This window comes from Chenopodium album, chromosome 17 (genome assembly GCF_948465745.1).
Source record: "Chenopodium album chromosome 17, dcCheAlbu1.1, whole genome shotgun sequence".
NCBI lineage: Eukaryota > Viridiplantae > Streptophyta > Magnoliopsida > Caryophyllales > Amaranthaceae > Chenopodium > Chenopodium album.
The window spans coordinates 10,124,097-10,196,185 of NC_137850.1; the positions used below are offsets into that span (position 1 = coordinate 10,124,097).

At 38.7% G+C, this 72,089-nt stretch overlaps 4 protein-coding genes and 1 pseudogene across 5 annotated transcripts; all 5 read left to right on the forward strand.

The window, feature by feature from the left end:
- Positions 1 to 35,140: 35,140 nt before the first annotated feature.
- LOC145588635 (protein FAR-RED IMPAIRED RESPONSE 1-like) lies at positions 35,141 to 35,773 on the forward strand. Its single transcript, XM_081645252.1, has one exon. It carries the CDS (start codon positions 35,141 to 35,143, stop codon positions 35,771 to 35,773), a length of 633 nt encoding a protein of 210 aa, XP_081501378.1.
- A 204-nt stretch (positions 35,774 to 35,977) lies between these two features.
- LOC145587577 (protein FAR1-RELATED SEQUENCE 6-like) lies at positions 35,978 to 38,660 on the forward strand. Of its 2 annotated transcripts, XR_014101312.1 has the most exons (4): positions 35,978 to 36,023; positions 36,753 to 37,959; positions 38,125 to 38,187; positions 38,266 to 38,660. XR_014101312.1 is itself a non-coding variant. In XM_081644308.1 (3 exons), the coding sequence occupies exon 2, from the start codon at positions 36,838 to 36,840 to the stop codon at positions 37,948 to 37,950; it is 1,113 nt and encodes a 370-aa protein (XP_081500434.1). In that variant the 5' UTR covers positions 35,978 to 36,023; positions 36,753 to 36,837; the 3' UTR covers positions 37,951 to 37,959; positions 38,125 to 38,660. The 2 variants fall into 2 exon arrangements, 1 of the variants encoding a protein (XP_081500434.1); XM_081644308.1 differs by having other exon boundaries at positions 38,125 to 38,660.
- Positions 38,661 to 46,407: 7,747 nt separating this feature from the next.
- On the forward strand, positions 46,408 to 46,872 carry LOC145588636 (uncharacterized). The gene has a single exon (XM_081645253.1). The coding sequence runs from the start codon at positions 46,408 to 46,410 to the stop codon at positions 46,870 to 46,872; it is 465 nt and encodes a 154-aa protein (XP_081501379.1).
- Positions 46,873 to 47,036: 164 nt separating this feature from the next.
- LOC145588638 (uncharacterized) lies at positions 47,037 to 47,702 on the forward strand. Its single transcript, XM_081645254.1, has 2 exons — positions 47,037 to 47,304; positions 47,404 to 47,702. The coding sequence occupies exons 1-2, from the start codon at positions 47,037 to 47,039 to the stop codon at positions 47,700 to 47,702; spliced, it is 567 nt and encodes a 188-aa protein (XP_081501380.1).
- Positions 47,703 to 51,293: 3,591 nt separating this feature from the next.
- On the forward strand, positions 51,294 to 55,808 carry LOC145588639 (arogenate dehydratase 2-like; annotated as a pseudogene).
- The last annotated feature ends 16,281 nt before the right edge of the window (positions 55,809 to 72,089 follow it).

Below are 72,089 nucleotides of genomic sequence, written 5' to 3' on the forward strand. Positions count from 1 at the left end.
CAATAGGCTTCGGTTTCCCGCAAAACACCTGCGTATGTCTGAACCTTCTTTCTGACCAGGTCAAATTTGAAACCATTATGCCTTAGCCCTCGAAGGAATTCTGAATAAGCCATTTCATCCGGCAGATTCTGAATTTGGGCCTTTTCCTAGTTAAATCTCTGGACATACGAACGCAGTTCTTCACTTTTTCCTTGGACAATTGTAGCCAAATTAAGACTAGTCTTCCTTGGGGGGATGTTGTAGGAGAAGTTTCCAACGACCAGCATACTTAAAGTAGTAAAACAATTGATGCACCCGGCCGGCAAGCTATTAAACCAGTCTTGCGCCACGCCCTTGAGGGTGGCCGGGAAACATCTACACCAAGTGGCGTCATCAACACATTGCAGATACATCAGGTTTCTGTACGAAGTGACGTGCTCCTCTTGGTTGCCCGAGCCATCATAGGCACCCACGAGTACACTCTTCACCTTTGTAGGCTGAGGAGAGCTAAGAATCTCTTGAGACAATGGAGGCGGCTTGTCTCCAAGATTAACCAGACGCATTTGCTAATCAATGGGCTGAGATTGTACGGCCGGTCCGCCCAGGGATGGCACCTGGTCGAACGGCTTGCCGTACTGACCATACTGTCCGAGGACATTAGGGTTGTGAGGCAAAAAAGCATTAAAATTCTGGGGAATCTGATAATGAACTGGTTGAACCGGTTGTAGAGGAATGGGAGTTTGCGTACGAGCAGCTTGACTCCTGCTGGTCTTGGCCGTGCTGGTATGCTTGGAAGAGGTATGGTTTGAGAAATCATCTGGCATAGTTGGTGTAGAGGCTGTGTCCGAATAAGCTATCCGTTCACGTTGCTTATACCGGATGTAATCCCTAGCATCCTTCCATCGACGAGACGGCTCAGTACTTCCTTCTGTGGCCGTCTGTCCTGCCCCCAGCCGATTGCGTTCTCTCAAGGAGCCGGGACACATCTGCCCTTGGCACCCCCGGTGAACGCTCATGCTGACGGTACGGGGTATTCCCTGCATCTTCGGCATTAGTCCCTTTGCTCTAAGCTTTCTTTTGGGTGCCTTCCCCCTCTCTCCTAGGCGGCTGACTAGAAGAAGAAGGCCTCTTACGCTCAAGCTCTGTAAGGAGCTTGTTCAAAGCAAGCTTAAGCGAACCAGTTGTAACGGGAGGATCATTAGCCTCTCGAAACGTGTAGGTGAGAGGATCACTAGAATGGATTGTAGTAACAATATCTTCGACATGGCCGTCCTGGCCGGGGCCAGGGCCGACACCTGGTGTCTGACCATCTACTGCCATTACGGACGAGTATCCCCACAGGCGGCGCCAAATGTTTCGAGGTGTTTTTGGAATCCCTCGGGATACTGGTCACGCTTCGCTGGCAGTGAGACTCGGACACATGAAAAAACACGGAACTCCGGTGGCCGGAGATCCGCCTCCGACAATCAAGTTAGTGACCGAAAAACAGAGTAAACTAAAGAAAGAAAGTAGAGAGAAGTTGGAGCTATTTAGAGCTTTATTTTATGTTATGTCACAATCCACCCCTCCCATCATCAATGATTGGGGTATTTATAGGGGTGGGGATTTGTGCCCCTTAGGGTAAGTGACCTAGGATTTAGGGTCCTGATTGGCTGCGCAATCAGGGAAGGATACGTGTCTCTTTGGGGGCTCCGTTTTGCGGCTTTCTAGGATTTTGGGCCTCCTGATGTAAGGAGGCCTTTTGTCACTCTCTTTATTTTAGGTGCTCCCTTGATCTTTGTACGTGTCATCTTCCAAAACGGTGACACGTGTCGCCAGTTGATTGGGCCACGTGTCACCACAGGATTGGTCCACGTACTTAGGGTATTTTTTACCCTAAACAGGTAGCTTTTAGATTTGATTATTAATTAATTTAATTACTTTTTTTAATTTCTTTAAATAAAAAAGGGTGACATTCAGTAAAATATCTTCATTTTTATATCATTACTTTTTATTATAAAATAATATTGTAGTATTATTATTAAATATGAAGTATTATTATTCCCCCAATATATATATATATATATATATATATATATATATATATATATATATATATATATATATATATATATATATATATATATATATAATGTGTTATTATTATGATCAATATATATTTAGAAATTGTTAGACATTATTATTAATTAATATTATTATAAATATTAATAATTTGTATTGTGAATTATTAATTATTATTATTATTATTATTCTTGAATATATACTATTATTATTAAATAGTAATTATTATTTATTGTTTTACTTATATTATTAATCCAGAGTAGGATACAGCAGAGCAGATTTCAGCAGAGTAGAGCAGAGCAGAGAAGGGCTCAGTACAGGAAAAAATAAGAGTCAAATATCTTTGAATGGTCTATGAACCACCACCTAACTACAATAAATGCTAAAATAATATTCATCTTCAACCGTAAACCCCCCATTAACTAACGGCTAAGGTGTTTAGAGCAACTCTAATGGTTAGGAAAAAGGACTAGCTTGTAAATATTAAAATCTTAAGCTAGTAGCTATATCATTGTTGTACATCTTGTTGATTAGCTTTGGCAAGCAAATTAGCTTTGTAAATATTTATTAGATAAAAATTATTATAAATTTAAAGATAAATTAATTTTCAAGTAGCTAAACCATTGGAGAAACAAATAGCTAGAATTTATTGTAGCTTGAGAAGATGATGTGGCATGACAAGCTATTAAAAGAATTAGCCAACCATTGTAGTTGCTCTTATAAGTAGTGCCGCTTCATAGTACTGTCAAATCGGTTTGACAATTCAGTTTCGGTTCGGTTTGAAATCGGGTCGGTTTGAAATTTGGTCGGTTTGAAATCGGTTCAAGTGTCTTACGGGTCGGTTTCAGTTCGGTTTAAATAATTATTGGTTCAATTCAGTTTCGGTTTATTCTTGAGCGGTTTTAATTCGGTTCGGGTAGTAAAAGGTTCGGTGCAGACGAGTTGCAGTTTGTTAACGGTTCGGTGTAAACGGATTTTATACCAGTTCAAACAGTTTTAGGTTGGAAACGGTTTCGAGTTAGAAACGGTTCGGTTCTTTTTCGGTTCAGTTTTATTTTAGTTTGGTTTATAATTGGTTCGATTTGTTAATGGGTTCGGCTCTTATAAGGTTTAACGTTATTCGGATTAGTTCCATTTCGTGTTTACTAAATTATGGTTCGGAACTGTTTTTTATTTTAAAAAAGTCGGTTTTTTATCGGGTCGTTTGGATTCTGGCAGTTAAACGATTTTGGTTTGAAATTTGATAGTACTTGCTAACCTTTTGCTAGTTAACAAGTTTTATATTAAGCCGAGACTTCATCACCTCATATTTAGGCATTATATTATTACAAATTCTCATCGACTTTATAAATACATATCGTGTTATTTTCAAGTTTAGTCATACTGATCTTACTAGTTTATTACGAAGTAGATTATAAAAGTTTAGTGTATTAATGTATTATTATTGTTTTACTATCAGGTTATTAGCTGCTTCTTATTTAATCATCTAATTGATACGGAGTATGGCATAATCATGATTTGATAAGTTGTTGTGACATCGAAATTACAGTTTGATTTATAGACGGTTCAGCTTGTAAGTGGTTCGGTTTATAAACGGTTTGATGCGAACGGGTTGCAGTTTGTTAACGGTTCGGTGTAAACGGTTTTTATCTTGGTTCAAACGGTTTTGGGTTGGAAACGGTTTTGGGTTAGAAGCGGTTCAGTTATTTTTCGATTCGGTTTTATTTTAGTTCGGTTTAGACCTAGTTTGGTTTGTTAACGGGTTCGTTTCTTATATGGTTCGACATTATTCGGATCGGTTCAGTTTTGAGTTTATTTAAATACGGTTCGGGTAGGTTTTTGGTTTTAAAAAATAGATTTTTAATCGATTCGGTTTTCCTTTGGGTCGGTTGGTTTCGGGCTGTTAAACGGTTTCGATTTGAAATTTGACAGCACTAGCGCTTCATAACAATTTGCCCAGGTGTAACTATTAACCAATCACTAGGATGCCGACTCATCATGCACTTACTCTATATTTTGCATTGTAGGAAAGGTTGACAAAGTTTGTTAATCAAGAAGATTAAGTGGGCAGCCCTCTAGTTAGTCTAGTATAATGAAGCAGAGAAAACTTTCCTTTTTTTTTAATACAATGAAGCAGAAAAAACTTGATCACTCTTCTTTTTAGAAAAAAAAACATGTAGAAAACTTAGTTTCAGAGAATCGACCCTCACCGTCGCTCTTCATCTTCCTCCGCTGTGCCACCACTTCTTCTCCCAGGTGATGCAACAAGACTCGAGTAACCCAAAAATCATAGGGGAAATCTAGTAACCTCTGCTCCAATCCAACTTAATGGATGAGTAGCATCTTAATTACCTCAAAATTAATCCAATAGAGAAGGGAAACTTCGAGAGGAATAATCAATGCAGAAAATGTGATAGCAGAATAGAGAGAGAGTTGTAGAGAGATACAGAAGGAAGGGAAGAGTTGTATTAATTTAGCATGAAAAATATTACAGCCACTAATTGGCTTAAATAGCCTTCATTACGTGCAATGAACTTGTAAATGAAAATAACAACTCTAACAGAAAGAATCTAATTTGTTACACCTCCTTCCAGCTCATCCTCCAGCTGAGCACTCTCCATTAGCCAAACTGGAACAGTAGTGACTAATTTACCCTTCAACTGACTAGCACTTGCATCAATGCCTCCCCCTTGATAAAATCCTTGACCCCAAGGATTAAATTCAGGGAACTGGGATTCAATCAGCTCAGCATCTTCCCAGCTTGCATCTTCAAGACTGGCATTTGACTAATGAATCAACCATTGAACAACTGCATTGTTTCCCTTTTTCACAGACCGCTTATTCATTAAAGCAACTGGATACCTTACATTACCAGAATCAGTAGCAGGAAGTCTAGAAGACCCAGTAGGAGGGGGAACAGGACCATGGTACCTTTTTAACTGAGACACGTAGAAAGTGGGATGGATTTTCGAATGTGTAGGAAGCTTGAGAGTGTAAGCTACCTTACCCACCTTCCTGATAACCTAATAAGGGCCAAAATACCTTTCTGCCAGCTTCTGACTGTTCCTTTGCACAAAAGACTGTTGTCTATAAGGTTGCAGTTTCAAATACACCCATTCTCCTTCAGCAAAAGCCCTCTCACTCCTATGTCTATCAGCTTGCTATTTCATTCTGTGTTGAGCTTTTTTTAAATGCTCCTTGATCATAGCCAAAGCCTCCTCCCTTTTCTGCAAACTCCTGTCTATGCTATCAATCATGCTCATTCCTTTCACATAAGGGACATGAATAGGAGGAGCCTGACCATACAAGATCTCAAATGGATTTGTTTGAATTGCAGAGTGGTATGTAGTGTTATACTAGGGTGTATAACCCATTCCTGGGGTGTATAAGTGCACATACATCTCAGATATGTTTCCAGACACCTATTTAGCACTTCTGATTGCCTATCAGTTTGAGGGTGATAAGAAGTGGAAAGCTTCTGTTGTAGACCCTGCCGATGCAATTCCTTCTAGAAAGAACTGATGAAGACAGGATCCCTATCATAAATGATGGATTTTGGAAATCCATGCAGCTTATAGACATTGTCTAAGTAAGCTTGAGCCACTTTTAATGCAGAATAGGGATGAGATAGGGCAATAAAGTGAGCATACTTGCTCAGCCTATCAATTACCACCAGAATCACTTCCTTGCCAAGTGATTTAGGTAGTCCTTCTATGAAGTCCATGGTCACCTCTTCCCAAACTTTTTCAAGTATAAGTAATGGTTGCAATAGACCAGGGTAGGTACTGGGGTCATACTTACATCTTTGACAGACTTCACATTGCTTGATGTAATCTGTCACATGCTTCTTCAGGCCAGACCAGTAGAACAAACTCTTTACTCTTCTTAAAGTGGCTTCTATTCTAGAGTGTCCTCCCACTGCTGAATTGTGTAACCAAAGTAAAATCTTCTTCTTAAGCTCAGGGACAAATCCGACCACAAATTTTCATTTTCTGGTCAATTACTCATTCTTCCATTTATAATGCTTATAAGAGTCTGGTTCAGCAGTTAAATCTGCAATGATCTTCTGTAAATTGGGATCAGTCTACTAAGCTTCTTGAATCTCTTCCAAGAGTGATGAATTTATTGTTGAAGCCATCATGACCATTAACTAAGAGTGAGATATTCTAGAAAGTGCATCAGCCACCTTGTTTTCACTCCCTTGCTTATATTCAATGACATAGTCCATACTAGCCAATTTTTACAACCACTTTTGCTGGAAGGGAGTGACAATTTTGTGATCAAGTAAATGTTTCAAACTCTGTTGGTCTAATTTGATCATAAAGGGTAAGAGCATAAGGTAGTGCTGCCACTTCTTGACCGCATACACAATAGCTAACATCTCTCTTTCATAGGCTGATAAATGAAAATTCCTTTCAGACAGAGCCTTGCTGATGAAGGCAATGGGGTGTCCCTTCTGCATTAAGATAACTCCCAACCCTATTCCTGAAGCATCAGTCTCTATGGTGAATGAGACTTGGAAGTCAGGCAAAGCAAGCACTGGTGGGGAAGTCATAGCAGCTTTCAGCAAGTTAAATGCAGCCTCAACTTCCTCACTCCAAGTGAATGAGTCTTTCTTCAACAAATTTGTTAAGGGTCTACAAATTTTTCCATAATCCTTAACAAATCTCCTATAATAGCCAGTCAAACCTAAGAATCCTTTGAGCTGTTTAAGGTTTTGAGGTTGAGGCCAGTCTAGGATAGCTTGTATTTTCTCATGCTCAGTTGATACTCCCTCAGAAGTAATAACATGACCCAAGTAGTTCACTCTCTGTGCACCAAAAGTACATTTCTTGAGGTTGGCCCTCAAGGAATGAGATCTTATGATTGATAAGACTTCCTAAAGATGTTGCAGGTGTTCCTCCCAAGAAGAACTATACACCAGAATATCATCAAAGAATACCATGATGAATTTTCTCAACTGCTTCCTAAATACATGATTTATCAATGCTTTAAAAGTGGAAGGTGCATTTGTGAGCCCAAAAGGTATCACTAAATACTCAAAATGCCTAAAATGTGTCTTGAAAGCAGTTTTGTGTATATCTTCAGGATGCATTCTAATCTGGTGATAACCAGATTTTAGATCTATCTTTGAAAAGAAAGAAGTACCCTGCAGCTCATCCAGCAATTCCTCAATGACAAGTATAGGAAATTTATCCTTAACAGTGGCTTTATTTAAAGCCCTGTAATCCACACACATCCTCCACCCACCATCCTTCTTTTTCACCAAGACTACGGGAGCAGCAAAAGGACTGTTGCTGTCCCTAATCACTCCTTGGTCAGCCAGTTCCTGCACCGATTCCTCTATCACAATTCTCTGAGTAGTAGGATACCTGTATGGCCTGATATTAATGGAAGTTGTACTAGCTGTTAAGGGAATCTTATGATCAAAAGTTCTCTAACAGGGGGTAATCCTGCTGGAGCTTCAAAAACTTTAAAGTAATTAGCTAATAATTTCTCTAAGTCTACTGCCTGTATTCCTTGCTCCTCCAGCATATTCAAGTCCAATTTGGGGCCCCACTCTATAGTAGGGTGAATTATCTGCAGCATGGAAAGCTTTCCCCCATTCTGAAGTAATCTACTAAACTGTATTGGCAATATGCTCTTTATTTTCTTTTTAGCAGCACCTCTCAGCTTCACCTTCTTGCTGTCTTACTTAAATTCCATGGTCAAGTTCTTAAAGTCCTACATTATTGGACCTAAGGTTGAAGACCACTGAATTCCCAAGACTATATCACTTCCACTTAGAGGGAGTAATAGCATATCAGCCTGGAAGGTGTAACCCTGCATTCTCCAATTAAACCCTTTAATCATAGTATCACACCTCAGTTGACCTCCATCTGCCACCTTAACCCACATGGGTGACACCTTTTCTACTTTACAGTCCAGTTTCAAAGCTGTAGAAGTGTTTATAAAGTTATGTGTGCTGCCAGAATCCAGTAAAATGTGCAAGGGTTTCATACCATGCTGACCCATTATTCTCATGGTGTTGAAGCTACATTAACCATCCAATGCTTGCAAGGAGATTTGAGCACTGGCAACATCATTTTCTTCTGGTTCTGCAGTCTATACATCACCCTCCTCTTCTTCTGTATCCTCCATTTCAAGTGATATAATCCGGGTTTCCTACCCTTGCATACATTTCTCAGCTCAAACTTCTCATCACACCAAAAACACAGACCTTTAGCTCTCTTCTCATTCATTTCAGCTGGGGTAAAAGTTCTCCTGGCAGGGTTATAAGTATTGGGAGGTTTATATGTGTTTGGGGTTGTTCCTTTCCAAGGTAGGCTAGTGTTTGGGTTTTGGGTGATGTGTTTGGGTTTAGGTAGTAAGGGGGTTGAGTTTTGGGTAGGGTTTTGGTTTTCTTGGCTTTTTGGGCTGGTTCTTGCAATTTAGCAAGGCAGTGTGCCTGCTGAATGGTTGTAGGAGCAAACATTCTTACTGATAATTGGATTTCTACCTCCAGACCTCCTAGGTAACAAATCAAAAGTTAACCAGTTGACAGATCTAGTCTACTAGCTAAGGCATCATGGTATTCCTGAATGGTACTAATCTGCTTGAGTGCCTTCAGATCTGACATTGGATCATCATATAGCTCACCAAACCTGCTAGTAATGTCCTTGACATACTGCTCCAATCTAGGGGGTGGTTTATCTTTGACATAATTTTGATGCCAAAGCAATGCCTTCCCTTCCAGGTGTATTGCTGCTAACTTGATTTTTTTAGCATCAGCAATGTTATCCAGTTCAAAGAACTGGTTGCACTTATACAACCATGATTTTAGATCATCACCATTAAATTTAGGGAACTCAATTTTAGTGAGCCTAGTCGAATATTGGTAGCTTGAATTAGTGTCATTACTACCATTGTTCAACTGTCCAGATTTTCCCAAAGAATTGTCAAGAGATTTAGCAAGAGATTTCTCAGGTGTACTAACATCAGATACTAATTTAGTAACTTGTACAGATAATCTTACCATAAGATCATGCAATTCGGATATGGATTTCGTGTTTTGACTAATATTCAAGCTATGATTGTTATTGTTTTCAGTGAGATGTTTATTCAGTTCATCTATGAGATTTTTCAGGGTTACCTCTAGTTTCTGCAGCTTTGCAGATGTGACAGGGTCATCATCTTCATGATTCACCTCGGTGTTCTTCTTTGGAGGCATATTGGGTCTAAGAACATAGGAGGCTCTTATACCAAATGATGCAACAGGACTCGAGTAACTTAGAAATCACAGGGGAAATATAGTAACCTCTGCTCCAATCCAACTTAATGGATGAGTAGCAGCTTGATTACCTCATAAGTAATCCAATAGAGAAGGGAAACTTCGAGAGGAATGATCAATGTAGAAAATGTGATAGCAGAATAGAGAGAGAATTGTAGAGAGAGATAGAGAAGGAAGGGAGGAGTTGTATTAATTCAGCATGAAAAATATTACAACCACTAATTGGCTTAAATAGCCTTCATTACATGCAATGAACTTGTAAATGAAAATAACAACTCTAACAGAAAGAATCTAATTTGTTACACCTCCTTCTAGCTCATCCTCCAACTCAGCACTCTCCATTAGCCAAAATCAATGGAACAGTAGTGACTAATTTACCCTCCAACTGACTAGCACTTATATCACCAGGTAAGTTTAAATACTTGCCGTCCCTTCCACTCTTTGCTTATTGTAATTTGCCAACTACGAATTTTAGGGTTACCATTGATTTTTTTGTCCAATTATTGATTTTAATTTGGTTTCCATGGTCTAATTAAAGTCAATTAATTAAATATCATTCATAATTGATTGAGTATGCAAAAAGTCCTAATTATTTTTAGTGTAAAAATTCCAACTCTAGTTATTTCGTGTTTTTTTTTCCCTGTTAGTGGTTAAATATATATTTTCTGGAGAATGGGGGTTGGTTGTTTAGATTGTAGTTGCTGGAATGATGTGGTGTTAGTTAATTGAATTCTCGTCTTGCTCTAAAATCTTGCTTTGCTTTGAATTCCTGTTCATTAGAGGGTATTGAGGTTCGCTAGTTGTAATTGAATTCTTGTTTTTCTCTGATTTTATTATGTTTTTTAGCCTAATTTGCTGCTGTTTGGTTGTCATCGCAATGGTTGTGGGTGGTTTCTAGAATGATGTGGTGTTAGGGGCTAGAATAACAATAGGTTAATCAAGCGGGGAAGCATTTTCTTTCTTTATTGCTGAATTGTGAAAAACCTATTTGGATACATCTTGTCATGACTTTCGCCGAGTATTATCTGTATAACTTTTCATGATCTGGTTATGTCTGCTTCCCTGTTTCTGCATTGAGTGGTATATTGTAGATTAGTGAGGCATTTTCTAATTACAGATACCCTGGCATCTGAATAAGTATAGAAGATAGTTTGTAATTATTATCAAATCATTAGTTATTGTACTTTCTGGTAAGTTAATTGTGACTTTTCAGTATATTAACTCGAATTAATATGTTGGCAAGTATGTCAACGAATAAGATAATGTTTCAAACCATTTAAAACTCTACCAGAAAGTTATTATAATTTTACTATTGCTTTGTTAATTGAGCTATTCTATTGTGAACTAAATGATGTTCCCCCTCTCTTTATTTTCTGTCTATTTTAGAGTGTGTGTGTACTTGACTTTTTATGCCTAGGCTATGTTTGCTGCAATGTTATATTGAGCAGTCGAATATTATGTGTTATATGTTACAAGTGGGTTACCCTAAATTGCAGAAGTTAGCTGCTTTTTGGGTGACATCTAGGGTTTTTGTTACTATGACATATGACTTTTTTTTCTTCTAATTTGTTATGAATGATATATCTGGATTATTCATAATCTGTTTGTTATGAAGTACAATTTAAGTGCTGTAACGTATTCATGTTTAAACTTGAAGGATTTATGTTGAACTTCGATTTGTGTATGTGTTTATATCTTAATTTATAATACGCAGAAGATGAAGCATGGCCCAATCGGTGACCGGAAATACAATTCGGTGAGTATGAACCTTCTGTGGTTAATTTGCATCATACAACAGTAGTGTAAGATCCAAAAACAAATTGATGTTTTTGTGTCATTCTTCATATTACACAAAGGAAAATGATGATGAAATCAATATCTATTGAGAAGCAAAAGCAGAAACAATTGAGGGGTAAAGTAGATGTAAGTAATAACAAAGGGAAGGATAAGGAGATAGTGAATTCGGTCGAGGAGACTTATGAGGTGGACAATATTCACATTCTTGAACCTGATGAGGGTAAGGATAGGAAGAGCAACGAAGGGAACCCGCTATTGGGACTAGCTGATGAGTTGAAGTTGTTCGTCCGCCATAAGGCAACTGAAGGTGGTGAACAGCGGAACACATGTCAATGGCTGTCGTGAATAAGGTTTGTTAACTAACATTGTTATTCCTATTTGATGTGGTTACGTAATTATATTAGAAGTTTAAAGTATTATGTAAATTTAGGATTTATTGACCGAAGGGGAGAAGGTCACGACACAGGGCTCAATATTGAGGACTCACTTGGAGAAGACTAAGAAGCAACCACATTTGGCGTGTAAGTGTAGACACCAAAAGGTGTCTCCCCAAAACCAAACCCGGTGATGAATAATTTACACGTCGAATCATAATCAAATGAAGTGAAAGTGTAGAAAGTCTAGTGTTGCGGTTAGTTTTTATTTCTCTTCTTTCTCTCTATTTTCGAAAACCTATTTTATGAAAATGGCCAATCCAGTTTAGTTTGGTCCATGGCAAGGGTCCAATAATAGTGTAGTTGGATAGGGCTTGAAAAGAGCTTTCCAACGATATATTATAAGCCCAATTCCGATGAATAATGAGGAAGTTATGGTCAAACTACTAAACTGGGCCCGGTTTGACCTTTATGTGTGGCCCAATGATCTAGAGGAGGGCCCATTACGATTTATCATTCCTAATGCAATTAGGATTGATTATAGTCTTCTAGGATCTTCTAGAAGGTTCTTTTGAATCCTAATGTGATTAGCATTGATAATTGAGTTTTTTGAGTTTTATTTAGAATAAAAAAAGTGTTACAGTTTTACCCCTCGTGCGCTTAATTTTATCAAAAATATGAAAACGTGTGAAAAACTGCTTGCAGCGCTGCACCACAGATTGTCGCCTGGCGACAGGCTCTGTCACGCGACGACAGAGGCTATTGCGGCGACAACGTCGTGTTTTATTCCTTTTCAAACTCTGATTCTTTTTTATCATATTCCGGCTGATTTTCGTTATAAATAGCTCCTTTAACCTCTGTTTTTAATTATCAATTCTCATAAAAAAAAACCAACTCTCATCAAGAATTTCTTGATACTCTCTCTCTCTCTCTTTCTAAACCAACTTTTCACAAACAAAATTCCGCATTCACAAGATCTAGACACACCTAGCCAAGTTCGAAGTTGCCTTCTCCCTAGACGTGAAAGGTTTGATATTTCTGAGGGTTTGGTCCCAAATCTCTATTTCAATTATTTAATTTGATTGTTTGATTTTATATTTTCCTTGAAGTTACTAACACGTGTATTTTGTTATTAGAAAGAGATACGAGGCATCAAAGTATGTAGTCTTATTGCTCTATTCTTGTAGAAAGCATGTTTATTATTTATTAATTCCTAGCATCATGTTAGGATGTTATTATTGCTTTCTAGTATCATGATTAGGGTGCTTCTTATGCTTACTAATATCATATCAATATCATGTTAGTATCATGTTAGAGCTAAAGCTTTGATTTTTATGTTTAGTGACATGCTAGGGTTTGTTATTAATCTTGTTAGTATCATGCCTAGGATCTTGCTATTAATATTATGCTTTAACATGATTATGATAATTATGATTATTATGATTGCTATAATGATTATTATTATTATTATGATGATTATTATTTTTATTATTATTATGTTGCTTGATGCTTATTCATTGTTGTTGCTTGATCACACATTTTATGCATGTTTAAAAGGAATTGGTACTTGTAATCACGCTTAATAAGATAATTAATAATCTTGTTTAGGGCTAATATGATTATAATTCAAGTGATCGCCAATAATAGTTTTGTTTGTGCATTAATTTCAACAAACATAGATAAACAGATTTAGGGTTAATTTATTAGTTGTATGTTAGTCAGAAAGCGCACATGAATACGAGAAGAATAAAGTAGAGGCCTATTATTTAGGGAAGGTTCTTTCTCTTTTAGATTGGATTTTTACCTTCATCCCCGAACACTAGTCATGGTTCCAGACCTATTGGAGTTAACGATCTCCTGGATCGTTAAGGGGTGTAACCTTCATCCTTTGAATGATTTACAAGTTCCTAAAACTTGTTGGCGACTCTTTTGCTCTAGCTTCCTTCCCTTTGGACGCCACCATGCTTAAGTGTATGATCACAGTGGGGCTCAAGTGTAGGATGGCTTGAAATATTCCCTACAGTTTTTGGCGACTCCACTGGGGAAGATTTCTATTTTAAATCTTAAAATTTTTTTTGGCAATGATTTAGAATGAGTGGATGAGACTCGAAAAGTTTTAAGTATTTCATGTGCGTAATTTTGATTAACATTATTGTCGTATGTGTAAAAAAGGTTCTCATTGGAAAGACCATCCGTAATGAGTAAAAAACATAGGATTTTTTACACGTAGGAAATTTGAGGAATATCTTTCACAACTAAAACCGAAATAATGCTGCGAAAAACTGGAAAATTTTACGAACACAGAAAGTTGTTGAGGCATGTAGGAACCGATGAATGCTACAGGTTTCAAAATCTCATTCAAGATCTCATAGAAGCAAACAAGATCCCATTCCCTCTAGCTAGCAAGAAGACTGGGTGATGATAAAGCAAAAGATATAAGGCGGGCTTCAACGACAAGATTTCGTGACTTCTTTTTCTATTTCTTCTTTTATTCTTCCTTTACCCAATAAGTCTAGCATAGGCACCTTTTATTTTCCTTAGATCTTATTTTGTAGGTTTTTCCTTTTTACCTTTTAATAAAATGAGCATTTATTTTCTTGCATATAATCATTGCATTACATCGCATTAAAAAAAAATAAAAAAAAAATCCATGCCGAACTGAGCACGAGGTATATCAATGATTTGAGGCACCTCTTGTAGCCATATCATATCATCTTTTACCCTTCAAATAAGCAATCCTTTCTTGATAAACCACTTTGAGCCTCATCTAACGATTGACTTTTCTTTCTTCAACCCACATCTACCTAACCTTGGGATGGGATGGTGTGTAACTTATGCAATTTTCAAAGAACAAAAGCTTGGGTGATTCAAAATATTAAAATAGCAAAATAGAAATAATAAAGTGTACAAAAGGGCAAGTGTTCCAATGTCTTTGACATGCACACGTCTTTGATATGAACACGTTTAGATTGCGTCTCTTATCGAGTGCTCGGTACCGTGCCTGAGAAACATGAATGCCAAGTGAGTGATAGACCGCATGATCGGGATTTCCCACACTTATAAAAATAAAATAAATGCTAAAGCAAAAGAGAGAGCTAAAAAAAGAGTAGAAAGCCTCAAGCATAAAAAATATAAAGATTCAAAAGCAAGGTTGCACACCTTGGGGGTTTATCTAGGGTCTTGAGCCTTTATCCCTTTTTTTTATAACCTTTAGCCTAACCACGTTACAACCCTTAAAAAGACCTTTTTGAGGTATACACACACTTGTGCGAGGTTCAGCTAGAGCTACGTTCAGCCTTATTCCTAACGGATACGTAGGCAACCTCACATCGAGGTGCGGCCGTAATAAAAATGCATTCACATTTACGTTCATAATTGATCATATCTAGGAATTTCCAATGCTCATCCCTTTTCATTTAGAGCTAGACTTGGGCTTGATCCTTACATTATTAGCCTACCCAGCCCAAGAGTCACCACCATTTGACTCTTTTCAATATATTTTTCCACACACTTAGCCCTTGCGGCCTAATCTTAGTGTTACTTTCACACACATCACAGATACATGACCAAATAGTCCTTCCCTTAGGAACCCTTTGTCATGAAATCTTAACACAACATTGAAGCATACTTTGTCATAACAAAATCACTCATCACTCATCATTGCATCACAAAGTATGAAGTGCTTAGCCTCCGTGCCAAAGTTACCCAAATACTTTCATCATTGAGTCAACAATTGAGATAACCTAGGATGAGTTAATCCTTGCACCTTGAGAGATAGTATCAAACAAAGTTTGACTAAGTTCATTCAACATGCATCATCAAAAACTTCCTCCTTTTTGCGTCTTTCTTTTTCGGGAGAAAGTCGGTACCCTCCACAAAAATGACGGAAATTTTTGTTTTTCTGCATTTCGAGTCATGTACATATCGAGCTTCATGAGTCAACACTATGCACACACGAGTCACACGAAGTGAGTCATCATTAAGTCAAGTTTATACCTTGAGTCATGTCAAGTCAATGAGTCAAGCAACGCTAAGTCTTAGGTCAACCCTAAAGAAAGATAAGCAAAGTCCTATAGTCCAAAATATAAATGCAGGTGCATCCCAGTAAGCAAGAACATTCCCGGATTTTTCGAAAAACCGCGAATATGACACATGAGATTCTTCCAAGATGAGAGGAGTTACATAGATCAGTAAATTAGAGATGAAGAGCTTTAATCCACAAAAGATTTGAGCGGATTTGGTTGAAAGGAAACGACCAAGTTCAAAGTTCGGAGTGAAATCGAGAAACGAATAACAGCAAGAGCAAAATAAGGAAGACCCGACTCCAGCGCCAGACGACAAGGATGTCGCCTGGCGACAACATCTGTCGACCGGCGACAGAGCAGAATTACAGCGGCAGTAATTTTCAGTGTGCGCCAATGCGGCGACAGGATACATGGCCCTCATAAGTGACTATGTGGACCTTATGCAGCAATTTCGGGTTCCTTGGTACGCTAGTTAGCCCCTATAAGCAATTTGACATGATTAAGTAATCGGCTCGATTACAATCACAATAGGTGATCGACCTAATGAAAGATCGTCTCACTTAGCTTAAAGCGCCTAAACATTGGCTCATCGCAAAGGCACCGACATAATGGTTCACAAGCAGCAGAAGGCACCGACATAGTGGTTCACAAACAGCAAAAATGTGCCGACGTATTGGCACCGCGGAAATTACAGCAAAAAAAATTTGCAACAGCAAAGTTCAAGCGAGCTTTAAGATCGACAAACGTTGGTCTTCGGTAATTTTCTTTGGAACATTATCGTAACAACTGAGGATGACTTCAAGAGAAGTTATCTTCGACAGCGTTCCCTAGGATGTGGAAGGTTGTCAGAGAACTGAGGATGACTTCAAGCGAAGTTATCTTCGACAACATTCGCTAAGATTGTGGAGGTTGTCACCAAGATTTGAGAAGATAGCACGAGATGGGCGGTCTTCGACAGCATTCGCTAAGATTTGAGAAGATAGCACGAGATGGGCGGTCTTTGACGGCATTCGCTAAGATTGTGGAGGTTGTCACCAAGATTTGAGAAGAGCGGTTCGTGATGAGGCGGTCTTCGACAACTTTTGCTATGATTGGGAAGGTCGTCAATATGATTCAAGGAAAAGGCTCGAGATGTAGCAGCATTGGTCGACGACGTTCCCTAACTTGCGGAGGGTTGTCACAAACAACTGGAGGTGATTTCAAGCGAAGTTATCTTCGATCATGTTCCCTAGCTTGCGGAAGATGGTCACAAGGCGGTAGAAGATTGTTTCAAACGAGGCAATCTTAGATAGTGTTCTCTAGCTTGCAGAATACTATCACAATGAAAATTAGAGGCTGTTACAAGCGTAGCAGTCTTCAGGTGGTATCCCTTAGCTTGAGGAAGATCGTCACAACAAGTCGGTTACCTTCAGAGACGTGTGCTCGACGGTGCAAGATACGCGTTTCTTAACTCTTTTATCTGTTTTAACTAACGCTAGTTTGCAGGTATTCGGCGTCACAAGAATGATATAGGATCGCAGAACGTTCTGAATCATTCTCCGTCCCTATCGCTACTTTGACTTTTGTTTTCGAAACTTGCGTTTCTCCAAACTCAGTCAAAGTGGGGGCTTCTGTAGACACCCAAATGTGTCTCCCCAAAACCAAACCCGATGATGAATACTTTTCACGTCGAATCATAATCGAATAAAGTGAAAGTGTAGAAAGTCTAGTGTTGCGGTTAGTTTTTATTTCTCTTCTTTCTCTCTATTTTCGAAAACCTATTTTATGAAAATGGCCAATCCATTTTAGTTTTGTCCATGGCAAGGGTCCAATAATAGTGTATTTGGATAGGGCTCAAAAAAGAGCTTTCCAACGATATATTATTAGCCCAATTCCGATGAATAATGAGCAAGTTATGGCCAAACTACTAAACTGGGCCCTGTTTGACCTTTATGTGCGGCCCAATGATCTAGAGGAGGGCCCATTATGATTTATCATTCCTAATGCAATTAGGATTGATTATAGTCTTCTAGGATCTTCTAGAAGGTTCTTTTGAATCCTAATGTGATTAGCATTGATAATTGAGTTTTTTAAGTTTATAGAATAAGAAAAGTGTTTTAAATGAAATTACAGTTTTACCCCTCATGCGCTTAATTTTATCAAAAATATGAAAACGTGTGAAAAACTGCCTGCAGCGCTGCACCACAGGCTGTCGCGCGACGACAGAGGCTATTGCGGTGACAACATCGTGTTTTATTCCTTTTTAAACTCTAATTCTTTTTTATCATATTCCGGCTGATTTTCGTTATAAATAGCTCCTTTAACCTCTGTTTTTAATTATCAATTCTCATAAAAAAAAACCAACTCTCATCAAGAATTTCTTGATACTCTCTCTCTCTTTCTAAACCAACTTTTCACAAACAAAATTCCGCATTCACAAGATCTAGACATACCTAGCCAAGTTCGAAGTTGCCTTCGCCCTAGACGTGAATGGTTTGATATTTCTGAAGGTTTGGTCCCAAATCTCTATTTCAATTTTTTAATTTGATTGTTTGATTTTATATTTTCCTTGAAGTTACTAACACGTGTATTTTGTTATTAGAAAGAGATATGAGGCAACAAAGTATGTAGTCTTATTGCTCTATTCTTGTAGAAAGCATGTTTATTATTTATTAATTCCTAGCATCATGTTAGGATGTTATTATTGCTTTCTAGTATCATGTTTAGGGTGCTTCCTATGCTTTCTAATATCATATCAATATCATGTTAGTATCATGTCAGAGCTAAAGCTTTAATTTTTATGTTTAGTGACATGCTAGGGTTTGTTATTAATCTTGTTAGTATCATGCCTAGGATCTTGCTATTAATATTATGCTTTAACATGATTATGATAATTATGATTATTATGATTGTTATAATGATTATTATTATGATGATGATTATTTTTATTATTATTATGTTGCTTGATGCTTATTCATTGTTGTTCCTTGATCACACCTTTTATGCATGTTTAACGGGAATTGGTACTTGTAATCACGCTTAATAAGATAATTAATAATCTTGTTTAGGGCTAATATGATTATAATTCAAGTGATCGCCAATAATAGTTTTGTTTGTGCATTAATTTCAACCAATATAGATAAACAGTTTTAGGGTTAATTTATTGGTTGTATGTTAGTCAGAAAGCGCACATGAATACGAGAAGAATAAAGTAGAGGCCTATTATTTAGGGTAGTTTCTTTCTCTTTTAGATTGGTTTTGTACCTTCATCCCCGAACACCAGTCATGGTTCCAGACCTATTGGAGTTAACGATCTCCTGGATCGTTAAGGGGTGTAACCTTCATCCTGTGAACGGTTTACATGTTCCTAAAACTTGTTGGCGACTCTTTTGCTCTAGCTTCCTTCCCTTTGAACGCCACCATGCTTAAGTGTATGATCACAGTGGGGCTCAAGTGTAGGATGGCTTAAAGTATTCCCTACAGTAAGGTTGATGCTTTTTCCAAGCTGGTAGGCAGGTTTGATTTGTCACGGAGGGAGGTTGTCAAATCTATGGGGTTTGAAGGATTGTTGCAGCTTAAACTCACTTACTTACCTCGTCAGTTTTGTTTTTGGTTGATGACGAGGGTTTGTGGTGATGAGACATTATTGTTTGGTGCTGGCCAGTTATTGGCCTTGTGTCCAGAACAAATTCGTTATGTTCTTGGCGTTCCTATGGGTTCTAAGCCTGTTCCGACGACTGTAGACACTAGTAACACTGCTATGCTGCGTAAGGACCGTGAGATTGGTGCTCGATTTAGCGACACTAAAAGCGATAATATTTCAGTGAATGAAGCAGCAAAAGCTTTGCTGGCCTTCGTTAACGATGATGAGGAAGGTGAGGTGTTGGAGTTGGTGACTACACAAGAAAAAGAATCCTCTAGGGACGCTTTCCTAGTAGTTGGACTTGATCAGTTGTTATGCACGATGACTAATGAGTTGAAGCTTGCATCTGCTTTACTTCCTTGTGTAAGTGTTGCTGGGGACGCCGCGTAGTATGATTGTGTTCTTTCATATTTGACTGCGTTCGTGACACGGCAAAGGGGTTTCAATCAACTTTTTAGAAAAATGGATACCGTGCTGGTTGTGGGGGTTGTATCCTATTTCTATTGGTTTGCTTTTGAATTGAACGACACTTACCATCTATTATGCGATAAATGATAAGTTATTGCTAATTGTGTTCACTTTTATTTTGCATTGGTTGCAGATCTTCTACGTGGATCATTTGAGGCGTAATCCTGTTGGATGGGGTGTCTACCCAAGGCTGGCTGTTTGGAGCCAAGATGCAGTGAAAGCTGCTATGTTACAGGATAGAAAGGCCGATGATTCGTACGGTAAATTGCCGATATGAAGTTGGTAGTCTCAGTGGGTATTAAACAAAGTGGGAAATGTTGCATTAGTCTCTTATTTTCTTTTCGTGTGTTGTTCTACAGTCCTTGAATATTGCGTACCAGGAGGATCACCTATTGATTCCAAGAGAAATTAACAATAAGTCTATGGTAAACCTGTAGGAGTTTATGGGTACTGTTAAGCGGAAAACATGAATCATATTCATAAAAGCACCTAATCCCAAGATCGCATGCATAACACACAAGACACATAATCATACTTTTGAAGCGTGAATTCCACGTAGCAATTGATTGACAAATTAGGGAGAGAATAGAGCCCCAAGCGTTACTCCTCTACTTAGTCCACGAGATTCGAACGAGCCGTCCACCAATACTAGATTGGTCGAGTGAAAGGAAAAAACCGCGATCACCACCTTTAATGGACTAACCGACCACCACGAACCACCATACCCGGTGGAAGGGAGGAGGAGAGAGCCGTGAGAGAAAGAGAGATTTTGAGGGGCTTGGTCTCGTGTTTGCTAACTCGGGTTTTGATCTTATTGATCAATTAAATTCTTATGTCATGCAAACCCTAGGAAACTAGTCTATATATAATCACATTATAATTAGACTAGGTTAGGAAGCCCAAAACCTTCAACCTTACTCCATATGACCGGCCACTATAGGGGATGAGGCCCATCATGGGGCCTCGTCCTCTCGTGCTCGATCTAAGCCCTTTGTGTGTCCTTATAGGATTTGTCCAAGTGGGCTTTGGCCTATTTTAATAGCCCAAAGATCGTTAGTACCTCTAGCTATGATATAACGACGACCCAAATGTACGAACTTAATTATCTCCATAATTTGATACATTTATATATCTAGTAATTGCACACGACGAAGACATAATTCCTTCAATCTCCCACTTGTCTGAGACAAGTGTGCAATATTCAAATTCCTTAAGTCAATGTGTCGATTTGATAATATGATTGCATTACATGTCAAGATCATATTAATCTACAAATCGTTTCTTGAAATCTGAGTTAGAATTACAAAACCAAATGATTACTGAGTAATACATTTGAACGCGGCCACGTATTTTCTGATTCTCCCTCTTCAAGCGGCCATGACACATTCCATAATTTAATAGGTAGACTCAATCCAATCTTGTGGCAACAAGGCTCCCACTCAACTTTTGAAATAACCAGGAAACATCCTTTATAATCTCCAGTTACGGGAAGACGTTTGAATGTACCATAGTCAAAACATCCATTGAATGAAATCAATGTTCCACTCATGTCAAAGGAATCCACTAATATATCCGGGAGCTCTATACTTGAACTTCAAAGTAGGTCAATAGTTCGATCATGCATCATTCAGGCACATCCAAGTGATTGACCGAGCATCACTATGCCCCTATAACCCATGAACTTGCTCTATCCAATCAATCTTACATGCTAGTCCAGTTATTGAAATCATTTATGTCCACTTTAATGATTTCGAACTAGGAACTTAAATAATATATGAATTTTGTTCACCTGTGGGGTTTCATTCACCAGGTCATCAACCTGATGAGCCCATCAATCCATAATTATTTTGAACATTTTATTTAATTTCCAAAACCATAATTAAATAAGAGAAATAATAATTTCTGTTTAAACATAATTCTGCAAATTGATGCATTATTTATGTAATAAGTTTTCTCAAAACATATACAACTTAAATTACATAATTTGCTACAATCCAAGTCTTTAATATGACTCTCATATCTTAGTCTATGGAAGGGGTTTAGTGATTTCTCACTCATAAGAATGCAGATCACGACATCCCGCTTGTCATTGATCTCATAAATGAGGTGATATCTCATATCTATTTGTTTGGATTTGTGATGTGACTCTGGCTCCTTTGTTTTGGTAAAGGTGTCCTTTTAGTCATAGGAAAATTTGATCCAAAATTCCTCCTTAACTACTCTTACTGTATCTAAAACACATATTCTGATATTGAGTATGTAACAGTGTTGTGCTTTGAACTCTTCAAGCTTACTGTACTTCTCCATTCAGACATAAAATGCGTCTAGATCAACATCGAAAGTCATCTTTCCTATTTAGAAAACTTGCATCCGTGTAACCTTTTGACAACTTGTTTGCTTTTAACACCATAAACTAGAAACATTTCTTTAGTCCTTCTCAAGTACTCAAGTGTTTGCTCTTGGTAACTTTCAGTATACTTATTCTGAATTTACTTGAAACTTGTTACACATGCACAAGTCATATGTAACATCTTGCTTTGTACATATCATGGCACATATAATGGACCCTTTTGTAAAAGCATGAGGTACACTATCCATACAACTCAACTCTACTAGCTTTTGAAGGCACTGAGTTTTACTGAGGGTAATACCATGAAACATGGGAAAACATCCTCTCTTAGAGTCTTGCTTCATGAACTTGTCAAGGTCCTTATCAAATAAGTCTCTTGATGTTGTCTAATCATTCTTCAAGATTCACTTCGTGGATCTTGATTCCCAATATGTACTTAACATCTCCTAAGTTTCTCATATGGAAATAACTCTTTAAACATTGCTTGACTTATTCAAGCATTGATATGTCATTTCATATGAACTGTATGTCATCTATATACAAGAATAAGAAGACCAATTGCTCCCAATAAATTTCTTATCTCTACAAGATTTCTTATAATTCTTTGAGGAAATCAAACTATTTGATTGCCTAACCGAAACGAATGTTCCAACTCCCTGATGCTTACTTTAATCAATAAATGAATTTCTGAAGTTTGCAAAACTTTCTATGATTTCTGGATTTCAAAATTCTTAGGTTGTATCATATATATATCCTCCATCAAGAACATTTCATGAAGGTGATTTTGATCTCCATAACTAGAATAATCCGAATAAGCTTACCTAACTAATAGGTTTGACCCTATTTGTAAGACTATCATGGACTAACACATCTTTACAGACATGGAGTCCATACTAGATTTCTTGGCTTTAAGCCATTTCTTGAGTTGGCACTTATCTAAAGCTTGCTTGTATGGCATGGATTCCAACCATTCCAATAGGAAAATTTTAGAATCCACCTTTTACTAGAATTTCAACAAACTGTTTGTTTTGATCCCAAGTAACCTACAATAGGTTTGAGCAACAATAGAATTATTCTCTTCAACTCTTTGAAGACTTTCATTCAAGTGGGACGACAGAAGCATCGCTAGTTGAATTAGCTTTCTTCGACATATGATTTATCAAATTAGCTGATTTCATACGCCCTTGTCTCTGATGTAGTGTTATCTACATCCATTTGTTGCTCGTCTCGAATCTCATCGAAATCTAACTTTACTCCCACTTAGCTTTGTAGGAAGAGATTTCTTTCTATAAAGATACTACCGCGAGCAACAAACGCTTTGTTATCTACGCGATTGTAGGAATAATACCTCTTGCTTGATTTAGGGTGCATTATGTAATCATTGCAAACATTTTACAATGATTCCATAACCCTTAATCTTGTTTTTGAAAAGATAACTTTGGAACATTTCCAGTTCATAACTCTTATGACATCTTTTCTATTGCTTTGGTTAATTTTCGTGTTTAGTATATTCGCGATTGTTGTTGTAATATATGTCCTCAAAGCGATATTTATAAATCATTAAAGCTAATCTAGGATCGAACCATGGCAAGAAAGGTTTGAATCCTTCTTTAAACATACATTTTAATTGCAATGTTTCTGGATTGTGAACTAATTCAACAATTCCCTTTAGACGATCATTGATTTGGAGTTAAATATTTATCACAACAATCATATGTGGTGTTATTTATTCATCTCAAACTGATTTTACATTTTATTTTGGAATTTTTAACATTTCAATGATTCCAAGCTTTACTTCATTAAGTAATTATCAATATATTTACTTAAATCGTTAGTAAAACCAATGAAATAGTTAAGTCTCTTGCTAATCCTTGAACTTGTTGGTCCACACACATCATATGTATAAGTTCCAAAAGGTCATTAGCTCCTTCACCCTTTCAACTAAAAGGTGACTTGGTCATCTTACATTATCAAGCATGACTTCTAATTCTCAAATGATTCATAATTTATTTAGAATAAGAGTCCATCCAATGTAACTTTGGATGTGCAAATGGTTTATGTGACATAACCTTACTTTGTTATAAGTAAGTTTACTTTACATCATCTAATTTTGCTTTTGTGATCTACTTTTATCAAAGTCATAAAACAAATTTAACTCATATCTAGCAAAATGAAAAAAATTTATTACCTTGGTCATAAATCAACACTTGTCCAAGCCAAGTAAACCAAATCAGTATTCAAAATGACACAGAAAATCGTCTCATCAAAACCGAAAAATGTCTAAAATCATCATAAAAATTCTGAATTTAGAACTATGAAGCTATTTCTGGCCACTCAAACACTTCTAGTGCACCTCAAGCTCCATTTCCCATGCTAGCTTCACTTGTTTGCGGTTCCTGTCCAACATTAATAATGTTAAACATTGTAACTTGGTATCACACACCTAAGTGAAAGTTAAAATATTTATAACAAGATACCTGAGGTTGATGCTCCATTCTTCTTGAGGAAGTCAATGTATTTCTGACAATTGCGTTTCCAATGCCCCTTCTTCTTGTAGTAAAAGCATTCACTTTCACTTGCAGCCTTGGGTTTTGTATTCGCCTTAGGCTTCTCAAGAGCCTTGGAAAGTTGCTTGCCCTTGCTCTTGGCACTAGCCTTTTGCCCCTTCTTCTTGAACCCCTTTCCCTTTTGAATCATAAGAACTTCCTTCTTAGGTTCCTTAGGGATTTGCTTTTCAGCACTAACCAGCATTGCGTGCAATTGATTCATAGTCTTTGCAGCAACAGTGATGTTAAAGTTCATGATAAATTGGTTGAAACTTTCTTGAAGTAAGTGGAGAATGATGTTTGTTGCCATCTCATCACTATATGGGTGCCCCAGTTTCTCCATATTTTGAATAAGGCTGATTATTTTGAAAACATGATCATGAACTGTGGTACCCTTCTCCATCCTACAATCCAGAATCTCACGATGGAGCTCGTACCTTTCGACTCTAGCTAGTTTCTTAAACAAAGCTTTGAGTTCTTGCATGATTGTGTATGCATCCTGATCCTCAAAACGTTTTTAAAGACTAGGCTCCATGGTAACAATCATCAAGAAAGTGATAGGCACAACTCTATCATGAGTTTCCTTGTGCTTCTTGACTTCTGCCATAGTTGTATTTTCTGGTAGAGGTCCTGGCAATGGGGTGTCAATGACATCCTCTCTACCTTGAGATTTCAGTACAAGCCTTAGCATCCTTTCCTAAGTGGAAAATTTTTCTCCTGTTAACCTATCCTTCTCAAGGAATGGTCGAAGATTGTAAATGTTGTTGTCATTGTGATTACGGCTACCCATCTAAGTTAAAATAAGGTAAAGTTTAATAATTATGTTTAATTTAATAATTAAAGTACCATAAACGAATTAGGTAACTTTAATGCACTTTATTCAACATTAATTGATCCCAATTGAATTTTAAGTGATTCCAAGATCCTTTATTTGTGCAACAATTGACCGGACTGAGGCCTTACCATCAACCATTATATTTTCAAGGTGAGTAAACTCTTTACTGATTACAACTCTTGTAACTCTTGGTTGAATAATTAACCATCACATGCTTAATTATTACCCTTTACTTCAAGGTTCTAAATGCTTTAGGTAACCTTGTTAAGCATATAACCAATTAAATATGTAGAACGTGATATACCCCAAATAATCCAAGATAACAAGTAACTCTGCGGAGGCCGACCCATCACTCACGATCGAAGGATTATTGGGTATCTAATTGGAAAAGCATTCTCAATATTACTGGGACCTAGATTCATTATGTTGTGATTATTTAGTGAACTTTAGCGCATCATCAATCAACATAAATAAAATCTAACATGCATAATCTACTAAAGCAATAAAACATGACATAGTATGGCCCCTTAGTCCTAAGAAAACTAGAAATGAAAAGCTCCCACTTGAATCATCATGGATCTCCATCCACCTTGCTCCTTTGGGCCTTCACTTCATGGGCTTCTTTATACTAACACTATTTAAATAACTAATCTATTTACTTTAAATAAAAGTTACAAAAATACTTAACGGTTCGCAGACCGTATTTAGATTACAAAAATACATCACGATGCGCAGATCGTATTTAGAATCTATGGGCCATACTAGTCTATATATACAGCAACATAATATCATATATTATAAAAGTGCCATATAATAAATCACTCAACATGCTAGTCTAAACTACAACATCGAATGTTCATAATTAAGGCAACGCATTTTCTAAAATATCTCATATTTTAAATCATAATTAGATAATATCGTATGCTATTCATGACCAATTATAAAATATCATATATTTTATTTAGGCATGAGATAGAATCAAATCTTATTTTAATCTAGAAAGATAAATCATATTTAATCTTCCATGATTATCCGAACAAACTTTGGAGATTCTATCCTAATTACTAGTCAATCAAATAATTTTAAAATCAATTATATCCTAATCTAATTATGGGATAATCACATTATTTAAATAAATTATTATTCTTTTGGAATATGCTCAGAATATCCTAATCAATATTATCCAAAATTAAACACTTAATTATAGATAATTACCAATTTAGCAACTTTAAATATGGATAATATCAAATATAACAAATTTTGCAAGATTTGATTTTATCCTAAACAACAGATTTTATCTAAAATAAAACTGAATTTATCCCAAAATAATTTGTAATAATCTTGAAAAAATTTTCAAAAACACAATTTTTTTTTTCAAAATCGTGACTGAACGGCTGCTGGCCACCGTGGTTGGCTAACCGAAGCTAGCCACGGTGGCTGGCTGCTTTGCAGCAGCCACTGCCGCAAGGCAGCAGCATGCCGTAGCAGTGGCAGCCACGGCGACTGCCTGCCTTATAATTTTTTTTTTTTGGTTTTTAATTTTATCAAAATAACTTTTAAAATTAAAATAAATCAGTCCAAATTTTAAAATTAAATCATCATTCAATATTAAAATTAGGGTTCATCATAAAATTAATCCCAATTTAATTCTAACCCTTAAAATTAAATTGATGATCATACACAAAACATTTTTATGTAAAATCAATCCGATTAAAATTATGAAACATAAAACAATTCGAATTAAATCAAAAAACAAGCACAAAAATCATATTTTAGGGCTAGGGTTTTCGAAAATTTCGAAATTTAGGGTTAGGGGTTCAAAATTTTTGAATATTTTAGGGCTAGATTTCAGTCCTCTTCATGGCTATTTTAGCATAACTAAATCGTATTTAATCAATTTCAAAAGTTTAATCACATTAAAATAATAATTGAACCATAATTAAATTAATTTCTCCCTCTTAATTGATTATAAAATTAACATGGACTTCAAATTAACGTATTAGTATAATTTAGCGCATTCACGCAAGAGGCTAACTGATACCACTGTAGGAGTTTATGGGTACTATTAAGCGAAAAACATGAATCATATTCATAAAGCACCTAATCCCAAGATCGCATGCATAACACACAAGACACATAATCATACCTTTGAAGCGTGAATTCCACGTAGCAATTGATTGACAAATCAGGGAGAGAATAGAGCCCCAAGAGTTGCTCCTCTACTTAGTCCACGAGATTCGAACGAGCCGTCCACCAATACTAGATTGGTCGAGTGAAAGGGAAAAACCGCGATCACCATCTTCAATGGACTAACCGACCACCGCGAACCACCACCACCACGAACCACCACAACCAGCGCAAGGGAGGAGGAGAGAGCCATGAGAGAGAGAGAGAGAGAGAGAGAGAGAGAGAGAGAGAGAGAGAGATCTTGAGGGACTTGGTCTCGTGTTTGCTAACTCGGGTTTTGATCTTACTGATCAATTAATTCTTGTGTCATGCAAACCCTAGGCAACTAGTCTATATATAATCACATTATAATTAGACTAGGTTAGAAAGCCCAAAACCTTCAACCTTACTCCATATGGCCGGCCACTATAGGGGATGAGGCCCATCATGGGGCCTCGTGCTCGATCTAGGCCCTTTGTGTGACCTTATAGGATCCGTCCAAGTGGGCTTTGACCTATTTTACTAGCCCAAAGATCGTTAGTACCTCTGGCTATGATATAACGACGATCCAAATGTACGAATTTAATTATCTCCATAATTTGATCCATTTATATATCTAGTAATTGCACACGACGAAGACATAATTCTTTCAAGACCAAGTGGCAGAAAAGGTTAGTCACTAAGTCTCCCTATACTGTGTATTTGAAATAATGAATGAAAAATTTTGCCTACTAACACCTCAACTTAGAGAGCTGGTGAAAAAGGTCCGTTTGGAATCGGCTGGAAAAAGGGACACGGTGAATGAGGAGGAGACTCATGGTATCATTGGGAATGAATAGGAGGACCTTCGGGATACGATAGAGACTATGTTTCATGTACAGAGTTGAGATTATTTGGGATGAATTGTGAAGTTGTACTTGTGAGCAATTCGAGACTGTTTTTGAAGTACATTCTCAAAACTATTGATATAATCAATGAATATTATCTCTTTTTAAATGATTTTGGCATTTTAGAGAGGCTAGAGGCAATTTGTTAAATACCATTTATGATTACATACATGTTTAGAGCTGATTAGAGCTTTAAACTTAACTGCTTGACTGATTTAAATTTAAAAGAATCAATTTTTTTGCTGGGGTAACCTTTATTGTATCCCATTTAGCTTATCATAAAGTTATTGAGAAAAAATGTTCCTAGGGATATCTTCTCATATGTAAGTATGGACGTTTTGTCTATTGATTAATAAACTAGCTTGCATTTTTTTTCCCAAAAAAAAAAAAAAAAAAAAAAAAAAAAAAAAAATTGTTGCCAAGAAATTACCACTCACATCACTATTTTGGTCTTTCCTTTGTTAGAATTATGGAGTATGTATTTTTCGTTTTTTTAGCATTTTAGAGCTTAATTTGGTTCCAGTCTGCTATTCGGTTATCTTTTAAAGCACCATATATAAGAACTAAATAAATAATGGATTACAACTTCAATATCCAGCATTCCAAGTCAAATGCAGTTTTACTATTGACAGCATTGATTGATAGAAAGCAGTTTTACTTTCCTTCCATGATCACTATTCATAGTGCAGCAGGTGGAAGCAGCTTGATCCCTCAACCAGGTATAATAACTTTTGCTTGGTACATTAAATTTTATGTCTGAGTTTCATAGTTCCAGCTCTACATCTGCATGATTTTAAACTTTTTTCAGTTTTGTTATGATATACAACAAGCTGAAAATAGTATAGTGCACCCGGTCAAACTAAAAAAGGCGGAAAGAACATACTAATGTTTGAAAAAGAACAATAGAACATACTAGTGTTTGAAAAAGAACATACTAGTGGTGCACCTACCACGCGTTTACAACAAGCCTCCCTTTTCTTTTTAAATTTAAATCATCTAGATCATCTGTATTTCATATTTTGTTTCTCCACCTCACTATTAAAGTTAACATTATTTCTTCCCATTCTGCAGCCCGGAAAAGTCTAAGCTCAAAAGTATCATCAAAAGTCAAGCATGCTTCTAATGCTGCGAAATCTAGTTTGGAGTCAGTATCCAAATCTAATAAGCCTGCTGCTGATTTGAGAAATGATGTGGTGAGAATATGATGTGTAAAAGTTCTGTTGAGTAGCATTGATTTATAAGTTATAGGAGTTTCGACATTTAATATGTGAGCATAATTTTCCACATAGGTCAACTCAGCTTTGCGAAGGCATTCATTGATGAGTCACAGAGCTCCACACACCACCAAAGTAAGCAAATGTTCTGAAAACAGTTCAAGTCAGGGTCTTCTGAGTGGTGTGGCTGACATGGTCAAGTCCAGTGATGAAACAAGTAACACTGCAGTCTTGTCCCATGTTCGCTTTGATAATGCTGGTCTTAACAGAAAAAATGTACAAGTTCAAGGAATAAAGCCATCAGGATTACGAATGCCGTCACCATCCCTTAGATTCTTTAGTGAGGTATGAAACAAGGTTCCTAAAAAGCATTCCTGTTCAAGGCTTTTAGAAATAAAATTTTCTCAATGTAAAAGTGCTCTTGAGCCTTTACGTAACTAACTTTGCACTCTAATCCAATGCAGACAAAGGCACCTACTTCAAATACCCTATCACAGGTTAATAGTAAGCTGCCTAACCTCCTTGAGTCTACTATCTCAACTTCAAGAAAATCTGAAGTTGCAGATTGTAACCATGACTTCAAGTGTACACAACTATCACATGGAGCTCCTAATGTTGATGCAATGGGAAAAGCAGTGACGTGCTCACAAACAACAGACAAATGCTCAACTTCATTAATTGTTGCCCCTAAAGTGCATTCTGACGTGATACAAAAAAAATGCAATCAGCAGGCAATCGACATTAAAACTCTAGTAGGAGACAAGACTTCTGAATTGACAAAGGATGAGCAATCTGGATATGATTTTCTTGACACATTTGAAATGCAATATGAAGGCCAGGTGTCTATTTCTTCGAAGGTTGAAGAAAAGGATAGAAAGGATAACAAATCAGTGTGCTCTAATATAGAATTTGAGGAACCCAGCTGTAAAGATGCCATTCTCTTACAAGAAAATAGAACCACTGATAGAAGTATGCTGGATGAGTCCCATGAGTCTTGCCTTTAAGCTGAACTTGTTAAGCCTTGTGAAGCAAATGCAGAAGTTCGATCACAACAATCAGAAGTGGAAGTCAACTCAAAAGCCATGAATAATGATGCTACACTTGAACCACAAACCAATTCAATTAGTCATTACGACAATTTAATGTTGGCTCCTGATACCAACTTATCAAGCAGAGTTGTTGATGATATAGAACTTCTGATAATGATTTGGATCAAACTAACAGTCAACGAAGCACGAAGGAGCAGTTTTCTGAAAGAAATTTGCTTGCAAATGACAAATCTTCGATAAAAGTGGTTGAGGAAGGCTCTGCTGTTCCAGTTTGCACAGGTAATGTTATGACTCAGAGCAATTTTAGTGGAGTAACAGGAACCTGCAATGCAAATTGCAGTGTAATTGGTGACTCAGAGGTTAAACGTGTAGATGATGAACAAGATGAAGTACTATATGATTGCAAGTCGCTAACCATGAACCTCAGTGAAAGTTCAGAAGTGCAAGACAGAGAAATTGAGAACCATGATTTGCAGCAGATAACCTCTACAAACTCTACAAGTTACGATACCAAAGACAGTTGTGCTGTGAATGTGGAACATGCAGAGATGTCCGGTCATTGCGCTTCAACTTTACCGGAATTGTTGAATGAAGTCCCTGTTAAACTTGATCATTTGGGCAACTCAGATCAAGTTGAAGGACAATCCCAGTCCTCTAGATGTGGAATATCTGGTAACTATGCTTCTGTCCTTGGAATATCTGGTCAAGACACAGAAATTACTAAAGACTCAGATCCTGAGGCAGACAAGCAGCAGGTCTTGAATAAAAAAATTGCTTGCCAAGGAAATGACTCTCCAGAAAAATGAGGCATACTTGAATCATAGCACAGTGAAACATAAAGTTAGACTTGAAAAGTTCTATACTTATCACAGTCATGTAGACCACTCGGACCAGTGAAACACTCGTCTTTATTAATTTACATGTTTCACTTTGCAGTTGTTCCTAAAATTTCCATTTAGCTTGTCATAAGGTTTCTGTAATATATTATAACTTATTGGTCATAGATCTAATCTAACACTATCTTGTCTTTTACAAGTTTCCAGATGGGGGACCTTCATCTATTATATTGACTTGACTTTTTATATCCAGTCCTATGTTTGACACTTTTACTGAATATATTTTAATAAAAATTACAAATATTTTAGTATTTGTATCGTGTATAAAAGATAAATTGAAACTGTTCTGAGAGTATGTTAGCAAAACACTAATAAAGTTCAGTAGAACATCTAAGTTTCCTTCCCTGTTGTCTGTAGAAAACTAAGTAAAACATAGGAATTATTTGACATGTTTCCATTGTTAAGTTTTATTTGAACTCATAAAGTGTAATGTATCTGAAACAGCAATGAGATAGTTATTTCTCTTCTAGTGTTTGATCCTTCCTTGACTCCGTTTTTCATGTTATCCTAATGCTGCTTCATTGTGGCAGGAAATTTTAGCGTTGAAGACTTGTCCTGTACAACATTCACCTGCCGACAAGTCAACACTTGAACCTAGTCCATGGTCGCCGGTATGAGTCCCCTGATCATTTGCCTCTCTTTACTTGAATATTGATGCAAATATAAGACATGTGGCTTGAATGGTTAAATGGTGATATCTAAATCCATAAGCAATATAATTGAGTAGGTGTAAGACATGGTGTTTTGCTTTATATATTCATAATTGCTCAGTATGAAACTACTAATCGATTAATGCCTGCACAACTTTCTTTGCTCTAAGTCCTGCTTGACTTATTTTTATCCAGTGGCTGATTGATCAATGCAACTGAACTTTAAAAACATGAAACTATGACTTGTAATCATTAAACCCTGGTGCTTTTGCATCTTTTTCTCCTTAAAGCTTGGTCAAATTCTGTAAGTGTTTAATCCTGGCAGAAGTTGACAAGCAGAAACTTAATCATTGACAAAATGCATGCTGAATTGCTGAACTCATTAGTTGTGTACAGTATGAATGTATAAATGTATTAAAGAATTTGAGCCCTTATAACAGTATAAATGTTGCACATCTTGTTTCAGATAGAGCTTTTTTTTTCTTTTCTTTTTCTTTTTCTTTTGAGCTTTACAGGAAACATTCATTTTTGACTCTTTGTTTTCATCAAAGGTGGTATAATGTATATGTCATGGCGCAGTGCCATTGATGACCTAGGCCCCTCTTGGTATCGTTTTGGAACATTGTGTTCTTGTCTTTTTAAATTTCCTTTTCGAACAAATCCTCATTAGCCTCTAAATAACTCAAAAATCCTTGTTACTTTGTTTAAACTGCAAACAATAGAATTTAGAAATTTTTCTTTCCTTGCATGGGATTAACCCAAATTTTCCACCTCCTGAAACTCTTTTGCAACTAGTCATTGTTACCCATCTGACGATTATCAAAATATTTAATTGAAGGTATGCTTGAAATTGGAACTACCACCTCTAATGTGCCGCGATGGGTTCCTAAAGACGAGTTTAGCATTCATAAATTCACTTTCTTAAGAAAGCCTTGAGCATAATTATAATCTACAAAGTTCTCTTTATATTCTCTCTTATACTTACTGGTTGATTATATCTTATTAAGGCATTGCTGTTTTCTTAGACAAAAGATGATAGATCTAAATTTGCAATATTTTGGAAACTATTCTTACAATTCTGGTATTGTTTTCAAGTGAAACGGGTGATTGGACTTTTTGACTGCACAAAATACACAAATGCTCAACCTGATAACATCAACTAGGATTTGTTTATGTGCTAACTTGTGTAGAAGGTACTAACACTTTACCACGTTTAGAATGCTTGATTTTCTTCAACATTCTATTCGTTTACAGTTATGGCTATTGATTCATAATATTTTCTACAAAACATGTCCCCTTTTCCCTTCATTCTTTTTTCTTTAACTACAATAGTTGATTAACTAAAAGGGACATTAATCATTTCAATCATTATATTGAAGTGAAGGTCGACGTCAACAAAAATAGTTCAATGATTGAACGTTTGGTACGAAATAAGGATAAAGCTAGGGGATTCATTATTGGGCATTGATTGATTTTTCCTTTGTCTGGTATGAGTTGAGAAATTCATAGTTATTAGCAAATTTATTAAAATACCCTTATTAAGCGGCGATTTCGAGTTCATCTTAGAGATATCAATTCTCATTTATCACACAAGCCACATAAGCATATTTTAATATTTTTAAATACCAAGAGGGGGGTCCTTATTTTAGTGAATTGACGACGTTACATGACCATTTAACGGAGGGGTAGTTGCTGGAAAACAAGCAAAACATCATAAACTTTTCTAATCGAGCTTGCCCAGTTCGCTGTTGCCCTTCTCTCCTTGTTTTCTTCACCAAACTAAACCCACCCAGAAAGTAGCGAAGGGTAAGCTGTCCGGAGCTTGGATCTATGGAGGATTCATAAACTTTGGTCTCCCACTGCCCTTCAGACGAATTCATTCGTTGATGTTCGGCCTGGATGCAAGGTGTTGTCACTTATAAAGGTAAGCTCAATGTCCTCAGTAATTGAGGTGTACGTAGTTAATATCGTTGTTGCTAATTTAATTTCGACAATTTGTAGTATGAATTGGTCGTAACCTTTGATTTGCGACCTGTGTAGTGGTATATTCTTCTAATTGTTATTGTATGAATTATGAATTCTGATTGCTATATGGGTGAACTGAATTCTGAAATGATTTATGAATCTTTGATAATTCGGTTTGGGTGACTTCATTTCTGAATTGTTTTCTGAATTATTTGTAATGCAGTTTGGGTGAACTGAATTCTGAATTGATTCTGAAATTTTTGGTAATGTGAAAGAATTCTGAAATTTTGGTAAGGTGAATTAAATTCTGAATTTTTGGTAATGCGATTTTGATTAGGTTTATTTCTGAATTTTTGGGCCTATGTGTGTTTCCTATGTGTTTGATTACTGTCTTTACTGATATTGCATTATTCTATAAGCTGTTGTAGTTGATGATACATAATATGTGTTTTATATAGTTTGCAGTTAGTTATGTGTTAAATTCTGCTGTTGGTGGTCATTGGTAGCTGTGGGTAATGGATGATAATTTTGAAATGGATGCAGACAGATTTAGTCCCTTAGGAGGGGTGGGGTGTGATGAGATTGGTACGTTGATGGAGATAGGTGTAGATGATAATGAAAATGAAGGCAATATTACTTTGGATGAAGAGAACTTGGATAATATATCCCTCTCACAGACCGTTGAATACAATTCTCCTTTACCATGTATCAATGACAACTCTTGTAGTCAAAACCATCAAGGTTCCCCAGTTGAGAGTGTAGAGACCTTAAATACAACAGTGTCAACAAATGATGTGATTGAAGTCACCTCTATTGAACCTCCAAAGGTCGGAATGGTTTTTAAAGGATGGAAGGATTTTGAGTGTTATTACAAACTATATGCTGAGGAGTGTGGCTTTGGGGTTAGCCGGGTTCAAGGATCATATACTACTAGTAAAGAGAGAAAGGGAATCACTTGGAAGTGTGAATGTTATGGTGCACCAGATATGAGGGCGAAGCGGGAGGCTAAGAAAAGGGCGAAGCAAATGGATGTTGGCGGTTGTGGAGGAAATGTGAATGGTGTAATAGGGGAGGCAGAGCTATCACGTGGGAAAAGGAAATCTAAAAAATGTTATTGTAAAGCTAGGGTATATGGAAGTGTGAATCGTGAAGGGCTTTGGGTGTTGCAAAGAGTGGAGTTGGAGCATAATCATGATCTATGTCCAAGTATGGCAAATTTAGTGAAAGAGTACCGTATGAAGAAGATGACCTCCACTGTTCGCAAGCGGTTGGTGAATTATTATGAGGTTGGTGTACCTGTGAGTGTAATACGTCGATGTTTAGGCACGGAAAATCCTAATTTGCCTAATGTGAAGGATATGCAGCATGAGGTGTACAAACAACGGCGGCTTAAGATGGCCGGTGGAGATGCTCAAGCCATGATGGCTTACTTTGATTCCATGCAAGCCGATAATCAGAATTTTTACCATGCACATAGGTTGGACGATAAAGGTCGTTTAAAGGACGTCATGTGGGTTGATGCTCGGAGCCGTGTAGCTTATGAAGACTTCGGTGACGTCGTTTCTTTGATGCCACGTATCTCACAAATGAGTATGAGCTACCATTTGCTAATTTTGTAGGAGTCAATCACCATGGCCAGTCGATCTTATTAGGTTGTGCCCTAGTTTCTCATGAAGATTGTGATACTTTTCGGTGGTTATTTAAACAATGGCTGTTGTGCATGGGCAATAAAGCCCCTCTTGCCATCCTAACTGACCAAGCCCCTGCTATGAGGAAGCCATTAGTTGAAGTCATGCCTAATAGACGCCATCGATGGTGCATATGGCATATTCTCCGGAAATTTCCTGACAAACTTGGGAGGTGTGCCATGTAAGTTTTCTAGATTGGTTTTATTAAAATTGTTTTTGTTTTTATAATGAAACTTTTCAGATTTCTTTTTGTTTTGTTCTGAAGAATCTTCACCTGTTTTGTGGTTGTTTTGTTGTGTTGTTTGCAATATCATATTGGCATGTTTGTTGCCATTTAAGTTTTCTGCTATTATTTTTGTTGTGTTGTGTGCAGTATGATGTTGCCATATTTGTCAGTGAAATGGTGTTATAATTGATACCTGCTATGTATCAAGAGAGTTAGTACCTGCTATGGTGTAATTGATAATATTTGTTGCCATTTAGGTGTATATGAGATGGCCATTTAGATGGCACAACATGTCTATCTTTATAAGCTTAAACAGAGGGAGTGTAGCTCTATATGAGGCTTTGGGAGCAATGCTCTGGTGTAAAATGAGGATGAGGTTTTTTTGTAGGAGTAGGGTATTATATTGATTCACGGCATATCCATATCCTGATTCTGAAGTCTTCTGAAATTTAACTTTATCTGATATGACATTTTTTATGTGTCTTAAATAATTTTATGGCTAACTTGTATGTTGCTGATCTTGAACTGATTAGATATATTCAGTGCTTTAGTATAAGTGAATAATGCCTATTTTTCTACATTTGACTGCTGAGCATTTTTGTAAACTCCTGGTCCTTGAAAAAATTGCTATATGTATTTAAGGCTACATGTGTATGGAGGTCAGTAACACTTTGAAGCAAACAGGTACAATGATTTCAAGAGCCCGTTGAAGAATATTGTTTACGATAGTTTCACTACCGGAGAATTCCAGACCTGATGGTGTGAAGCAATGAAGAAGTATGGTTTGGAGGACAATGAATGGCTTCAAGAATTGTTTGTAGAGAGACACATGTGGGTGCCAGCTTGGATGAAGGAGTTCTTTTGGGCCGGTATGAAAACTACGCAGAGGGTTGAGAGCATCAACAGGTTTTTTGATGGGTTTGTCACCCGTAAAACAAGGTTGTGCGAGTTCCCCGAAAAGTACTCAGCTGCAATGAAGAAGAGGGTTGGTGATGAGACCGATGCAGATGCAAGGGATGCAAAATACATAAGACGGCTTGTGAGTGGGTTTAGAGCAGAGAGATACTTCCAACAAATTTACACTGATGCGAGGTTCCAAGAAGTGCAAAGAGAATGTGCTAGAATGTTGTACGTAGTTCCTAAATCTGAGACTGTGATAAGTGACGTTGAAATTCACTATCTGCTTTCAGATCGAGTATGGATTGTTCCGGAAGGATCAAATGAAGAAATAATCACTGATTATCGGAGGTTGTACTCTCTGGTATTTAATCCCGTTACCAAAGACATAACATGTGATTGCAGGAAATTTGAAAAGGATGGGATTATTTTCAAGCATATCATTAGAGTTTTTGATGAAAATTTGGTGAAGGAAATACCATCGAAATATGTACTTGATCGGTGGCGCAAAGATGTGATGCGGAGGCACACACGTGTAAAAGTGGCATATCATGACCCAAGTCAAACCGCGGAAGGCATTGGCTACAACAAGCTGTTTCCTGACCTCGAGGCCTTGTGTAATGAAGCTTCCAATGTAGATGAGGATACAATTGTGGTTGTTAGAGAAGCAGTTCTCAAATTGCGCACCGAAGTCAGAGTACGTCGTGCACTTCACTTGGAGAAAAATATTCCGGAAGTGGTACCTAGTAATATGGATCCTAGCTCTCATAAAGGATCATCAAATCAGCCCCCTGAAGCTGGAGGTACTCCAATGTCTAAGCCATGCAATGTATCGGACACCGGAACAAATCCCAACAATGCACAAAACGAAGCTTCAACCAGCTCAAGATTTGTTGTCCGAGATCCAATTACTCAAAAGAGGCCTCGTGGTCGGCCTAAGGGCTCTAGGAACAAGACACGGGTTGAGCTAGGATACAATACATGAAAAGCAAAGGTGAAAAGTTTTCTGTCTCATGAGCCATAATTGAAGATTAAGTACCAATACCCCTTTGATAATTTAATCATTTTTTTAAAAAAAAAATAAGAATTGATCTTTTCGTATTCTCCTAATATCATCTGTCATCTCCCTTGTTCTGAATGTAATTTCTGTCTCCTATAGGCATCAAAAAAGAAAGCTCCAGCAGAGGGTGCTGATGTTACAGGCGCAGCTACTAAGTTGCCGGTATTCGTTAAGTTTTTTCTCATGTGTTGATATGATGTTGCTATTTTACGATATGTTGTAATCAAGGTTTTCTTTCAGGTGAAAAGGAAGAAAAAGGACAACCCATACACCGAGTTCCTAGAGCCAACAACAGAGCCAGATGGTTGGTGTGAAGATTTTGAGGCGAACATGTCAGGTGAAGGATGGTCGATGCAGTTTGATATGTGATGAGAAACTTTAGGTGACGAGAAACTATTGTGATGAGAAACTTTTGGTGATTCATTTGCATTCTGATTCATTCAGATCTTTATTGCTTGATGTAATTCATCCTATTTAGATTGAGATTAAGGAATTATGATTAGGGAATTATGATTACAGTATAACCTTTTGTATAATTAGTAAGCATTTTGGTGTCGTATTTTGTAGTCACCAATCCTGGTAACAAGGTTACCCAAATTGGGGTCCTAATCTGAATGATTGCCTGTCATGTGTAATTTGAACATACTTAATGTTAAGTGTAAAATTGGTCTATGTCTATCTGGCAGTACACAATTTGCTTCTTATTTGTGACTTTAATGATTACCAAATTGGGCGACCTTGTATTCGAATTCATAAGGTTCGTGAGGGAGAATTTTATATTTTGGATCTTCAATAAGGGGCCCCCTCTTTTGCAAGCGTATTTAGCATTAAGATTATATTCCTACTTTAAGTTGGGCCTTGCTTAATTTGCGGGTCACTTAAACAGAACAAGTCCAACTCAGTTTGTACTTTCTGAATGCTTTTAAAATAAAAATTTTAAAGGTAAAACTAGATAATTTGAGGATATTAATGGGTTTATATGCTCATTATCTATTTATGATTGATTGTAAATGTCGTCCACTTAAAGATCGTGCAAGATAAATGCACAAAATAAGAAAAAAAAAAGATAAATGCACGAAATTATTCCATTTAATTCCAAAATTTCTTGAGAAAATTGTTGACCCCACTCCAATTATCAATATTGAGGGACCTATTTACCCACTTACTATTAGGAAGGTTAAATCAGAATTTGCATGCTACTCTGATGGTTTTCAGATTTTTTATTTGCATGAGAAGATTAGTGAGCTTGATGTAATAGCATGTGTTGGAAGGTTTCGTGTCAATCCTTTCATAAGGTACACTGACGTTAGCCTTGAGTTAAAGTATGAAGTAGGTGAAAATGCCTTTCGTCTAGGTTCTTCCATTGTTATGTGGAATGCCCGTGGCGTTACTCGTCCCTCATTTAAGTCCAATGTCTAGAAAATTATCGCTGTTCACAAGCCTATCATATTCATAATTGTTGAGGCAAGAGTCTATCGTAAGTCATTTAAAGAAATTTTTAATTCAATTGACTATGAGTTCAATTGGACTTTGGATGAGAGTGTTGGGTTGATGGGTGGGCTTGCTGTGATATGGGACGAGAAAGAAGTCAAACCAGATGAGTTGCTGGTCACGATGACACAAGACTTCCCAATGAGGCTCTTAGGCACAATGAAGGTAATTGGCTAGTAAAATTCAAATTACAATTATTACCTGTTATCAATTGTATGGATTTCTGTACTTACATTAATTAATGCAATTATTACTTTCACACAGCCGACACCTAAAGAAGATGAGGACGGAGCAGCTGATGAACCCCGTGCAAAGGACGAGGAGGGAGCTACTGGTGTGGATGGCGAAGGTGATGCGGCGATTGCATCTGACGGGGAGGGAGCAGCTGATGAGGATGGAGCCTGAGTATGTGTTGGGTTGCCTTGGTGTTTGTGTTGGTTGGATTGTATCACCTTTTTTTCTTATGTAATTTGTATGCACTTTGGTCTGTATTAACAAGGAACTCGTTCAATTAGTAGCATCCTTTTGACTTTCTATTATTGCGTATTAATTAAGGTATTATCATGGGTAGTCCATGGTAACCATGTTTATGTAATGTTTAAGTGAAGCTTGTATGAGCTTCTTTTTAATTTATGTAAGGTTATTAAGATTGTGTGGTTTAATTATCGACTTCATTATTGCATCATATGGTGAATGATCAACTTTATTATTGCATCAAATGGGTTTTGTCGAATGTGCATTGGAAATCGTTTTCAATCGGAATGGAAACAAATAATTTAACTTGATGATTCGGATCACATCTACTTTAATTCAAAAGGTAGAGCTCAGTTTTCCTAGTTAAAATAGCACAATGCCTTCACCCAGGAATGTAAACCAATGAACCAAAGAACCAGGAATTTCAAAATAGAATCCCCAACACTTCATCTGACATTGTACGATGAATTGCAAACAAAATCAACTCAAGCATGAAAATCAGAAGATGTTACCTAAAATTCCCTCGCAAAGATTCATAAATTAGATTAAAGAATATGACTGGTCACAAGGCAACTATATTGACTATTTTCCTATATAGTCAGATTCAATGTTTCTTCAAAAAAAAGAACAAGGGTCCTAAAACCTGGACACATACTGCAAGGTGAAGATGCTCAGATAGGCAAAGTCAGGCATAACTCAATAACATTAATACAAAGTAACCATTTATGCAAAGAAAATACATACTAATCAAAATAACAATCAATTGCATAATTAGCAGTATAGCAACACATATTCATACAATCAATTCATTGATTAGCAGGACAATCAATTGGTAGCAAAATTCAATTGTTAAATTTAAATTTGCCAAATTCAATTCCTAATTAACCAACATTCAATTGTTCAAATTGTAGGACAATCGATTGATTCTATAAGCATATTAGGAAGCTCAGCATAACTCAGTCGCTTCTACTTAACAACCTCAACATAACTCAGTAAACAATCAATTCATTAATTAGCGGGACAATCAATTGGTTAATTAGCACAATTCAATTCATAATTTAGGAACATTCAATTCATGCAGGACATTCGTTGAGCTTCGACAAACAGATAAGCAAGCTCAACAACACTCAGTCGGGACTAATTATTAAAAGGCTAGAACGTTAAAATGTGAATTAAATATAACAAACGCAATTAATACTTACAGCCAGTCATCAAATACAAAGATATCGACCACGTTTCCAGGTTACCAACACGAAGACCCACCTAACTTGCTCGGAGACCATACAGCAACAACCCCCTTCTGGTAACAACCCCCTTCGTTCTCGATCCACCTCTACACTCGCCTCTTTTATCTCAACTATCACCATGAATGAACATCAACATTTCGTATGTCACATTCTCTCTCCTAGGTTTCCATTAGTCTACTTTGGTCGAGGATAACGTTCAATAAAAACAGCCGTTTCTGAGTCACCTTCTGTTAACTTTAATATTCCAATTATACCCTTAGTCATAATTGCGAAATGACGAATAAACCCCCGAGATAAACACCAAACGTTCATCTCTGAGATGAATGGGGGTGCGCCCCTTATTAAGCCTCTCTCATTCTCTCTTCCTTTTCATTAATGGGGCGTTTGGTATTAAAATAAATAAGGGATAAGGATAGGAAAATATTGAATGGGTAAGAATAAAATATTGATTATGATATAGAAAGGGAACAAATTTGGGATGAATGATAGTCACATAAATAACCTTACTATTCTCTTTTTTTTTCATTAAAGGTAAAATATTGATTGTCTTTTATTTTTATAGGGTATGCGAATCTTATCCTTATCTCTATCCCTATAACTAATCATTACGTATTTTCATCGTTCAAAACATACAAATTAGGAAAACTTGATGTTATTAGTCCCAAATGTGGATATTCTTTTTTAAATGGTCCCAATTATTAATTAACTCATAGAAATCTTAACTTTGGGGTTGTCCTTAAAATAGTCATTAACTTATAGTGACCAAGTAAACTGATTTTATATGATATGTTTTATAAGGATGACATGATATTGGTTTCTCATAAACGTTGTCTAACTTTTATGGTTTGAAATTGAGCTAATTTTGAGCAACTTTTGTATGGGATGAAGTGTGAAATGGGCCGACATCTTAATAAATATGGATATGAACCCAACGTATCTATTGAATAGGCTGATATGTTCCATAAAGCAGACATATCGGCCTGTCGGTACTCGGCACGTGGCAGCAATAGCTTGACACTTGGCAAAAAAAGCTTTGCATGCTTCATAGCCACCTGTCATGAGGTTCATTTCAAATAGTAGGTTAAGCTCTATTAATGGTAAGCATTTATTACTCTCTCTCTCTACTTTCTCTCTCTTTCTTATCTTCTTTTTCTTAAACACATTCTAACTTTATCATCGGAGTGGTTATCCCCGGATCACCCCCGGGGTTAGCCAACTTCTGTCCATTGTGTAGGTTCTCAGCTTGCCGATAGGAGTATTAGGATCTCGGACTCTCGGGTAATCGGATCCAGACAGAAAAAATTTGGCGCTAGAAGGAGGGGGAGTGATCACTTCTATCGCCTAAGAACCTCACATATAAAAATAGTAATAATTATGGCTGGAAATAATGGAACACATGTGGTTAGTAGAGTAATAAATCAACCGGTGACAACACAACCTGAGATTCAAATAGAATATGAAACCCATACCTTGGAAGATAATCTATACCATATGCCGTCAACTCCGCCAAGACAGCCGGAGGCAGTAGTAGACCCTATGGCTGAGTTCACCCCAGAAGATTTGGAGATAGCAGCCAGGGTGATGAGTGCAATGAGTAGGAAAAGGAAGGAGGCCGAAACGGCTCAAGCTGGAAGAGGGGCACCGTTAATAAATCAGGGTGAGCAACACAATCAAGCAAAAAACTCACCAAGGCATCGCCGAAATGAGTCGCCGGTAAGAACACATACCACGTCACGGCGGACAGAAGATCAATCCTCAAGTCACACCGTCAGCACAAGAACTCAGCAGCAGAGAAGTTCTCGGGATGAGGGGCAAGCAATGCAAACTGTGGTTCAGTGAAGAGCATCACCGTTTGCACAGAGCATCTTGGATCAACCAATGGAAAAAATCAAGATGACCGAGATGTTGTGGGGCAGTATGTCAGCAACAGTGTGCTGCAAAGAACTTCAGGAAAGTTGATGGTGGTGGAGCAAAGGCCGGATGAATCCTTAAGAGATTTTATTAGACGATTCAATAATGAAGCAAATACAATTCCAAAGTTGCAGCAAGAGATAGTTGTTATGGCTTTGATAAACGGTCTAAATGACTCCGACTTTAAGCGTTACCTCACAAGAAAAAATTTGCCGACATTGGCAGCTGCTTTTAACAAAGCTCATGATTACATTAAGAGTGAAGAGCTGATGAAGACAAGTAATAAGAATGTGACTGCTGGTAAGGGGCAGTATCAACTTGAGGGCGCAGCCTCCGGAAGTGGAAGGCCGAGAACTTCGACCCTGGGTAGGGAGGAAATCGGCAAGAGGTTAGGGCTGCAAATCCACCAATGCGGTACAGTTGGTATACACCTTTAAATACACCTAGAGCAGCAATTTATTTGGTGAATCAGAATAGAGAAGGATGGACAAGGCCAATTCCGATGAAGGCAAGGTCGAGAGATGTCAAGAAGTATTGTATGTTTCATAGAGATGTGGGTCATTATACTGAGGAGTGTACGCAGTTGAAAGATAATATTGAAGAGTTGATAAGGAAAGGGCACTTGACTTAGTACCGGCTGAGTGCAGGAGGAAGTCAGCCACCATCTCGGCAGATTGAAAGGCAACAATTAGAAGCAAGACCGGAAAGACCACAAGGTGGAGTAGTTCGACAAGGGGATGGAGGAATGCCACCGTTATCAACAGGAAGAGTAGATGTGATAACGGGAGGACCAGTGCATGGAGGAACAATCAGTGGAGCTAAAAAGCACTTGTCTGAACATCGTCATTTGGTGTATGCCTTAGATGTTGACAGTCGTCCTCGGCCAGCTTCAATTCCTGACGTGGTGTTTACAGAAGAAGATGCTAGGGGAATTGTTTTCCCACATGATGATCCGTTAGTTCTGATAACGAAGATAAACGGGGCCGATATCAAGAGGGTTCTGGTTGATGGGGGCAGCTCGGCGAATGTTCTGTTTATGAAGGCTTTCAATGAAATGAAAATAGGAAGGCAATATCTGACACCAGTGTCTTATCCGGTTATTGGGTTCAATGGGTCAACAGTGAGGTCGGAAGGAAGTATAGTGCTACCAGTCAGACTGGGTGATGGGTCGAAAGCGAGAGATGTGATGGCAGAGTTCCTGGTGGTTGATGTGCCGTCGGCTTACAACGCAATTATCGGTAGACCGATAGTCCATGATGTGCAGGCAGTAGTGTCAACTTATCATCTCACGATATCTTATGTGTTGAATTTGGGAGCTGTTGAAAAGGTCCATGGAGGCCAGGTAATGGCAAAGTCTTGTTATGTAACAGCTTTGAAGAATCCGGTTGGGAATGGTCTGATACCGAATAATCCAAGAAAAGAAAAAGAGCCAACGACACAGGATTTGGCTATGAGAAACTTTGATGCAAGGCCAAAAGAGATCCCGAGGCCGTCACCGGGTGGAGAAACTGTGCAGGTTGAGTTGCAACCAGGTGATTCGAGTAGGATGGTTAAAGTTGGGGCAGACATATATGTGGATATGAGATGTCATTTGATAAGTCTGTTGCGTGAGAATGCAGATGTTTTTGCGTTTTCGGCGAGTGAAATGCCGGGAATACATCCAGAGGTAATGGAGCATAAGTTGAATGTAGATAGAAAGTTCAGACCGATAAGGCAAAAGAAGCGTAACTTCTCAACTGAAAAAATAGAAGCCATACAAGTTGAGGTTAATAAGCTCTTAGCAGCGGGGTTTACTGAACCTTGCACATATCCAGAATGGTTGGCGAATGTTGTAATGGTAAGAAAGCAGACGGGAAAGTGGCGAATGTGTGTAGACTTCACCGATTTGAACAAAGCCTGTCCCAAATATTGTTATCCATTGCCCCGGATAGACAGGTTGGTGGACTCTACTTCCGGCCATGCTATGCTCAGTTTCTTGGATGCGTTCTCGGGATATCATCAAGTCAGTTTTCATAAGGCAGACAGGGTGAAAACGACCTTTATAACAGATGCTGGTGTGTATTGTTATAAGGCGATGCTGTTTGGGTTGAAGAATGCAGGGGCAACATACCAAAAGTTAGTAGATAAGATCTTCGAAAAGCAAAAGGGGCGAAATGTAGAGGTATATGTGGATGATACGATTGTGAAGAGTAAGGAAAAAGAGGATCACATAGAAGATTTAAGGGAAACATTCGAGACGTTACGAAGATATCAGATGAAGTTAAACCCAGAGAAGTGTGTGTTTGGAGTTCGGTCAGGGAAGTTTTTAGGCTTCATGGTCAGTGAACGGGGAATAGATGCAAATCCTGATAAGGTGAATGCGGTATTGGAGATGAAACAACCGAAAACTATTTGAGATATTCAAAGTTTGACTGGCAGAATGGCAGGGTTAACTAGGTTTATCAGCAAGTCAGCTGATAAGGCTTTACCGTTTTTATGGTTTTAAGGAAGAATAAAACATTTGAATGGGGAAAGGAACAAAGTGATGCACTGGAATTGGTGAGAAACCACCTGAAATCTCTTCTGACGGTAGCAAGACCGGGGAGGGGAGAATTGTTACAACATTACATCTCGGCTTCGCCAAAAACAACTGCAGCAGTGTTGTTAGTGGAAAGGAAGAAATAGCAGATGCCGATATACTTTGTTAGTCATGTGCTGAATGCGGCTGAGCGCAGGTATCCAGTGATAGAAAAAATGGCGTTGGCAGTGGTGATGGCGACAAGGAAGTTGAGGCTGTATTTTGATGCTCACCCTATAGATGTTCTATCCACTGGAAAAATCGTTGCATAAGATGGATACATTGGGCCAATTATTAACATGGGCAGTTGAGTTGTCAGAGTATGAGATACATTATAAGCCCAGAACATCAATCAAGGCTTAGGCCCTGTCGGATTTTATTGTTGAAACCTCATATAGTGATGAAGAGGAAGAGTTGGGAACTTGGCAGGTATCAGTTGACGGTTCCGCAACGTAAACAGGATCAGGGGCAGGAATTGTGATAACGGCTCCTGATGGCAAAATTTTTGAGTATGCAATGAAGTTTAAGTTCAAGGCCACCAACAATGAAGCTGAGTATGAAGCCGCAATAGCCGGAGTACAGTTGTCAATAGCGGTGGAGGAAAAACGGCTGGTTCTAACAACTGGTTCTCAGTTAGTGTCCAGTCAGTATACCGGAGAATATGAAACACGAGAACCAACAATGATAAGATAACTTGAAAAGATGAAGCAGTTAACGGCACAGTTGCAGTATTTTGAAATCAGATTGGTACCTAGAGTACAGAATGCACAGGCCGATGTATTGGCAAGATTGGCCAGTTCAAGCTTTAATGACTTGGAAAGAACAGTCATGGTGGAGATCTTGAGGCAAAAGAGTATAGATGAAGAATCAGAGAAGGTGTTGTGTATTAGTAACGACACCCAGTGGTTTGATGGAATATTAGCATATCTCCTATATGGAGCGTTGCCACTTGGTAAGGGGGAGTCTAAGAAGTTGCGAAAAGATAGTGTGTGGTTCATTATGCATCAGGGGCAGTTATATAAAAGAGGATTTTCATTACCATTACAAAGATGCATAACGGATTTTGAGTCAGCCAGATTGATTGAAGAAATACATGAGGGCGCTTGTGGCAATCATCTCGGCGCAAGAGCCCTATCACGAGAAGCAATGAGAAGGGGATGGATATAGTAGGGCCGTTTCCTTCAGCGACGGGAGGAAGAAAATTTCTCATAGTAGGGGTGGATTACTTTACAAAGTGGATAGAGGCAGAGCCGGTAGCAAAGATAACAGCGTCAGAAGTGAAAAAGTTTATCTGGAAAAGTATTTTCACCTGATTTGGGTTGCCGATGACAATGGTCTTTGACCATGGGTCAGAGTTTGATTATAAACCGGTCAAAGATCTTTTGGCAATGTATAAAGTAAAATTCGCATATGCAGCAATATGCCATCCGCAGTCAAACGGCCAGGCAGAGGCAACGAATAAACAAATCATAGCGGCAATTAAAAAGAAAATTGAAAATGCGAAGGGTTTGTGGGCTGATTTGATACCAGAAATTCTTTGGGCAAACGGAACAACGGTTAGAGAAGCAACAGGGGAGTCACCCTTCATATTGGTGTTTGGTACAGAGGCAGTGGTGCCAGCAGTGGTAGGGTTGCCGACATTCAGAATTTAGCATTACTGTGAAGATCAAAATGATTTGTTGTTACGACAACAACTAGATTTCCTGCCAGAAATACGGGAGAAAGCAGCAGTTAAATCAGCTGCCTGCAAGGATAGAATGTCAAGAGCTTATACCAGACGGGTTGCTTATCGCCCTTTGTGTAAAGGGGATCTGGTTTTGCGAAGAACAGTAGCAACAGGAAAGGGGAATGAAGACGGAAAGTTGAAAGCGAACTGGGAAGGGCCATATCGGATTAGAGATATGGAAATGCAAGGATCTTACTACTTGGAAACAATGGATGGAAAACCATTGAAAAATGTATGGAATACGGCGGTACTTAAAAAATACTATATGTAAGTAAAGTAATGTAAAATCCTTTTGTAAACGATGAAGCTGATATCAGTACAAGCAATATCAATGATAAATATAAACAAAGTTGCCAGAAAATTTGTTGGAAGTAGGCATCCTCTACTTAACAGACCACCGTTAAGTGGGACGGACAACTCAAAACCGCTTCCGTGAAGTTAATGCACTTACAACCTGATCAGTTGTAATCATTAACTCGCGAGGTTGCTGGTTCAAAATATAATACCGGCAAAATCAATTCGGGTATATGCCGACAAGAGGCATAGCCTGGATAAATGACTGCCGAGAGGGTACCTAACTGGCTATGAAAGTACAGCAGTAGGTGACCGATATTGTACTCTGAACCAGCAACATCATTTCCGACCTAGTGTATATATTTGGTATTCAACTATATGCACTAGGGGGGCAGGAGGTAGAGATAAAAGGAATTAGATGAAAAAGGTAATATAAAGGGCTAATGGTTGATAAGATTGCTTTAAATAGGAAGTTGATATGGCTAAATTTTTACAAAATTCGACGCTGACGTGACTTAATTTTTACAAAGTTCAGATGTTAGCAAGTTAAAACTTGAAGTGGTAAAAACAGGAATAGCCGATAATTAGAAATGACATGATTGCTAAATATGAAATGTTAGAGAATAATACAATAAGTACACAATAACTAAAGATGACAATCGACAGGCATCACCGCAAAAAAGGGTATATGCCGATAAAACAGCATTGTCAAAAAATAGTTTTGAACAAAACAAAAGATTACATATCCAAATTATAACTGATAAGGCCCAATTATGCAAGACCCACCAGAGGATGTCGGTGATGACTGCCTGCCCCTTCAAGCTTGTGTATCTTCAGGCACTGGGGAGTTCAAGATGCTAGGATCTTTAGGGCCGTCATCAGCACTCGGCGCCAGGTTAAAAAGATCTTCGTCCGAGAACTTTTGTTCCTCGAAGCCGGAAGGAATCTTATAAGCTTCCTCGTTGAAAGCCTTTTCAACTTTAACCCAGTCCTCTCTCTTCCAACCGGCAGCATGGGCAATGCATCTCTAGGCAGCAGTCCATCCTCCGTCAAAGCGGTCTTGAAGCCGTATACAAAATTCCTGAGATGCCAGATAGCGACTAACTGCTCTTTGTCGGACTCCAGGCTTGTCGGCTTCCAACTTCTGAACCTTGCCTTCAAGGTTATGGATGATAACCTTGGCGTCATTGAGATCCCTCTCAAGGGTAGGAAGACGCTCAATGGCTTGGTTCTTCTCGGCAATTTAAGTCTTAAGCTGTTGAACTTCCAGCTCAAGACCCTCCACTTTGGAAGCTTTGTCCCTGAGAGTTGACATCTCAAGATCATCTCTCTGCTTGGCTTCTTTCAGATTTTTTGAGGCCTTATCAGCATTGTCTAAGGCCGTTTGAAGTGCGCTCTGCTTAACAGAAGCTTGATGATGCTGCTCTTGATAGTATCGGTACATCTCAACAAGCTCAGTGCCAGACATAACGGCCTGGGGGTGGATAAGGTGAAAGGCAAGTTAGCATTCCAGTGATAAAAGTAATAAATATAATAAAAAAATTTAAATTATAATGATGAAAACGTAAGTTGAATACCTTCATCATATTATGCATATGCATGGCAGCAAGGGGGCCAATGGGACCAGCAAGTCTATCCACCGGGAGGGTCAGGTTGCTTAGAAGCTGGTAACCAAGAGTCCCACCCTGCATTGGGTCATCAGTAATCATCGACTCATTCCGACAAGCATCGATGTCAGGTTGCCACCGGTCTCTAGAATGGCCGGCTGGGACAGAAAACCCTTTAATCACTGCTTCCTGAAACCTTTCGTTAGGACGCTCAATCCATTGATTAGACCGATAGATGAGGCCGGGAATGCTTGTGTCAGAACCGCCGGCAGTGGTAGGAGCTACTAATGCTTTCGGCTGACCGGAAGTGTTAGGCTGAGTTGGACGGGGAGATTCAAGAGTATTGGTGAGATCTTCAATCTCTACTCCATCTACTACCTTCTTAACGATTGGTTCAGAGCTTTGAACCACCTTTTTCACTTGTATCCTAGGAGAAGGAGGAATCTCTTTGCTTTCAGCCTTATTTTTCTTAGCGGCACGCCCTTCAGGTTGTCTTAGGCTGTTATTCTTAACACCGCCACCTCGCCGGTTGGTAAGGGATGTCAGCTTCCTCTTTTTAGCGTTGTCGTCGGCCATACTTTCAGCCTTTCTCTTAGCACTGACGACAGGAGCACGGCTACAATATGCAGCAAGAGTATCGTATGAAGGCTTAGAAGCTTTTAGGCAGCGCTTTATGACCTTCTTTCCGTCAGCTGACAACCCAAGTTATTTGTTGTCCAACTTATCAATACCTAAAATTTTGAAAAACAAAAAACGTGAAGTTAAATCCAAATCTTTTCCTAAAACAAAGTTAAATACATATGATAAAATAAGAAATACAAAGGTGCAAAATTAAAAAAAATTAATGAATTAATACCATGACTATTGGTCCAGCAAAGGTCGACATGAGATAAAGGAGCGTTGCCGAGAATATAACTCACATTCGGCACCCACACCTTAGGGTTAAGACGGACTCTACCGTCACCATTATCAGATTCCAGAACGTCAAAGTGATTGACAGCTTTGAGCTCATGTTTGCCGAGATCTCTCTCGGGAATAGACTCGAACCTTGGATGAGGTTGGAAAAATGTTCTCCTGAGAGGAAAATCCTCAGGAACTGATATGAAGAAAAACTTATCTTGCCAGCCCTTACAGCTTGACAATTTAGGATGGACGGTATATTTACGGGGTTGAGTATACAAGGGTAAGCAGTCGTCTGAATGCATTAAGGGTTAAGGGATAATTCCTATACAACATAACCCATACCATGGCTATAACGACACGAATGGTGGGAGGAGTTAACTGCACTAAGCACACATTCCAAGCTTTTAAAATTTTTGCAACAAAAGGGTGGAGAGGAAAACGAAGGTCGAAATCAAAATGCTTGGCATAAATGGCAACATGACCGGCAGGGCAATCCAACACTGAAGACCCTGAAGGAGGAATCGTCAACTTATACCCATCAGGGAGCTTGTAAAATTTCTTGGCACGAAGGCAGTAATCTTTCTCAAGTGCGTTTTTCTAAAGTTGTCACTTATTTTAGCCTTTGCAACTTTGCTATTGGCAGCCAAGACGAGGGGTTGTCGGAATTCTGCACCATCAGTTTCAGAGTTATATCCCTCATCTAAACTCTCTTCCTGAATAACTTATGCGGTCATATCGACCACATCTTCCCTATTCTCGGTATTTACACTACCTTCTTGAGTCTCATCGTCATTAAGAACATAGTTGACGGTAGACTCATGCACAGGAGAGGGTTGATTTCTTTGTGGGTTTGGAGAAGTTCCTATATCAGACTCAGAAGAACTCACAACTTGACCTTGCCCAGGTCTCTTACTGGATTCGGCTTCCTCAGCGGTATCACGGGCAGCTACATCAGGCTGATAACTGATGCGTTTCACTCTCGGCATAGTGTTTATACCTATATTGTCAACGTTAGTGCTGTATTGATCAAAATGCCGTTACTCGGCAAGGCTGCGTAAATGATAACGAACGCTAACAGGTTCAACGTCAAGAATTTCAGTGTCGGCAGGGATATCAGGATTGTTCGGGTTAAGAGCTTGTTCACAATGGGCAATAATTCTATGACGAATATAGGCATGATTTTGCTCCTCGGAGGTTAAAGGTTCAAAAGGGTAGTCAATGTTATCGGAAAGTGATGATGAATTGCCCTAACCCCTACCGATTTCTTTGCCTAAAGATTGTCTAATTAAACGACGCCTAATAGTGCTAAGACCAGGCGCTTCTTCCTCAATGCTGTTCTCAGACATTTACAAAAGAAAATAACCCAAAAATCGAGCAAAGAAAAACAACATACAAAATTAGAGTTAGAGTTTGAAAATACCTTCAACGGGGATCAGCGAAAAGAAGGTGACGAAAAAAACTTTCACTACCGCAAAGATAACGCAGAGAAGTTGCACAGTGAAGAATGTCGAAAAGACGCCAACAAATTTTCGGAAGAAATGTGAAAAGGTTGGTGAAATAAGTGCTTGAAGGAGAGAAGTGAAGGAAAATAAGACGTAAAAAGTAAAAAATGAAAATGAATTTTTGATCTAAAAAGGGAAGTTGAAGAAATTGTTGAAGTGAAAGGCGGTTCAGAGATCCAACGGATGAAATAGAAATAACGTTTTAGAAAGCAACGGCGGGATGAATGACACGTGTCTCTAATTTCCTATTTTTCCCGCCCAATGAAATAAGGCCCTACAACTTCCACTTATCGGATTCCAGTAATTTTGTAAAATAGACCTTGTCTGCTATCGGCAAACAAGGTCACTTGGGGGGGGGGAACGGAGTTTTTTCGCTCCCACTCTTTTTGTCAAATAGACCTTGTCTGCTATCGGCAAACAAGGTCACTTGGGGGGAAAACGGAGTTTTTTCGATTCCATTTTATTATCATTACCACAAATAACAATCTCCGCAAGTTAAATACAACGGTAAGAGTATACAAACCAGGAAATTTCAATGTAATGTTAAATTACACCCTTCAAGAAGTCACCCTAAATATTACAATACATTATTTCGGAAAAACGCTCGAAAGAGTACAAGAAACATTATAATTATACCAAATCTATTTGTATTACACTTCAGTTTTGGAAAAAGAAAGCATGAACATATCATCATATTTAGAGATAGGAATATTCAAATCCAGATTCCTAAATGAGAAGTAGAATCCAAAGTTTGTTCAGTATCCTAAAGTGAGAACGTCGATCTACAATCAAACATCCTCACTTGGGGGGCTAGTTGTATGGGATGAAGTGTGAAATGGGCCGACATCTTAATAAATATGGATATGAACCCAACGTATCTATTGAATAGGCTGATATGTTCCATAAAGCAAACATATCGGCCTGTCGGTACTCGGCACATGGCAGCAATAGCTTGACACTTGGCAAAAAAAGCTTTGCATGCTTCATAGCCACCTGTCATGAAGTTCATTATAAATAGTAGGTTAAGCTCTATTAATGGTAAGCATTTGTTACTCTCTCTCTCTCTACTTTCTCTCTCTTGCTTATCTTCTTTTTCTTAAACACATTCTAACTTTATCATCGGAGTGGTTATCCCCGGATCACCCCGGGGTTAGCCAACTTCTGTCCATTGTGTAGGTTCTTAGCTTGCCGATAGGAGTATCAGGATCTCGGACTCTCGGGTAATCAGATCCAGACATAAACAACTTTATTCCTGTTTTTTTTGTTTTTTTTTTTTGTTTTTCCTTGATGAGCTTGGGTGATAGACAAACAGTTTCTCTCCAGTTTCCACTATAACTCGTTGGAAACCCAACTCTAAAGTCACTTGCATACCACAAAAGAATGTACTGTATTTGTTTCCATTTTACTTATATCCCATTTCTCGATTGATACTCGTATTGCATTGAGGCTAGCGAGTACAATATCAAAATCACATCTTCTCCACCACCTCTATGTGGCCGTGTTGGATACAATTTTTATACCCATCTTCGTCCTATCACAAACTAAGTCTCTACTCATTCTCACCCAAGCTAAGATAGAGGTGTAACAATCTAAGTATGTAACTATAAAACCTGCTTTGTATCAAAAAATAAAGAGGTTAGACAAGAATGCGGTTTTGTAACTATAAACCTGCTTTGTATTAAAAAATAAAAATTATTTAAAGAGGTTTTCACTCGAATAATGTTAATTTTATAGGGAAATTTGACAAGAATGCTGTTTAAATATGTAACGAAGTTTCTTGATCAAGAAATTAAGGTTAGACAAGTGTTTTGAATTTAGAATCTCTGATTAAATTTTGAATCGAACTTGCATTTACATGGAGTTCTTGGTGCATACGGTCAGCTTGCTGCTGAGAAGGCGTATCCGAATTGTGAAGCTATACCTTGTGACCACTTCGAGACGGTTTTCGAAGTACATTATCAAAACTGACCAAGAAATAAATTAGAAATAAATTCTAATTGACTAATTCACATATAAACTGACCAACTTCTTATCTACTGTGAAGCCGCAGATGGTTGTTGTGCATAGGGTTAAGAGTTATTAGAAATAAATTCTTTATGTTAATTTTGGGGGTGTGGTTGTGTACACCCATGGTGTGAGTCTTTATAGAAGGTCGGCCTGGTGTTATGTTGATATTAGAGATGGAAGAGTGTGTACCTATCATACTTCAGTAAAATAGGTTCAATCTTGTGATTTTTCTAGGCACTTAGTACTTTAGCTTGTTATCAGTCATATATGATCAATTTGCTTGCGTTGATTGAAATTCTGTCATGCATAATCAAAATATATTTCTAAAAAGCGATGTCAAAAAGTTTAGAGCGGTTGCAGAATAATTTCTCTATATCTTCCTTATTTTAAGACATAGAGTTATTGTGTAATACCAAAAGTCCATAACATTTGTATTTGTCTGAGTTCTGCATTTTTTGCTACAGGCTGTTGAGAAAGGGCTTGTTGATCGAGCTGTTTTACCTATTGAGAATCCTCTAGGGGGTAGCATCCATAAGAATTATGATCTTATGTTGCGGCATAGGCTTCATATAGTCAGTGAAATAAAAGTTGTTATCCGGCATTGCTTAGTAGCCAATCATGGTGTAAAACTTGAAGACTTGAAACGAGTGTTAAGCCATCCACAGGTATTTAGATCTTATACTAATCCATGTCTTTCTTAAATATGATATTTGCGTCAATTTAATTCAAAAAAATGTATAATGTAGGTGTAGGCTCTTGCTCAATGTGAGAATACATTGACCAAGTCTGGATTAATTAGAGAAGTTGCTGATGACACTGCTGGTTCAGCACAAGTAAGTTTTTGCTTTAGCTTGTTTAAGATTTTTTGTCCTTTTTCCTTACTCCTTTTATTTCGGTAATTATCAAATATACTATTTGTGATGATTGAGGAAAGTGTGAGACTAGTTTGATTAATGAGAAAAGTGTGAGAGCAACCCAACTGATAGAATTGGTCCGATAGTTTTTTAAAACATTATTTTTATTATTAAGGGTTGAACAAGGTGGTTGTTTAATGGATGGAATATTGATTTATAGTTTTTAACTTGATGACTGATGGAAGGTCACCTTAGCTAGGTCCAACAGATGGGAAGTACCTTTTTTGTCGCCTAAAGTATGTGAAACTTTCAGTCCAACGAATTAATAACCTTATAACAGCTGCAAAGCTAATGTTTTATTGCCATCAAAGTTGACAACTCTAGTGAATTAATCATTATGAGGCATAGGTGCCTCTGCCTCAGCTAGGCAAGCAATCTAACTGAATTAGTGCATCCTAATGGCTTAAAACATATAAAATGTGACTCTAATGCTGTATATATTGTTTTATTTGTAGTATATTGCAAACCATCAGCTCAAAGATGCAGGTCCAGTTGCTAGTGCCACAGGTGCAAAAATCTATGGACTAAATGTACTAGCTGAAAACATTCAGGTGTATATATTAATGCTTTGAATTAGGATGAGCCTCTATGAAAAGTACCCTAAGTAACTCGAGACCTATTTGTCACTTGATTTCTTCTACAGGATTATTCTAATAACATCACTCGATTCTTGATGCTAAAAAGAAACTATGTAACATAATTTAGACATGATGAGGTTTGATAAATATGCCTGTCAGACAACTAGACAAGTATTGTTTTTGCACTAGATGAGGGTCCTGGGCACTATTTCAAGCACTTGGTGCATTTTCTTTGAGGCAAATCAACCTCACAAAGGTGTGGATTCCCATCTACCAATGTGTCTTAACTACTGACTAGCGTTAATTATACTAAAATCATGTTGTAACACAATTTTTTGCATTGATCTTTCAATCAGATTGAAAGTCATCCAAATCGAGCTAGCAAAAGTGGATCACTATAGTATATACAGTAACATTACCTTATACTTATCACATGTTCTCATACTGCGGCACCTTCAAAAACATCAAGCTGAAGATTGTTGTTTTTCAAGTGCTTCAACTATCTTTTCTATTTGGATTTTGAAGCATCAACGGAAGATAAAGCTGCACAAAATGCTGTCAGAAATATTTAGGTAGTTCTTTGGGGAATATGAGAGAAAGGTCTCTTTTAACTAATTTCATGTAAGGTTCTTCTTCTTGGACTACTTCATCATCTTCTATAGCTTGAACATAAGCTGGTTTATGCCTCTTTTCTATTGTTAAAGGCATTTGCTCGATTTCCGTAGGAATTCTAACCATTGAGGCTAGTCTTGCCAAGGCATCAGTGAATTGATTTTCCTCTCTAGGTAGATATGTGTATTCTACCTTTTCTAGTTGATTAGTAAGTGTTTCTAAATATGTTTGGTAAGGGGTCAAGCTTTCACTCCTTACTTTCTATCTTTTAGAAATTTGATTTATGATCAAAGAAGAATCTCCGAATATTCGAAGCTTCTTTACTCCTAATGCCAAAGCTGTTTCGAGGCCTACTACGCATGCTTCATATTCTGCAAAGTTGTTGGTAATGTCGAAATCTAACTTTATAGAGATTGGAACATGTTCTTCCTTAGGTGATACTAATAGTACTCCTACGCCACATCCCTTTTGGTTTGAAGCTCCATCGAAGTATAGAGTCCAAGTATCATCTTCCATGACCATCAGGTCTTCGTCTGGAAAATCGTTTTAATGCATTGGTGTCAAATCTTCTATCGGGAAATCCGTAAGAAGTCCAAGACCACTGATCCTTTAATAGCCTTTTGAGGCATGAATCTCACATGAATTGGGCTAAGTTAACTATCCATCTTGATATTTGCCCATTGAGTGTAGATTTCTCGAAAAGATACTTAAGTGGGTCCATTCGAGATACTACATAGACTGTATGCACAAGCATGTAATGTCTTAACTTGGTTGTGGCCCACACTAATGCGAGGCACAATTTCTCAAGTGGTGTGTAGCGTACTTCGTACTCGAGCATCTTTTTACTTAAGTAGTAGATGACATTTTCTTTTTCTTCTACTTCTTGTGCGAGCATAGCCCCCATTGTCTCTTTTGTGACTGTTAGGTACAATCGAAAAGGAATTCCTGGGAGCGCTGGTGCTAATACGGGAGGATTAGCGAGATAGGCTTTGATCTTTTCAAAGGCTTTTTGACACTCATCGTCCATTTTACTGGCACATTCTCTTTAAGTTTCTTGAATATTGGTTCACATATGGTAGTTAGCTTGGATATGAACCTACTTATGTATTGCAACCAGCCAATGAATCCTCGAATCTGTTTCTCGGTCTTGGGCGGCGGCATTGACATGATTGCTTTAATCTTGGTTGGGTCTATCTCTATTCCTCTAGAGCTAATGACATATCCCAAGAGCTTTCATGAGGTGACTCCAAAAGCACACTTAGATGGATTTAACCTCACGTTGTATTTTCTTAGCCTTTCGAATAATTTTCTTAAAGCTACTTGATGTCCTGGGCCATCTTTTTATTTTACAATCATATCATCCACATAGACTTCGACTTCTTTATGCATCATGTCATGGAGTAAGGCAGTCGCTGCTCTTTGGTAAGTGGCACCCGCGTTTTTCAACCCGAATGGCATCACCATGTATCAGTAAGTGCCCCAAGGTGTCATGAATGTAGTCTTTTCCATATCTTCTTCAGCCATGAGAATCTGGTTATACCCTGCGTACCCATCCATAAATGAGAGAAGCGTGTGATTTTCTGTATTATCTACTAGAATATCGATGTGTGGTAAAGGGAAGTCGTCCTTTGAACTTGCCTTATTTAGATCTCGATAGTCGACACACATTCTTACTCTTCCATCTTTCTTTGGAACTGGGACCACATATGCAACCCATTCGGGGTATTTAGATACCCTGATAAAACCTGCAGCTATTTTTTTTTAAACTTCTTTTATTTTAAGGGCTACGTCGGGTTTCCTTCGACGTAACTTTTGTTTTACAGGTTTCATTCCTGGAATTAGTGTTATTGTGTGTTGAGCTATTTCTCTATTTATTCCCGGCATATCTTCATATGACCAAGTGAATACATCGATAAATTCTTTTAGTAAATTAATTAAATCGGTTCTTTCTTCTTTATTAAGAGTTAGTCCGATTTTAACTTCTCTTTTAATGTTTGGATCTTTTGAGGTATCAACCGTTTCAGAGTCTTCAATTGCTGGTGTTTTATTCTCAAGTGTTTCCATTGCTTAATTATTTCTTTGTCACATTCAGTGTTAGTTAAGCAATGCTCGTCATCTTGGGTTAGAGAATGACACGTAGAGTAAGCGAAAGAAGACATATTATTGAATTCAGAAACCATTACATCAAATAAGGAAACGTCCGTTGGGACTACTAACTATTCTAGGAGTAGGTTCTAAAGTAGAAGAACTAGGGAGAGGTACTATAGCTAAAGACTTAGAAGACTCGATAGGGGAAGACTCAGATTCGGACTCTGACTCAGACGACTCTTCGAACATGGGTCCTTGTCCTGTTGTTATGGAGATCTTCCTTCCGCTTGGTGTAGTCACCTTCACAGTTTTTCGCCATCCTTGGACTAATCCCTCTACTGGAGTGATAAGCTTTGAGGGGTCAAAGCTTTCACTTTGTAATACTGTTTGAATGAGCGCGGAGTTGTCTTCAACATATTTTGGCTCATTCTTCTCGTGCCTGAAAAGTAGTCCCATGACATTAAAGTCAAAGAATGGAGGTGCTTTCTCCTTATGGATAGGAGTTGGGATGTCATCCAGGAAGTTGCAATCCAAGAAGATTTCGAACCCAGGGTGTCTTATTCCATTCTTGACAAAGGGTTCGGGTAATTCATGACATGGATAATCTTCACCCTCCCTTATGAATTGTCTGTTTAAAGTGAGAGGGTATTGATCCATCGGGATTGCTTTCTTTTAGGTACGAGCGTTTCTCCACGCATTAACCTTTTCCCGGACTCGCTTGAGATCTTCTAGAGTTGGTTCGAAACCAAGTCCAAAAGTATCTAACTTAGGGAGGCAGGTAATCCCATTAGTTTTGCTATCTCTTTTTTCTTTCCTAGAGTCATTCCAAGAAAATGTCCTTATTTTCTAAGGATAGCGTTTACTGTAAGATTAGAATGGAGGTCATAGCAAGGAGGGGTCCTTTCATCTTCCTCAATTGAGGAGACCTCTTATGCGTTAAAGCCCCATAGATCTTCATCGTTTTCATCATGCTCCACATTTATGATTGGTTTATCAATTGCCTTGATCCTCATTGTGGAAGCATTGATTGTAACAGGAATTCCTCCAACAATAGCCTTCACTTGTTGATGAAGGGATGAAAGGACGACCTTAAGGTCATGAAGCCAAGGGCGTCCCAACTATAAGTTGAAAGAAGCTTTAATATCTACCACTTGGAAAGTACTAGCATGTTCTATAACTCCTGCGGTGACATTCATAGTAACAGTCCCAAAAGCTTGGCAACGAGTGTTGTCATAAGCTCTTATTTCTTGTGTAGATGGAGACAAGTCTTCATCCCTTATTCCTAACATCCTCGCAGTTCGAAGTGGGAAAACATTAATTGTTGATCCCTTATCTACAAGAGTCATTGGGACATTCATTCTCTTACAGACTACTGTGAGGTTTAAAGCCTTGTTATGTTTGTCACCTTCTGGAGGTAAATCCTTGTCAGAAAAAGTGATCAAGTTAATGGGACTAAGAAGATCACTCGTGAGAAAGTTAGCCAACCCCTCAGGAGTGGTTTCAGAATCTATTCCTACTTTAGCGAAGGCATCCATTACTGCAACTCTATGTTCATGGGATGTAGCTAGTAGTTTCCATACGTTCATCTCGACCTTAGTCTGTTGTTTGACAACATCATTGTCTTCTATGATTGGCATGGGAACTTGTTGGATAGTAGGAATAGGTTGTGTTGTGGTGGGAGGTTGCATTCTCCCTGAACTCGTGAGAACATCTATGGATGAATCTTTTTCATCCCAAATGTCATCTACTGGATAAATTGTGGAGGGTGGGGTTTCTTCCACATCTTTGAGGTAGACATCCTCATCATCATTTTCCCAGACTCCATTGATGCTAACATCTTTCTCTGGTGGAATTGGGACCAACTTTTTACTGTCTATTAACTCTTGGACTAAATCCCTGAATTTGAAATAGTACTCTATGATATGTCCCCCTGATTGATGGTATGGACAGTAGAACCTATCTATCCTTTTCAGTGATTCAAATGGTCTTGGCTCAAGAGGTTTAATCTTTCCTTTCTTGAGGAGCATTTTGAATATGTTCTCATAAGAAGTCACCAAGGGTGTATATGGCTCGCTACTTCTTTTGGGTGTTTCGACTACTTGGAGAGAAAATGGCTTTCTCTTAGTAGTCTCCATGGGCGTCATGTCTTTAATGACACGCTTGCTTTGAACCATCTTTGCGTGGTCGAGGGCCACGCGACATAAGTTTATTGCGTCCCTCATTGTACTTATGAGGATCCATACCTCTTCTTTAGTGGCAGGTTGTTTACCTGGAGGAAAATCACTCATGGCATCAAAAAAGATTTCCTCCACTTCTTCGATAGCATGGGTTTCTTTGATTGGTTTGATGAGGGATGATGGGTCAACATGGTTCTCCTCATCATAAATTGCCAAGGAATTTGAAAGTGGAGCGTTATTGATGCTTGGCTTCTTGCTTGCAGGAGGTAATGGAAGTTTGTTGCTGTCAATTAAGTCTTGGATAGCTTCCTTTAATTTCCAGAAATTTTTAGTAAGATGGCCCCTACCTTGGTAGTATTTGTAATGTGCATTGGATTCCAACTAGCCGTCCTCCTTTCGACTGGTGGATCTCCAAATGGTCCAATGGGAGTTATAAGACCTTTTGCATGAATGCGATCAAATGCGGTGTCATAACGCATGCCAATAGGATTAAAGTTCTTCCTAACATTTGTCCTTGATTATTCATAGCGAGGACTTCATTCAAATTAAAGGTGCTAACATTTTTTGAGTGGGTAGTTTTGGAAGAAGAAGGATTGTCGTTTTTCTTTCCTTTCCAGCCACTTTTGGAGTTGTTATCAGCTTTTTGTTTTGCAAGGTCATCTTCAACATTAATTCCTATGTCATAGACAGCCATGAAAGTGTTCAAATTGCTTTGATATTTGAGATGCTTAGAATATTTTTCTTGGAGGTTCTTAATGAACATCCTTACAGATTCTTTCTCACTAAGCACCTCAACCATTTTAGCAGAAGTTTCCTTCCACTTATTAATGAAAGAAGTAAAACCCTCATTCTCTTTTTGCTTTAACATCTCAAGTTCTCTATGGTTAGTTTCAACTTGAATGTTACATTTGTATCTATCAATGAAAGCGTTTACTATTCTATCCCAAGTAGAGGTCTTCTCTTTATCAAGAGAAAAGAACCATTGTTGACAAACAATTTCAAGAGATAGTTAGAACAAAGAGTGAAAGACTTTCCTATCAATCCCCTTAATATTCATTATAATTTCAAAAGCCTTTAAGTGGAAATAAGGATTATCAGTTGGCTTGAACCTAGAGATGTCATTGGCATTGAACTTCTGCGGAAGAAGCTCCTTGTCCACCGAGACCCCTTGTGAGCTAATTCCTTGGAACTTATAGTCATTGGAGAGCTTGGTCAAGCTTTCCTCCATTCGCTCCATCTGTTGTTGTTTCACAGGGTCATTGATTTGAAGAGCCATAGCCTTTATCATTTCAGTTACATTGGCCAAGTTTTGCCTAAGTTCATTGACTTCTTCTTGAGTTGCCATTATCTTCTTAGCTTTTCTCTTTTGACGAATCGGTTTATCAAAAATTAAGACTTGAACAAAGGTGTTGTCCTTGATTATCCGCCCTTCCTTTCTTGACCAAGTAATGTAAATTAAACCATTTTTATTTTAATGACTTAACTCAAATTGACTTTGACTTTATTGGTTTTAAAAAGGCAAAAAAGCAAAAATAGGGTGCATATTTTTGGGAATCAAGTATGGTTTAATTGGAGGATTAATATCCGACTTACCCCTCTAAAAAAAATGACAGAAAACACGCACACACAAGACTCTCTAGACATGGTCAAGGTGAAACGTAAATACAAAGTGTGTCCTTTAATAGTGAGTGGAAGTGACATGCTTTGACACTTGTGTAAAACCATGGGACTATGTGCTTAGACTCAATTAAGGACTAAATATAGCTTTTGCCGTTAATAAATTGATTAATTAGACTTAGCTTGAATACTCGAGCAGAAAACTGGACCGTCGTCGAAGCAACGGAACTGTCGCAAAACGCCAGGACCAGCGCAATGCGACATTGTTGTCACATAACGCCGGACACTAGTGTGTAGCGCCACAGGCCAAACTTTTGCGTCATTGCTGAAACATTAGTCTGGGTATGTTTCCAGTGTTTTACTCTAAAAGGACAAGCCTATAGTCGTACAAAGTCAGGTTTGATCAATTCATTTAAAATTTAATTACTCGTATTAATTTATTAATTAAATAAGCAAAGTCCTTTAGTGATTAATTAGTTTATTTAGATTTATTCACAAGTCAAACAAACGATTAGTGTAAACACATATAGGTTATGCACAAGCAAAGAATGCACAAGTAGTCAAGTAAGCACAATATGATGTAATGAGTTTCCAACCTAACTATGGCTCTAGTTCTCTAAAGTTCAAGGATAAAGGTTAGTGAAAGAGGGTCCATGGTAATGAGTCCAGATGCATCGCGTGGAAGCCTTACCTTTAGAAGGGTTGGCATGTATGGATGGGACCCCGCAAGTTAAACTTGCTTCCATGGTTTGGTGAATTCACAAACTCGGATGTACCCGTTGTTGCAATGAGCGTTCCATTGGATAGATGAAGCGTGAATTCCCAGAGGGTTATAGCCGTATGTAAAACACATATGGGTTCAGAAAAGAGGGAAAAACTCAATCAGGAAGTAAAATTCAACAAACAGTACTAAAATTGGTCGAAGCAAAAAGGTAGATTTCTGGCTCAGTATAGCAAGAAGGCCTGTCACCAGACGATGACTCTGTCGCCAAAAGACATTGTTGTCGCAGGGCGACAAAGCCATCGCATTGCGATGGCACTGTTTTCTCTGCGCCAGTTCCTACATGCCTCAGCAGCTTTCTGTTCTTAGAATTTTCAAGTTTTTCGTAGTGTTTTTTCAATTCTAGTTGTGAAAGATATTTCCCAAATTTCCTACGTGTAAAAATCCTATGTTTTTGACGCATTACGGATGGTTTATCCAATGCGGACCTTTTTATGCATATTCCACAATGCTAATCAAAATTACGCACATGAATACTCAGAACTTTTTGAGTCTCATCCACTCATTCTAAATTATTGCCAAAATAAATTTTAGGAATTAAAATAGAAATCCTCCCCAGTGCAGTCGCCAAAAACTGTAGGGAATATTTCAAGCATCCCAAACTTGAACCCCACTATGATCATACACTTAAGCATAGTGGCGTCCAAAGGGAAGGAAGGTAGAGCAAAAGCGCCAATAAGTTTTAGGAACTTGTAAACCGTTCACAGGGTGAAGGTTACACCCCTTCACGATCCTCGAGATCGCTAACTCCATAGTAGTCTGGAACCATGACTGGATATTCGGGGATGAAGGTACGAATCCAATCTAAAAGAGAAAGAACCTGCCCTAAAATAGGCCTCTACTTTATTCTTCTCATATTCATGTGCGCTTTCTGACTAACATGCAATCATTAGATTAACCCTAAACCTGTTTAATCTATGTTGGTTGAATATTAATGCACAAATAAAGCTATTATGGTGATCACTTGAATTAAAATCATATTAGCCTAAACCAAATTATTAATTATCTTATTAGGCGTGATTTCAAGTACAAATTCCCTTTAAGCCTACAGAAAAGGCGTTGATGGAGGTTGGATTCTAGGTCGTTGAAACTAAAATTCTTCTAATCAAACTAAATTTGTAACCAAACCTACACCTAGTAATAGGGCAAGCTTAGGTCGAACCACTTGGAATGGGGGGAAGTTTGCTACGGCCAAAGTCAAGCGATTTCGAAACGTAAGAGGTAGTGTAGGTTTTCTAAATTCAACTAAACAACAAAGTAAATCACAAAGTAAATCAATATATCAAAACACTAGGGATTTAGGATCCACATATACTTGCAATAAACACACACTAATTGGGTTGGAGATTGATTAATTCGAGTATTGCGAGGGAAGATAGACAATGCAATCAAAAGAGCTCACCAAGCTATCTCCTAATGGTCTAACTAGCTCCAACTACGAAAGACTCTAACTAGGAACGTCACTAACCAAGCTCAATCGACAAATGCGAGCTACAAATCAATGGTCCGTATCAATGTAGACACACAATGCAATCTAGCATGAAGAACAAGGTTAATCACTCCTTCCAATCCATACACATGCACAAAATCAATCAACTAATCTAATCACAATGTTAAATCAATCAAAAACCCCCCAATTAGCTATGATCCATCACTAATACATGCTTCACCACATCCCTAGCAAGAAAACTACTCACAATCCACTAAAGAAATCAAGAACAAAGCTATACAATTCATCAAATTCATCAACATTATTCCAATCAAACCAATTCAACCGAACAATCAATAAACTTCAACAATCAACAAAACAATTGGAATCAAAAGCTAAAGATATAACTAAAGTAAAAAGGATTCTTACAAACTTGATCAAATCAAGGAAATGAGCTTGAAATCAAACCAATTGTAACTATCATCAATCATCAACCATCAATCTTCAAGTTTCTCTCTATGAAAAATCTAAAACCTAGAGTTTCTCTCTCTAAGAAAATCAAACCTAATTCTAATTCTAAGCTCTCTCTCTCTAAAAATGAAGAGAAAACTATAAATAGTAAAACTAACAAAGGAGAAAGTAGTTAGTCATCCCAAAAGAACCCGTACAGGCGCGGCCTTCACTTTAGAGGTGTGTGGCCGCGAAGAAAAGGGTACAGAACAGGGGGAGCAACAGGCGCCGCGCCATAGCACCGCGCGCCCGCGCCACTAGGCCGCGCGCCCACGCCTGGGAGCAGGGAAGCTTTCTTCCCCTTCATCTTGACGCTCCTCGTGCGCTCCACTTGGTGTGCTTGATGAACACAGAGCATGGCAGTTTCTAAACCACCTTGACGGTGGATTCAACACCAGAATTGGTGGCCCCATGGCATGAATGCACGGCCTAAGGAAGTTTAGAACTTGCACATCTCCAATCTTGGGCTTCAAATGGAAGACACTAAGCATCCCAATCAATGCGAAACTCGGGAAGAGACCTCGGGAACGATCTTCTCCTGATAATAAAAGAAAACAAACAAATAAAGGGGAAAAAGGCGAAATAAACCAAGAAATACATGAAAATTGGAAATCTACTAAGGAAAATGCAAACTAAAGAAATAGAGAGAAAAATTAAGGAAAAGGGAATAAAAAGAGCTACAAAAGAGAATGAAATTCACCCTAAAAGGAATCAAATGAGTGCCATAAATGACACTCATCAAATTCCCCCAAGCTAAACTTTTGCTCGTCCTAGAGCAAAACCAAGCAAGCAAGAATAAGGATGAAAGACTTATTCAAATAAGAAAAAGAAAGACATTAAGACTCACTATCGTAGGAATCATGGTTGTTTTTAGCTACAACAAGCCCTTTAAACCCCTAGATCGCTCTAGAGGACGAGTGATGGTCTCGTAAGGGTTTCCTAAGAGGTTTACCTATAACTCTTTGAAGTAAAATGAGGCAAAATCATTAAAAGAAAGGAAAGTAGATCAAAAATTTAAACAAATTGCTCTTGACATGGACTTTTGCAAATGATGAAATGTAAGTGAATAAACACTTTTCTATATGATAAGGGTATGCATGCTCCAAGATATCTAAGGTTGATTGAAGCATAAGATATGCTAAGCGTAGAGAACTAATGAGGCACAATCCACTTTCATCCCAACCAATCTAACCGCATTCTCCCAAAAGCTTCAAATCTTCCTTTAGTGAGCGTCTTAATGATTCCTCGAAAGAACCGGAAAAGAAAGAACTTTGAGGCTACTCGACATCTCGGCTATTACATACCGCTCTATAAGCTTGACCTACATCTCCCTCCATCGACTAGTGACTCAACCACAAAGGTCAAAAGGTCTTGGAAAGGGTTGTAACGTAAGGGCAAGAAGGGTGAGGGTAGGCTAAAATTTGAAATTTGGTAGTATACCTAAATCGTGAAGCAAAGATTGGCCAAATTTCAACACCAAAACCAAGTAATCACCAAACAAAAATACAACACCCCCAAGCTTATTCAAAGCTAAGAATCACAAATATATGTACAAAAGGCGTAAGAACGCTTCCCCCTAAGCCAAAATAAAGCATTGTCCTCAAAGGGTAAAATCAGGAGAAAGAAACTTACATCAAAATATTTTTTTTTTTTTTTGGGAATTTTCATTCTTCACTATTTTCAATTTTTCCAAAGCTTTTTGAATGTGCTTTGTTTTTTCTCATTTTTTCATTTTTTCATTTTTTTCACTTTATTCATTGTCCTCGCCTCTTTTAACTATGGACGGCTTTTTCAACTTTTGCATTTGTTATTTATTCACAAAATATTTACAACACAAACTTTCTATCATCAAAAGAACTAAACAATCATTCTTATCCACCAAACCTCAAACATAAGAGACCAAATGCTTCACAAAAACCAATGATGGGAACAAAAATGAAACAAAAGGCTCAAAGAACTAAAAATGTGGCTTGAAATGAAGGGTATATGGCTCAAATGGTTAGAAAGTACACAAATGAAAACCCAAAATAAAGAAATGAAATCTGTTTTGGGTGTTTTTGTCCCTTGGAAGAGTTACAACTCGAAGACTGGTCCTGCTGGCTCTGTACCTGCAAAATCAACGAAGACACCGGTTGGGTGGTGCTCCGCCTCCAACGCTCAAGTTAGTAACTTGAAGGAGAATAAAAAGTGCGGAAATTTAGGTGGGGATCTGCTTGGATTCCAAACTCAGGAGTTCTCTGATAAGAGAGAAAGTAGGATGTAATAAATGATAGTAAATTTCTGAATGTCCCCCAAATTGGGGGAATATCTCCCTATTTATAGGGTCATTGGGAAAAGTGCCCCTCCCTAGGTCATTCTGACCTAGGACTGATGGGCTGCGCCGCCAAATAGCGGAATTTGGGGAATTGGGCTCTTGAAGGCCGCAATTCTGAGAAAGTATCTGGAGAGGCCACGTGTCAGCTGGGGATTGGTCAAGGGTGACCTGCCAGCCTCTGACACGTGGCACCTCCTCATTGGTCTACTTGTCTAGGGTAAAAATACCCTAAACATTTGCCCCTCACAGGTGGCACGTGGCAGGCCACGTGGCGCCTGTGACACGTGTCAGCCAGTGAGAGATGAACAATAAAAACGGCTAGTTTTTTACGGAGGTGACGGGGATTTCCACTGTTTCACCCCCTATAAATAGGGATTTACCCCCCCCCCCCCCTCTCTCCTCTTCACTTTTACATTCCTTGACTTTTTAGAGAGAGAAAGAGAGTTTTCTAGAGAGAGGTGCTCTGATCCCGGTTGCGTTTAAGCAAGTCCAAGATTTCCGTGTGCTCTTTCGAAGTCACCCGGTCACCGGTTACTTTGCCGTTTTCAGATTTTCAGAACTCAAAATAAGGTAACTATCCGTTTCCTTCTTTAAGTTTTCTTCTTTTTCTTTTTCTTTAGCCTGTATACACTCGCTTCCGGCTGTATACATTGATTTTCAAAAATAAAGTGGGCTCTCCTTTTGCACACACGGCACTGCCTAGGACGCTCAGCCGGTCACCAGGGACGGCTGAGGCTATAACCGAGGGTGCCTTGTCTGGATTTTCTAGAGTGCTTTGCTCATCTCCGGCTTCTTCCCTCTCTGTGTCTGTGCAGGACATAATGGCTAGAGTCAAACAGACGGCTATCAAGCCCAAGAGGCGGCGCACTAGGGTAGTGCCCGCAGATGAAGTTGTGAGGGAGGAGGATTACGAGGCGGCTGAGCAAAGTAACTCAGATGAGGACGCCCCGTCTACCTCCAGCAGTATGAATCAAGGGGGGACGGTGACGAAACCGCCTCCTCTCCAGAACAACCAAATAACTCAGCCGAGAAGGCTGCTGAAGAGTCTGAGGAATCCGGCTCTGATAAAGAGGACCTTGCTGAGGCTTATCGCCAAACAGCAAAGAAAGAAATAAATCCGAATCCTCTGAAAACCCGGATGAAGCCAGGAGATATCTCTCTTCTGGAAAGTGACTTTGAAGCCTTCAAACAACAACACCCATTCGGGGAAGATTGGGATATTATCGTCCCTCCGCTTGATGCTGTACTAGCTTGGGGGGACGACATTGACAATGCGGACAATTACTTTGTCTGCTATGAGGCGGTGATAGAAGCCGGCCTTCGCTTCCCCCTTCACCGTGGCATCTGGAAGATTCTGAAGGGGTACGACTTAGGGGTGTGGCAATTGACACCCAACTCCTGGGTCAATATCTTGAGCTACATTGCCGCCTGCGAGCTCCAGGACATTGAGCCCAGTTTCACTGCATTCGCCCATATACACTACCTCAAGAGTGCCCCAGGCGGATACGGGGCGTGGTACATTATTTCCACGCTCCCGGAATACTTAATGACTTTGGACAAAGTGTCCAAGTGGGGAGGTTGGAAAGACAAGTGGTATTTAGTCTCCTCCCCTTCTCTGAAAATGAACAAGATTCTCCGGCGCTACAATAAGGAGTCGGCTTTGGTAGGCCAGAAGTGTGTACGCCCGGCTCTCTCTACCAAAGCCCGGGTGCAAATAATGGAGCCGGAGTTCTTCAAGACAACAACTGAGCCCTTGGGGATGGGTCTCATATAGTTGTTCCAAAAAACTAGATCCCCCATCCGGATTTCTTTGCGGACGAGAGATTCTTATCCGCCTGCGGGTTGAGTCCTATGTTTCCACAGGGTAGATACACTCACCCACCCGGCGGTTTTCCGCCTGCAATTTTAATACTTTCATGCCTTGAACTTTTTCTCGTTCTAACACTTTTTATGTTTTTGTGCAGCGGAAGCAAAGAAAATGGTTGACCCAGCCAAGACGCCGGCTAAGTCAGCAGCTCAGCTCCGCAAGGAGCAAATTATGGCCAAGAAGGCTTCTATTGAGGCCAAGGAGGCCAAGAAAGGCGGGGTAAGATAAACTTCAACTTCTCTTGAATTTTTTCAAGTCTTTTCAATACCGGATGACTAATGTTTTACTTGCGTTTTTGCAGGCTTCAACTGGCATCCTCCCCCGCTCAATGACAAAGGTCTTAAAAAGGCCAGGGGATGAGCAACTCCAAAAACCGCCTGCCAAAACCGAAAAGAAGGCAAGCTCAACGGTCTCCGGCTCTGATGCCAAAGACCGCCCAACAACCGAGGGAAAAAGCCCCAAGGCTATGGCGACTCTAAGTGAAAGCTCAGAGAAGTCAAGTAAGAAAAAGCCGGATGCTTCTGAAGCATCGAAGGGTGGCGAGCCACCCATGGCTGCAGGTGGTGCTGCAGTCGAAGGAGAGGAGCCGGCGAGGGCCGACTCTAAAGGTAAGATAGAGATTCCTTGGCCGCTTGATTTTATGCGCGTCAAGACTATGACTGACCCTTCCGGGGGTTCCGTGAGTAGCCGGCAAAGAATGAATGCCAAATACGCTGCTAGTCTCTCACCGAGTCCTTCTTATGGTGCAGATGCTACTTCTGGGCCCCCGGACTTGGCGGGTTTTGGCAAAAGAATGGTGAGGACTCTCACCCAGACGGAGAAGAAATCCGTGCCCAACCGCCACGAGGTCGACTTCGACCAAATTCTGGGGCAGCTGGCGGAGGTAAGTAGAACTTGCCCCTTATCTTTTCATTTCAGTTCATTTCATTTTTCTTTTTTGTTGCTAAGTGTTTAATTTCCCGGATGACCTTGCATAGGTTATGGTCCGGGTGGATGGGCTCCGGGTGCCATTCCGGAGGAAGCAGGAAGAGGTAACTGATGCCAAGAGAAGGGCTCAACAAAATCTCAACTCTACTGAATATGCATATAATATGTTTGATCTTGAGATTAAAGCACTGGAGTTGAAACAGGAGGAGCTGGTGAAGAGTTTAACGGCTGCTAATGATGCGGCTAACAACCGGATCAACGACCTGGAGGGAGCAGAATGCCGGCTCAGACCTCAAGGCCTTGGACGGAGCAGACAAAGAGAATGCTGATCTCAGGAAGGATAATTCCCGGCTGGTTGCCGAGATTGTCAGCTTGAGGAATCAGCACCAAGAAGAGCTCAAGGCTGAGCAGGAGAGGCTCATCAAAGAGAATGAGCGGGATAATGAGATCCGCCTCCGGATGGCCTGGGGGCTTCTCTACCCTGAGGTAGACTTTGATGTCTACAAGCTGAGGTATGACTACGCCACTGCGGCATATGATGCCAAGGTTCTTGGGGATCCTTCTCCGCCTCGGTTCAAGCCCCGGGCAGCGGAGAATGGCGCTGAGGTCTCGGACACTGAGGAGCCGGACCTTGATGAGATAATGAAGGAATTGGGCACCAAGGACAGCCAGCCTGAAGAGGTTGTGGTTCCGGAGGAAGTTCCTTCTACATCCCTGGCCCAACCGGACCAGCCCCAAGAGTAGCTCTCTTCCACTTCTGCGGCAGTATGCCAACCATTACTTTTTCGACCTGTGTGCCGAGTACTTACGTAATTTTTTTGTTTCTCTGTATACCGGATGTGGATCCGGCTAACAATCATGCCTGGCCTTGAGCCAGTTTATTTTATGAAGTATACCAACTCAGTCGGTTTTTCTTACACTTGCACAATTTTTCAATTTTTTTCAGTTTTTCAATTTTGCATATATACTTAATATATATACTTGTGATTTTGCCTGTCTTATGAAAAGTATGCGATAGGTACCAATCCGGCTGTCCTTGCCCCTGGACGGCTGTGTGGTTGGTTTAATCTGAAAAAGGATTGATTGTCTTGGAAACTTCTCATACTTAAAAGAGTATGGGATGTTTGTAAGACAATCAATCACAATAGTGATTTCCCCAAACCAAGTACACAGCCGGACAAATGACAGGCATACAACCTCTGCCCCAGTCGGTATCAAACCGCCTGGGTATTCTTTTATAGCCATTACGCAAAAAGGTTTTGCCCCAACAGGAGGAGTGCGCAACTTGAAGATAAAATAATCCTAAGTAAGAGCTTATGATGGTACTCCCGCTGATGTTTGAGAACATCCGGAGTTTTCACGACCAAAAATTACTCAGAAGAAAAAGTTAAGTCAGACAGCTATGAGTTGGCTAATTTAGTCGTTCAATCTTTGCCGCCTTCATGGGTACATAGAACGAGCAAGGTGGCTGTTCTCTGCGACGATTGCACCCGGAGGGGTGTCGCCGGACGCCTATATCCATAACAGGATAGACGAATTTGTAAAAAAGACAACCATCTGGCCATTGGCCTCTGGCCTAGTTGGAGATCGGCTGCATAGCCACTAGGCGGTTTTGTGCCTAGCTTAAGAATCCGGCCATTGGCCTCTTGTCACTATGGACTTTTGATTTTAAATACTAAGTGTCAAACTTAGTTTTTTATCTGGCCATTGGCCTCAAGTTATTCACATAGTAAATTTGTTACTAAACTTTACAATACTAGTATGGGTAAACCCAGACAAAAGCATTTCTCATTAACACTTCTTGTTACAAAAAACTTTACAATACTCAGAAGTAGTACTTTTTTAAGTTATCTACATTCCAAGTTCTAGGCAGGCGTCTACCGTCTGGGGTTTTCAGGCGGTATGTGCCATCCCTAACTTCTTCATAAATCCGGTAGGGGCCTTTCCAATTAGGAGTCAGCTTTCCAAGCTCATTGGCCCTACCGGTTGCCTCCATTTTACGTAACACAAAATCGTCCACTTTCAAAGGGCGTTTGTGCACTCTTTTGTTGTAGGCTCTCGTCATTCTCAGACGGTATATCTCATGTCGCAGGGCAGCATTGCCCCTGCGTTCCGGGAGGGAGTCCAATGCCAGCCGCATGGCCTCCCAATTTGCCTCTTCATCATAGAGCATCACTCTGAGCGTAGGCTCATAGTGTTCAATGGGAAAAACGGCTTCAGCTCCGTATACCATGAGAAATGGGGTTTCTCCGGTTGACCCCTTGGCAGTGGTCCGGATGGCCCATAGAACATGAATTAACTCTTCAGCCCATAAACCACCGGCTCTTTCAATTTTCTTTTTGATGCCGTCTGAGATGAGTTTGTTGAATGCCTCAACCTGACCGTTTTCTTGAGGACGGCCAACTGAGGCGAAGTAACTTGAGATACCCTGATCTCCTAACCAAGTCTTGAGCTGAGGCGTTTCAAACTGAGGGCCGTTGTCAAATACCATAGACATAGGTACCCCAAACCGGGTGATGATATCCTTCCAG

What these genes read in the sequence shown, in the direction of transcription:
- LOC145588635 (XM_081645252.1), top strand. Translation starts at nt 35,141, where the DNA reads ATGAGGGCGAAGCGGGAGGCTAAGAAAAGGGCGAAGCAAATGGATGTT.
- LOC145587577 (XM_081644308.1), top strand. Translation starts at nt 36,838, where the DNA reads ATGAAGAAGTATGGTTTGGAGGACAATGAATGGCTTCAAGAATTGTTT.
- LOC145588636 (XM_081645253.1), top strand. Translation starts at nt 46,408, where the DNA reads ATGAAGCAGTTAACGGCACAGTTGCAGTATTTTGAAATCAGATTGGTA.
- LOC145588638 (XM_081645254.1), top strand. Translation starts at nt 47,037, where the DNA reads ATGGTCTTTGACCATGGGTCAGAGTTTGATTATAAACCGGTCAAAGAT. An exon ending in ACCCTTCATATTGGTGTTTG is followed by an intron (nt 47,305 to 47,403) that starts GTACAGAGGCAG and finishes GACAACAACTAG; the next exon opens with ATTTCCTGCCAGAAATACGG.